The sequence below is a fragment of the Taudactylus pleione genome, unplaced genomic scaffold (genome assembly GCF_031769625.1).
Source record: "Taudactylus pleione unplaced genomic scaffold, aTauple2 ptg000479l, whole genome shotgun sequence".
Classification (NCBI taxonomy): Eukaryota; Metazoa; Chordata; class Amphibia; order Anura; family Myobatrachidae; genus Taudactylus; species Taudactylus pleione.
The window spans coordinates 1,009,083-1,081,171 of record NW_028284881.1 but is presented as its reverse complement, the minus strand read 5'-3'; the positions used below and the strand labels follow the sequence as shown (position 1 = coordinate 1,081,171).

Sequence of the window (72,089 nt, the reverse complement as noted above, 5' to 3'; positions counted from 1 at the left end):
CACACTATATAGCTACTATAACCCTTTTACACCAGAGCAAAAATCTGTGTTTTTGTTGGATCTACCCAGGTTGCAGCTCAGTGTAAAAGGGTCCCTGAAAAATAACCCAGGTCAAGTGACCCAGCAATCCAATCCAGGTAGCTACTAGGGTCGGACCCAGGATGGACCTGGGTAATAGTGCAGTGTAAACGGCGCAACCCGGGTTATCTGACCTGGCTCATGCCTAAAATTAGCTGATTGGTGGCTATTGAGCAGTCATCTCCCACTTTTTATGACCTCACAGGTTTAGCAGGGTAGACCCAGTTTCAGTGTGAACGGGGCTGACCTGAGAATAACCCAGATAGATGGTGCTGTGTAAACGGTGTCTGACCTAGGTTGGAATCATGTATGAAACCCAGGTCAGACCCGGGTTTTTGGTGGAAAAGAGGCATCAGTCAGCAATCATGTCTCAGTGGTGGAGGAATAGCCTGTACTGTTTCAATACGATATATACTCCGGATCCTGAAAGGGCGAATTTATACACTGCATCCCGATTAATAGATCTGCTCAATTAATTAGAGGTTTGGACCAGCGTTTAGGATTTTTATATAAAAGTATTAGCTTATGCCACATTCTAAACAGCACCTTGCCACTAACAAATCTCCCTGAAAATATTAACGCTATTGGGACCAGTGATGTGGTTGCATGCACAACTCTGCTAGTCATACGACAGAAGTCTAATGAACTACTCAGAGCAGTGGCATATCTATGACGTGTGCAAGTCCTGCAGTACACACACCCACTGCAATTACTTACCCTATGGCCACTAGCGCATTATCCTTGTGATCTCTTTGGAAAGATGGCGAAGGTGCCAGTCTCCAAAGACATTGCCAGCCCATAGGCATAAAGATAACAAAGACTGAAATTTACAGACAATTTGGGTAAAATATTGACACCAAAATAAAATGACATTATTTACTTTGAGGGAAGAAGTACCTAGCAAATATTTACTTTTTTGCTTCGCTGGAGAGATTCTCAAATTAACAGTGGAAAAAAATGTATGTAGTGCATATACCTTAATTGTCACCTTCAATATCTAAGAATATCAACTTGTGTTGTTTAATTTAACATAAGGATAAATGGTTAAAAATCTCCTAGAAATTCTGTGATTTGCATTGACCTATTTGCTGCTGTAAAAGTCAACAAAGCAGCTGAATGTGATGCATGCAAATGCCCCACCACACAGGTTACATAAAGAGAAGATTATGCAGTGATTGCTCTTTGCTGACATCCATCTTCTGCTCTCTTTTATTCTCTTGCAGTCACATTAGCTGCTTTGAGCCGATACGTCACAAAATGGCTGTTAATACTGACAAAGTCATTCATCCGAGACATAAACCCAGTTCACACTGCGTACACGGCATTTCTGGTAAAGGGGCAAGAAAGGCATTTTACTGGTACAAAATAAATTATTAATTGCTTCATTTTACATAACAAAGCATGGGAAACATATATATATTTACTAATCAATGAATAGCTCAGTAACAGAAAATTATTTTGTTTTACTCTCCCCTTGAGCTCCCCAGAAGGGTACGTAAACGGGACTTCAATAACACTGACAAACATATAGTTGCAAAACAAACCTAGTATTTGGCCTGGATTCTAATTTAATATAATAAAGTATAAAAAAAAAAATATTAATAAAAAAAAGGTTATCTATACATAATTAAAAGTTGAACATATGATATATAAACCACTTTCTTTTCAATCTCTATTTCCAAAACACGGAAAAGAAATATAGAGCAAACATTAAAAAAAAAATATTGTGAGGGAAGTGGGAAAGTACACACTAAAGTTTTACTACCTTGATAAATGGCAATATGCACTTTATAATAAACATGACAAAAAATCCTAATAGACACTGACATTTAGGTACATGCAATTATGATTGAAGAAAATAGTAACATGTCACAGGTTTTTTTATTGTTTGAAATGTGCATAATTTTAATGTGTGTGTGTATATATATATATATATATATATATATATATATATATATACACATATATAAATTTGCCTGTACGCAAAAGTAAGATTTCACAATCCTGTAATAAAGTTTACTATTTTTTTTTGTTCTATGTATAATGTATTTATTTTACTTATTAATGTGGTGAACTAACAGGTAAGAAGAAGAATAAAGAAAGTTGCCAAAGTTAATAGCGAGAGGTGTGAGAAGATGCCCTGTCTAACTGCATCCATGGAGTCACAAAGTAATAATATGACCTGTTAACATTAACCTTGCGTGGGGACAAAAAAAATGAAATAAAACCCAGCAATTCCAGCTTAAAATAGTAATAATGAGAAATGTAGAGAATGTACGTGAGGACTGAGCCCCCCAGGGTGCGGGTGACTGGGGGTCTGAGCAGGGACATGGTGTCTGGAGTAATCATTGCATTGTGGGTGTCAGTACAAGTGACGCCATATTTGCCGGTGCGGCCGCTGTAAACAACAAAAAGTGTCTGCGGGAGACAGACAAGAGACGCTCCAGTGGATTTCAGGACAGTCTATTTGTTGTTGTGGGCGATTCCTCCGCTCTCTCCGCGGCACTCATGTCTCTGGGAATGTCTTACAAGCCCAACCTGAACGCGCAGCTCCCCGGCAACCACGGGGCAGCATCGGGTGAGTGAGGGAGCCGAGGGGCAAGTTTGCCGGGGGGAGCCTGGGGTTCAGGCCCGGGTGGCGGGGGAGGCGGATGATGGGAGATACCTGGGGAGAGCCCCAGCCCGTAGCAGATGCACTGGCCGCCGGTAGGATAGGGTCAGATGCTGCCATTCCTCCGTTGGCTCAGGAGAGGTAAGGGGGAGCTGGGCGGCTCTGGCGCTGGTGGGGAGACTGTGGCCCCGGTGACAGACGCGGCGTAGATGGATCAGCAGGAACCCTTTCATCAAGTCCGTTCCAGCGTCTCCATGATCCCCAGGGCTGCTGATTGATCTGGAAGACGTAAGCGAGGCAGAGACCTCTGCTGGCGGCTTGTGGAAGTACAGGGCGCTGTTGGTGTCTGTAAGGCTGGGAGGAGTAGAAGGGGAATATTAGGTACAGCCCATTATTCCCATCACAGGCAGCCGGTTCACACTTTATTATTTGTCTTACTAACAATGCTATTGTGATTTCTATTATGTTGTAATATTTTGTGATCTGTCTTGGTACAATGTGTCTTTGTTACCAAGATGAGATATCTTGTCAATCAATTCCATTTATTAACAATTATTTTGGTGTGCCCATTAACCATTAGTGTCAGGGGATAATCATATAATGGTGTCAGCATATTAAATAAATTACCTATACATATTTTAAGATAGTATACTCATATAATTGCTCTGCATATAATATAAATATACATTACCCTACACAATACTCAGTGACTAACCTTGTTAATGAAAATGTACAATGCATGCAACAATCTATACCTTACATTGTCAGACATTTAATGGCATCTTTAGCTTCAAAACTATTGTTACATGTATCACTGCTGCTGTCTTAGTAAATATCTAGAACAACTATAATTGTAATATCAGAAAAATATTTTTAGATCATTTTTCTGTAACATGGTTTTGCATTAAATACAGTTATACCCCTTATACACCGGAGCTAAAACCCGGGTTATTGCAGGGTTAACCCAGGTAGCTCCTTGGTGTAAAAGGGGAGAGGGTTGGATCGCCGGGTCGAGTGACCCGGCAATCCAACCCAGATAACTTGTAGGGTCTAACACGGGAGTAACCCGTGAAACCCTGCAGTGTGAACGGCGCACTCCGGGTCACGATGACCTGGAGCACGCCGCATGGCGGCCAATTGGTCCGGATTCAGTGGGCGCTTGGAGATGATGTCATCTCCAAGCGTCCACTTCAATGCCGGAAAAGCCGCGTCTATGCAGACCCGGCTCCGGTGTGAACCCTGTTCCTGGTCAGACCTGGAATTTAGGTGTAAAAGTGGTTAGCAAATAGAAGTAGAGTAAAAAGCGCAATATATATAGAAATCACCTTCAGAGTCCACTGAAATATTTCAATTAGAATTTCAGCAAATGGAATGTTAAAAGCCAGGTTCATATGTGTTATCATTTTGTAGACCAGTAGATCTCAGTCATTTTCCACCTGGGTATCCCCTGGCAACCCATTTGCTTTATTTTTAACCGCAATATTTGCAAAGCAATACATTTGTAAAGAATATAATTGCTATTCAAATATTTAAGCGCCACTTTCTAAAATCAATAAATGTGCTACAAACAAGATTTATAAAAGAAGACACAAGAATAGATTGAATTGTGCATATATATATTTCTGTCCTATTACGATTTATGAAAAAAACGACACATGCTTTCTTTTAAAGGGAAATACTTTTTTAATCTTGTTATCAGAGTCCTACTGTCATGCCTGGGTTATAGATCCCTAGGACACTGTTTTCCCTGTGTGTCTGATTATCACCTGGATATCCCACCTGGCCATTACAGAACATTTTTCAAGTACCTGAATGTCACAGCGGGTACCCCTGGGGTACTAGCACCGTGGTGAAACCTGGTGCAGGGAGAGGTGCAGCCGGCAAAAAGGGGGGGTGGCCTCGCGGACGGACCCCCTGTTTTAGTCACTCTGGGGGTCCCGGAGGTGCGGACTGCCCCCAGGGACCACTCTGTGTGCAGTGCCGGCTCCCACACTGTGTCAGAAGCTGGGTGCTGCATGTAATGCTGCAGTGCAGCACCCGGCACCTGTCGCTGAAGAGGAGTCGGCACTTTGGAATCACCCTTCGGCTGGTGACCCCCGGGTACAGCACACCCCCCCCTTGTGACGCCACTGGGTTGAGAACCACTGTTGTAAACCAACATCTTCCATAATAAAAAAAGCAGTGGAATCCATAAGTGAGTGCACATTGTCTAGGGTAAATGTAATAGGGTGCGGAGTTAGGACATTGGTGAGTCCCGTGTGAGACTGCTCGATGTATTAAAGTAGCAGTCATTTAACATGCAAAACCAGGTTGATTTTTGCATGTTAAATGACTGCAGGGTCAGACTGGCCCACAGGTGCACAGGGGATATCCCTGATGGGCCCCACACTCTCCTCTAGGAATTACTAATATGGTAGAGCAGGATATTGGATGAACTTGAGTTCTTGGTTTGTTTCTATGGACACTACACCAAGATTAGCCCCTGTCCCCTCCTTTATAAAGGGGCCTTGTTCTTTTCATGTCATCTCTAATGGTTGGCTATGTTCCTCTGTGGTGGCTGGCCACACCCCTTAAGTTTGGACCTCTACCAGTGCATTGGCCCCAGTCCAACACTGAATGACTGCTATTATAAAATAATGGACACTCTCGCACGGGACTCGCCAAGGTCTGAACTCCACACTCTTTTACATTTACCCCTATGTGTTTCTGTAAGTGGCTGACTGTACACCCTTTTCTTGAAACAATGTACATTGTGCCCATCACAACTAATGCTGTGTGCACACTAGGTTGCCAATGCGATATGTCTCTGAACATCCCCCTATTATCATGTTCACGATATATTGGCCATTCAATTGAACGACCGATAAACCCAGTGTGTACCCAGTTTGAGCTACTTATATAGGTAAACACTGATAGTTTTCAACTGTTCATTATTCCCAACTAGTACCTGGTGTGGAAACTCTCTCCATGGAGTTGTATGCCATTTAACAATCCTTGAAATGTCCAATCAGTATTATGCAGGATAAAAAAACTATATTGAAATTAAATGTAGCAGGACATATAGAGTAACATAAGCATGTGTCTGTTTGTTTTTGCATAAGACACTTTGTACTGTGCATACATTAGTATCTAGTTTTTGCATATCCCTGGTTTGCATTTCCTAGCATGTGAAGAGGTAAAACGGGATAGACAGGTGGATGCATCTGCTTTAAGGATGAGTATCTCTTGCAGGTGCTGGTCCCCAGGAGTACAGATAAATCATCAGCATGGAATACATTAAGCAATTGGGGGGTAGGGGGGGGGGGGGTTGTTATCCGTGATAGCTGTGTAACATTTGTCTCAACCTGCATTTTTCGCACAGTGATATTTGGACCTGCTTGTAAAGCTGGGCACACACTATATGATGCATATCATGATTTCTACACACAGAGGTACAGTGCTCGGTGTTTCTGGGAGGTGGCTAGTCAGATGCACAAAAATGGTCTGTTTTATGGGAGTGTTGCGGGCGTGTTGCTGAAGTGGTTGTGTACTATCAGCAGAGATGGTAGTTGCAGCAGATGATAGTGTTAACTGTCACAATGAAGCAAATGTGGAATTTGCTGGAAGCAATAGTTCTCCAGATGAATTGATACACCAGAGTGTAATATAACTGGCCAGAGTGTAAGTGATGTTGATTAAATGTATAGTGCAATAGTCTGTGCAGGTGGAGGTTAGTCTCCACGTGATATGCTTAACCAGTTCTAAGGGCACACATTCACTAGCAGACATGGAAACGACTGCACGATTATGACATTGTAATCGTGCTGTCGTTTGTCAGTCTGTGATGTGCTTACACTGTACGAGCAGTCGTTCAGTGTAGGTACATCAATCATCTGCACCATGCTGAACCTGACGCTATCATCAGATTGTCCAGCATGTTTGCACGATGATAGATGTCTAAACGACCAGCGGGCACGCGCATCACTGGTCATTTAAGACATTTTTACCAACGATATGCAAGCGATTTGCAAACTATTTATGAACGATTCAACGATATCGTTATTGTTCAATCGCTCACATAAATCGTCTAGTGGATGGGCACTTTTAGATTTACTATATATCAGTTAGAACAACATGTAGCATGTGACACAGGGAATTATACAGGTGTAACAGCAGTAGATGTAATACACTGTAGCAACCTGGAGCTCAGGGTATTGCTGGACATTATAGTGTGCTGGACGGGATCGCGGTTCTGACTCCTGCAGATAGTAGCACTGATGGTCTAGTGTACAATGGTGGTGGTATAGAGCAGGGTCGTAACTAGGGTGGTGCGGTCGGTGCCCCCAGCTGCCACCTTAATATCTATTTGCCAGGCACCCGCTGCAATGGTTATTAGCAGCAGTGCACCCGACTGTCTGTCTTGATTGCAGTGAGCTCCGGCTCCCGCACGGCGCACTGGCTGTAGGGAGAGAAGTCGAGGAGGAGCTGTTATGTGCGGAAAGATGTCAGCTACCTATGGCGCTGAGAGAACAGAAGACCTGATTCAGCAAGGGATGCAGTTACTTATGCGCACGCAATTGGACGATTAAATCGCACTGCATATGCATCGCAGTGCGCGTGCACAAGCCAGACGCTGCGTTTAGAACTGCGATCGCAGAGGCTACGCAGACCCATGGCAGATTGACAGGAAGTGCCGTTTGTGGGTGGTGACACGGAGATGGTCGGGCGAACACAGGTGTACCAGTGCGTTTCAATGCCGTTGCATGGGCATGCATAAATTAGCCATTGCGATACCAGACGCCATCTGAGGACTCATAGCGTGCGCAGAAGTAAGCAATTCCTGAGTATGGTCTGGGCTTCCCTAACTGTTCGATGTTACTGATTGTTTCGCTATGTTGTCAAAGTATACAAATGTGACTAAGGGGACGTGGGCGTCCTTATGTCAGGCTGCGATCACAGTGTGAATGCATATATTTATTTAACAGCTGATATTAGCAACGCAGTTGTGTGCGTATAAGCAGAATAGCGATCCATAGTGAATCAGGCCCAGAGTCTCTTGTCAGTGCTGGCTGGGTGAGTGCTGTGCATTTCATCTATAATATATATTTGTGTATGTTCTGACAGAAGTCCCGGGAGGGGGGACGGGACACTGTCAATGTGGTCAGTGGGACGTGACATAGAAGTCCCAGGAGAGGGAGGAAGGATATATGAAATATTAACAACACTGCAATTGCTGGAGTATTTTTCTTTGTAAATAATATATAATTCCTAATTTCCTCTGTATTTGTTTAACATAAATATATATATATATATATATATATATATATACACACACAATATAATATAAAAATTACAGGGGTGGCACCTATTCTTGTTCTCGCACAGGGCACCAAAATGTCTAGTTACAGCACTGGTATAGAGTAGTTGTGGGCATACAGCAGGGCACTGTAGGGCTCTGTGGTGGTGACAGTCTACTGGTCCGACCTGTCCTCATGGACGCTGGGGAGTAAAGATGCATGGAGACGGCGTGCATGTCAGAGGTCAGACTTCTCTCAGCTGAGTACCAGCGGGTCCTAGTGACTGCCGGCTCTTGACCTGGATAGTGTTGGAAGGAGGCAGCGCAGAAGCGCACTCTTCCAATATGTACACAGGCGCCTAATTGCTCACATTAGAGGCCATACTCCGCACCTACCATAGGGCTGTTGCAAGTTTTGCTAGTGGTTAAAGATGCACCAAGCGGTATTACAGTGTCTTAAGATGTTAAAAGTGGGCGTCTCAGGCCTTGCACAGTCAGACACACAATTGTACACCAGGGGAAGGTGTTTACTAGCATTAGCATATAGTCGCAGGCGTGACTACGGCAAAAGACGCTAAAGAAGTTGCAGCAGGTGCGACTCAGAATTAGCCCAATTGTGTCTTGTGTAGCTCAATATCCAGCTAACCACATTACCTCATCCTCATACACTGTTGCTAATGTCATAGAAATTAGTCCCTCTCGGCTCACCAAGTCCCTGGCGACTCATCCTCACAGAGCGTCTTTCTCGCTCAAAATGTGCATCATAAAACAACTAGGAGTGACAAAACTACATTTGCTAGATTACAATGACTAATTGATGTGCAACATTTGTATCTGTGTGTGTGACTGAGTGTAAATCTGTGTAAGGGCTGCGATGCAGTGTCCGCGGCTTTTTATCAAGCCAAGTACCGTGGTGCTTGATCTGCGACTTTGTACATGTTTAAAACTAATTCCAGTGCATTTAAAGTCACATCCCAGCGCCTCTAGTATACTGTGGTGTTTCACTGTGTCTGCGATGCGAATAAGATGCAAAATGTAAAAAAAAACGCTGTACGCTACTCCTCTCGGTGCACCTCGGTTGCGCAGGGCATCTCCTGCCATGTGGTATATAGACACTAGGGGGTATATTTACTAAAGGTCGATTTTAAATCTAAATCGATGTTGTATTTCTGGGGCTAAATCACACATTTGCTAACACTTAAAAAAAAAATTATTTTAGTAAACGTGTGATTTAGCCCCAGAAACACAACATCGATATTGATCAATTTTGAAATTGATTAAAATCGACATTTAGATTATACCCCTGCGTGTATGAGGACCCTTGTATATTGCAGACCAGGTGGGCTGTCATTTTATTGTGGTATGGATGAATTGCACTGAACTAGGTCCTTAGGGAGAACAGGAAGTTAGATGATAGACACTTAAATAGGTCATATCAGGAGCAGGTGTTAGTGGTGCGCGGAGTGTGTTGTAAATGATGAGGATGAGACTGGGCTCCAATTACAGACAGAAAAAGGCTGCACAACTTGGCAATTGTAGATTATATTAATTACCCTAAAACTGATTGGTGTAATGGGACTTCTAGCACTTAGCTAATTTCCCCATGCTGAAGTCATCAGTTCAGGTCATAAACTGCAATAGTTTTTTTTTCTCAAAAAAGACACAGAACATAAATTAAAGTCTTAAAATTATTTTTAATTAATACATTACCAATTTGTTCCTGAGAGGAACAAGTGCAAAAGAATGAATCGTATACCAATGTAGCTTACTTTAACGGCAAAACTAATGCAGAATATATTAAAAATATTAATTAGAATGGATCAAATCTTAATTTGTGAGCTACAAGGAATGCAGGACTTGAAAATTGGCAATGAGATTGGCTCAAATAGAAAGTAATATAAAATAGTATCAGCAACAACCAGAAATAACCTTTAGAAAGATTGCTTGTGACACTAAGGCTGGGTATCGTCCGTTCCATCGAAAGAGCAATATATATCAGCAATATATATCTAATGCATCGCCAGGTGTGTACAGATGATATGTCTGTGAACGACGTCGTTCACAGATATATCGCATTTGCCCTTCAGCACAGCCGATGCACATATATCTGCACGCCTGGCTGTGTGTATAGGTGACCTGCCGACCGCCCAAACACTGCATGGACTTGTCGGTGACTGACAGACATCTCAACTGGGCAGGCAACTGAAATGTCCGCCCAGTTGTGATATTAGCCCAGACACATTGGTCAAACGATTGGAAAGTCTGTATGCATTTACTGATCGTTTGGTAGGCCAACTCATTGACCAGGTGTGTACCTACCTTAACTGTGGTTACATGTGATAGCTGAGAGTTTAGGGTTCCCTTACTATCAGTAACCTTTTGTTATTGACCACTCCTACTGCCTGTACTCTACCAACGGACAGTGAGTGCCAACTCCGCACTGGTTGATAGTAGTCGCTGCCATCAGGATCATTCACTGGTATTATTATTATCCTTTATTTATGTGGCACCACAAGGGTTCCGCAGCGCCTTACAAAGTACATAAACAAATGAGCGAACAAGAAAACAGTGACTTACAGTATAAAACAATGCATAACAAGGACATCGTTTATAAACATTGCTGCATTAGCTATCATAACACTTAACAAGCAGCAGGGTGTAAACAACCAAGTGTTAGGTGCCCTTGTGTGGAGTTAGGAGTAGATGACAGTAAGAGTTAAGGGGCCCATACACTACAGACGGATCGCCACGTTCCTGTGATCCTGCAACCCGGCATTGCAGGATCGGTGAAATCCATCATGTTGGATTCCACTGATTTTCTGATCACGATCAAAATATTGTCATGATTTGCACATCAAACGGATCGCAGAACACCGATGGCCGCCGGGCATTTCCGACCGGAGAATCGGTGTTTCCAATCAGATTTCAGGATCGCGCGACCAGTTTGTAGGTGTATGGGGGCCTTAAGGGAAGAAGAAGCACATGAGGGAAGAAGGCCTTGCTCGTGAGAGCTAACATTCTAAAAAAGTGAGGGGCAGACAGACAGTGGTGACACAGATAGGGTTGACAGTGAGGAAGGAGCATGGAGCAGAGGGTTAGGATGAGAGCTGAAAGGCAATGATGAAGTAGTGGGTCTTGAGAAACTGTTTGAAGATTTGTAGAGAGGTGGAGAGTAGCTGGAGCTTGGTTCTGGGTGTTGTATATAGCTGCTGCAGCACCTCTTTGTTGGTGACTATGGCTGGTACTTCCCGACCTCTACAGTAAAATGTTTGTGTAATATTGACCAATGGATTTTACCTCCATTGATTTATATATGAAAAGGAAAATTTTGGTTCAATCATCCTTTAAGCTGCACTACACTTATACATTAGATCTTATTAACTGTTTTTTTTCTGTGGCTCCTGCCAAATACTGGTGGGAAGGAGGTGAGTGCGATAGAGATTTTAGGTTATGATTGGTCCTCCTGCTCACACCCACTTCTGCGTTATCATCAAGAAGGTTCTAGCTAGGGGAGGGAGGAGGTTCATAAAATGTTATGTGTAGATGGTTGTGCAACTTTAAACTGAAACCAGGTAATGCTGCCATGTCGGAGAAGCTGCCGGCGACAGCTGGCAGCTCTCTCGGCCTGCCCATCGGTTTCCACGGCAACCTCTCCCCAGCCTGGCCAGGCTCCCCATGTCTACAGGAAGGCAATCTTCCTGCAGCCTTAGCTCTAGGAGATCCGTGCCATTGCGGGCATTCTTCCACGGCCATCTACTGGTCGGCGCCCACAGTGACAGTCTGCATCGGGCTCTGCAGCACAGCTGTGGTTGGACAATGAATTAGGAATTTTTTTGTTTCTTTTTTTTCTACATTTTTTTTATAAAATAATGGCAAATACACAAATTGAATACTTTATATACACTTATTTTTTTTATTTAATAGCTTTTGCATGCATTAAGTTAGCATATACCTCTGCTAGTACTCGGTTGGGCCACCCTTGGCTTTGATAACAGCTTTTACTCGGTGCGGCATGCTCTCAATATGTCTTTCTTATCTAATGGCCCCCATACATCAGTGATAGATCGCCACAATGTTGCGAACTGCAACCTGGCTCTCAGGATCGGTGAAATCCAACATGTTGGATTTCACAGATTTGCCGATCACGATCAAAATATGATCATCGGTGAAATTTAACATGGTGGATTTCACCGATCCTGCGACGGATCGCGGAACACCGATGGCCGCTGGTCGGCATTTCTGACCGGCGGATCGGTGTTTCCGATCTGATCACAGCATTGTGCAATCTACCGGCAAGTGTATGGGGGCCTTAACTCTTTGAGTCTATCATCATGATACCAAACCTGAATCAGTCATTCAATCAGCTGTCGCTTATTTGTGCAGACAATTTCACTGATTGAATCTTTCCTGACAAATTTTTTTAATTGGATTCATGATGGGACTATGTCCAACAGGGATGTCGTTTCTACAAAGGGACTCTAATACCACCTTTGCCGTATGGCATTGCGCTACATCTTGCATGAATATTCCATAATATCCCAGAAACAACTCTCTTATCTGGGGGATAAGACGACTGCTCATTGTACTGCTCCTATCTCATCATGCCTTGAACAATGGGCCTGATTCAGAGCCGGATGCTCTTTCAGAGCGCTCGCTCTGAATCAGGCCAGCATTTTTTTTGTGAGCTGGCTGCTTGCTAAGCTGTGAGTGACCACCCACAGCTTTTGCGAGCGGCCAGGTGATTGTCGCGATGGTCGTGACTATCGGGCTTGCGACAAGACCCTTGTGGTAGGGTCTCGTACATCGCAAGCCCTAGTGAGCTTACTGCTCTAATAGAGCCGGAAGCTCACTACTGAGGCCGCCCCCAAACGGCAGGCGTTCCTTCTCGCACCCCGTTTTGGTGCGGGACCCGTAGCGACGGAGCGCCCGTCGCTGGCTGAGTCTAGCGCATGCCGGTGCCGGTGTGCACATGCGCAGTGAGGGACCATCGACCCGCTTGCGACCGCTTTGCGCTCGCGAGCGGGTCTGAATCAGGCCCAATGTACAATATCCCTGGGCCTTGTGCTGAAATAACACTCCACACCATAATCTTCTGTGGATGCTCCACAGTTTGCTTGACACACTCAGGAAGGAGCTCCTCACCAGGTCTTCGTTAAACATATTGGTTGCGTTCGTCCATAGTCTGTAGAGAACTCTTGACAGGAAAGCGCATCTATAATTAGCAAATTGTGTTAAAGTGTGTACCAGATGTTTAACTGGTTTCTATGACACAGATTTTTGAAAAGTATGAGTGAATTACACAGGGTTTACTGGTTATTGTAGAATACTGCAGGCAGATACACACTATTTGTACCTATACAGAGAGAGGGCTGAATAAGTCAATTGATTTGACCTTTTGTGGATAACAAATGATTCACTGCTGAGAACTGCAGAATGAATGGCAGTGGAGATTGATCCCAGGTGCACAAAGATCGGCATATTTGTAACATAAAAAATAGTTACTATGTGTTACATTTTCATTCTAGTAACCAGCAGGTTTCAAAATATTTAAGAGCCACTTGCGGATAGCAGTGTATTTTCAGGTATAGAGGGTTTGGAGAGATATCCACCAATAAATTGAGGTTGATAATTGACCTGGATAATAATACACCTCCAATACCAAAAGCTGCATTCTAGCTCAAGGCCCACATTCCAAGGACTGGAGTGAATACCCTATATTTGAGGTGTCCGTTTTTTAACTGACAATATAAACTACATGCATGTTACAGTACATATTACTTCACATTCTCTTTTTAGAATTTGCTTTTAATCTATGTGTCAAGGTGCATACACACACAACGATTTTTTGAACAATTATCGTTAAATGATATCGTTTAACGATAATCATTTGTAAAAATCGTTCACTTTCTGAGTCAAACGATGAACGATTATCGTTCATGCGCGTTCACGTTTGTAGTTTGTAGTTCAGTCAGACTTGTCAACTGAACGATTTTCAGTAAGTTAATATGCAAAAATCGTTTGTAGTTCTAAAAATCGTTCATTACATTTAGTAAATGAACAACTTTAGTAAACGATTTTAGTTAATTTTTTCAAGGGAAAAAATCGTTTACTAAAATCGTTCATTAACTAAATTGTTGTGTGTGTATGCAGCTATTAATGTATTATATTAGGAGATACTGCTTATTGAGTGACCCACTTTAGAATACTACCTCTTTTTCTTGCAATTAGCAAATACAGTAAAAGTTAGAATTATGGAGCATACACACGGTCAGATTTGTCAGATCTGTCAGATGAACGATTTTACCAAAGATTTGAACGATTGAATGATTTTTGACTGCATTAAAATGAATGGAATCGTCCAAGTCTGACTGCAAACTCATCAGATGTCAGATATCGTTATCTGACCATCGGGAACGCGCATCGTTCAAATCGTGCATCTAACAGATAAGTCAGATTTTCCTTCAGATATGAACGATTGAACGATTTTTTAAATCGTTATCGTTCAGATCTGAAGAAAAACCTGTGTGTATGCACCATTAATAACTGATCTTCGATGTAAACCGTCCTCCTTTGCCAAAAAATGTGTATATTTCAGAGCATCTTGTTAATAAAAATATACTGTAAATCATTACAATCCATTAATTCTGTTTGGAAACACACAAATGAGCCAATAATATTTCAGAAAATGTATTTCTTACCTTGGCCTAGTCATCCGCAGTCCAAGTTTTATACTTCTTGACACAAGCTAGGCGTTTTTTCCTCATTGCTGGTGTCAGCTTCGGTTTCTTGACTGATTGACAAGCTCTAAACCATAACTCTGCAAGCTGCCTTCGAACAGTTTTTAAAGAAACGTTAGCTCCCACTTCCTTCCACATCATCACATGGTTGGCTGGCAATTTTCAGTTCTCAGTTGCAATATTCTTGAGCAGTCTGTCCTTTATGGATGTAGTTTTATGACTGCTTTCATAGTTTGAATGCTTTGTTGGGGTTACTAGTTCTCCTAGTTTCAACTTCCTCTTAACTCTTCCTACACTCTGAGGTGTAACTTTAGCAGTGCATGCAATTCCGCGTGCAATTCCGCGTGCATTCATACCAGAATGTTGAAGCACAGCCTCTATTTCACGCTTTTTTCGTGGACTCATACCTTAGTTTTTCCCATTTTCCTCCCCGTAACAAAAATCTAAGAAATATATCTACAAACAAGTGTAAACGGGCCTTAATTTATTATAATAAATATCAGTATTGTTTAAGAAATTTCTCTGAGAATACAGTAACAAAGGAAATAGCGGGAAGATAATTTAGCGAGGTTGTGCTGCCACCTGGTGAAACAATATGGCAACAAACTGCTTAAATGAAACTATAGTGTTGTATGTTTACATCACAGACTATAAATCAGAACATATTTACTATATATTCACTGTTTTTGATCTACAAACCTCAGAAATACACAAGTTTTAAAATCCCTAATTCACTGTCCAACCACTGTATGTGTGTGTGTGTATATATATATATATATATATAACACTGAAACACTTAAATAAAAGATTCATACTGCAAACTTGGCACTCACCTGATTTATTCTAAACTGTAATTTTGTCATCTTATTCCCCAGATGCTCATTAACTGATATGCTTGGGTGTGGTTCTGTCTATTTTAAGAAGGAAACATGGATGAAGCATAATTTGTATCTCAAATCTGTGTTGATACCACAGTCCAAGGTTTAAGGATAACCATGCTTGGGCACAGGTGACGTAATTAGTGCCTTAGACTTTTGATTTTAACCATCTGTGCTCAACCATGGATATCTTTAAAACCTGGACTGCTAGGGTGCCTTGAGGTCCTAGTTTGCGAACCTCTGTCATAAGCATTATCTATTTAAACCTCATTCAGTATCATTTTATTAACAAATCTGCATTTTTGTTTAAAACATGTATACTGAATTTTATTTAATTATCTATTATATTCATCATTTCATAATAAAAAAATGACATTTTTAGAAAAAATATTGGTCAGTTAAGTGGTTAAAAACACAAAAGAAAAATATTGGGGGAAACATTTACTCTTATTACTCATTTTCCCAGTACTCTGCTCAGTATATGGAGACTTACTGGCCCTACAGGAAATTTGTACACAGCTCCTTAAGTCCATGGAAACTTGCACACATGATCATTTGCACAATTAACAAAACTATAGGCGCTGTTGAATCACTATTAAGTCACAACATGTGTGTACACCTTATTTTAGATTATAAACGTATATCTTTATTTCTAACTCTTTATTTTTCAACAGCAGTAAGTGCACATTCTCCATCTACAAGCATGGGACTGTCCGTTCAATACAGGCAGCTGGTGAATGACTATGGACCTCCTTCTTTAGGGTACACACAGGTAAAACAGAAGTTAAGCCATGTTGACCATTTACTTGCCATTATAATAGAATCTGTGTGCAAAGCACATTAATTATATAAATCTGAACCCCACCTTGGCTGATTTTGGTATACTAGGGGCAGCTATTCTGCGCAGTAAGATATGAACTAAATGCAGATATTTCTTTGCAGTCTGAAGAGCTTCAAGGAAAACTCCATGTTAAATGCACCTCTGGGGCTTACTGTGCAGGTTTACCCGTAGATTTCAGGCACTTAACCTGGAATCTAAGGGTTGATGCATGTTAGCCGTGGGTTTACTACACAGGGAAATTGGCTAATGATTGAATAGCTCTGGGCGTTAAACCACTGTGACGGTCTTTATAAAATACAGGAGCACAATGTAGACATTATAGACATACTAATCGCATGTATGTTATACTCTGTAATATTATCATACTATATTATATCTGTAATAAGCATGAGCCTATATTGTATCTATAAAGGGTGTAGGGAATGCGGCGCACACGTGCCCCTGTGCCCAGGGGGGCCTACACCGCACACCCTGCACCCATATATTGTTATACTTCCCTGTCTGTAGTCTCCACAGTGCTGCTCTGCAGAGCAGCCAAAATCACTGGGAAAATGGCAGCGCCCATTTTCCCAGTGACTTGCGCATGTGCAGTACTGTACTGGATTTCCAGGGTACTGCGTGTGCAGTACCCTGGAAATAAGGCGCTGGCGCCATTTTCCGAACCCGAGCTTGCGCAGTAGATTCTGGCACAGAGCGAGAATCTACTGCGCTGCCAGAGAGGAGGGGGCCCGCACTGAGCCTGCACACAGGCCCTCTCCTCTCTTAAAACGCCCCTGGCATGAGCCTTGGGCCAGCATCCCTCCTATTTATTCCTTCATGCTTTTTTTATTCTGTAGCTTTCAACTAGATCCTACCAGTATTACTTATAACTTTTAAGCAGATACATCTGTTATAGAATTGGGTAGTTAGTGTAGATAGTTACCCATGTGAAAGAAGTTACATAGTTGTGGTAGATATGCAGTCACAATTTAATCAAAATGTAAATTAAGAACCTCATGTTTATTTCATATATATATTAATATTACAGAGTCTAATACGCAATGTTTGCTTTTGCGATTAGTATTTCTTTAGTGTCTAAAGTGTGCTCCTCCAGTCTTGTCCTGATTCCCTTTCCTGATTTGGCTTATTATCCTTTCCTAATTGCATTGCATCTGTTTCTTACTTTGTGAAAACAAATTATTATTTATTGTGAGAACTAATGGAAGATTTAGTAAATAGAGTATAGTAAAAGAACATAAAACATGAGAACGTAAATTGGAAACAAATGTAATGAATGGGCCTGGTGGGAGGAAATGCTCCACCTGCTCCAAGTGCTCAAAAATGAGCCATACATTTATTATACATAATTCCCAGCAAGGTCAAACATGGCCTGGAAGGTCGCTAAGCCTAAAGTGAAAGGGAATATGGTCTAGCAGAAGGCGGCTCTCAGCCCTGTCCTGATTTGTACATTTGAATATGTTTCCACTGATTTCCTGCAATGAGAATGGATGGTAAATTGCTGGCTCTGTGGCATCCAACATCCATCTAAGTTCCACAAGGTCAGTAATAGAAAGAAAGCTGAGGAGGCTAATTAGAGTGGGCCCCCAAGACTCAGAGAGCTGGAATTTCCCAGGTAAATCCACTAAGCTATAGGATCCCAATGTAAGGTACTGAAACGCACTCTCCAAATGGTGATGTCTTCCAAGAATAGCAGGCACACGAGAGGTTTGTGGGGATTCCTCAGTGTTTTCAGCTACATCCCTTTCTCCCTCCAGATTAGGTGGTTTGGATGAGTTAAGGTGCGTATCCATTAGGCGAGTAAACATCGTTATCGTTCAATCGCTTGTTAATCGCCTGCAAATCGTTCACAAATCGGCCTGGTAAATGTAAAAAACGACCAGCGATGCATGTGCCCGCTGGTCGTTTTTGCCAACTATCATCGCCAGTACATGCTGGTCAACCTTGACGATCACGTCAGGTTCAGCATGTACGGGGAGGATGGATGTGCCTACAAATGAATGACTGAACGTTCAGTGTAGGCACATCACAGACGTAGAAACGACAGCACGATTACAATGTCGTAATCGTGCTCTCGTTTCTATGTCTATTAGTGGATACGCACCTTTAGAATCCATTCTAGCTAGAAAGTGGTTAATTTGGCCTCAGTATGTTCAAATATTGTATCAAATTGAGGCATAATAATTCTAGCAAAAGCTTCGACCAGTTCCGCGATCGATGAGGGGGTTTGAAATAATTACTTTTATGTTCTAATTGATATTTATGATATAATATTCTTGCAATGCATATTACTACTATGCATTTTCTCAGATTTGTTTTTGTTTCTTATATTGTTTTAGGGTACTACTAGTAGTCAGGTACCACAAAGCAAGTACGCAGAACTTCTTGTCATCATAGAGGAGCTGGGTAAAGAAATTAGACCAACTTATGCTGGCAGTAAAAGCGCAATGGAGAGACTAAAGCGGGGTAAGGATGTTCTACAGTATATCACAAGAGCTACTAAGTTCCATGTGCTCAATTTGCACTTCTATTTTGAGAACACCAGTACTTTATTATACAGTATTTAAAAGTGGGAATAGTTGACAGTGCAATAATGCTTTGTAAAGGAAACTGCAACAAGACACTGAAACCAAGTAATAGATACCAAAATAATATTTGTTTCACCTGTATTTGCATATTTATTATAACAATAAAGTAAAAAAACAAAACTGCAAATATATAATATTTAGGGCCTGATTCTGAGCCACACACAATTTTGAATGTGACCGTAAGTAGTGATTTTCAGCAAACTGAGCATACATCGTGGGGTTGCATAAGCATCTTTCAGCGCTTACAAGCTATTCTAAATCATACAGATCACAGTCTTTTCTGTGTGTCCATCAAATGAACATTACTGGGTAGCATGCGCACATAAGAGACTGTAGCCATGTAGCCAGAGTTGCTACCTATTCTGAGTTGTGCATTTGCAAATGTCAAGTTGTCAGATCTCCTGCACCTAGGAATAGGGTAGATGTAGCCGCATTAGCATTCAGTTTGCTTCAGGCGTCCGGCATTGTGGGTGTATTACAGGCGACTCAGAATCAAGCCCTTAATCTCTAACCCACCTTAAAGGCTCCAATTTTAAGTGATACGCTACAACCTACACGTACATGTATCTTAATAAATATAACATTTTCCTAATGTCAATCCTCATGGTGTTTTTAATTAAAGTCTATTGATAGTATGAACTTTTTTAATTGTTTTTGCTCCTTCCTAGGAGAAACCATTTACAAGCATGAGCAGATTGCCACATTTGGGGCTGAATCCAATAACCCACCCCCGCATGCAAGAGGGGCAAGTTACCATTGCAGTGGTGTGTAACCGCCAGCATTTGCACTCGCCCTCCTCGCGGCTCGGTCTTGCTTCAGATTTGTGTATTTTTGTACTCAGCCCAATGGGCCTGCAAACAAATATCCACAAATCCTGGGGTACCGTAAGTGTTGCATATAGCCATGCTTAGTCGCTGAGGCAAGAATATCGCACCTAATTGGATTGAGCCCTTGGATTTCCATGGAATCTCCATGGGCTAAATGTAATAGCTTGCGATCTTCAGCCGCTGTGGGGATTTATGCAAGTCTCCCCATATTTTTAAAGCGGCAGTCATTTTAAAAGGCTAAAGCAAGCTGGTTTAGCATTTAATATGATTGCCACTTTCAAAATACGGGCAGACTCGTATAAATCCCTGCAGCGACTGGAGATCACAAGCCGTTACATTTAGCCCCATATGTTCATGTGTTGGAGTTGGGGTGTGATGAGGGGAGAGCATACAAAACTAGGGCCAGCTCCTGGTACTAGAGGACATGACCAAGCGTGGGGGAATGCCATTAGTATTGACTCAAGGAGATGTTCTTTTAAAGGTGAAGTTAGCCTTTATAAAAATACATTTTAACAAAGGGCTATTGGGTATATGTAATCTAAAAAATTTACTAATTACATAGGTGAGTTTTGGGTGTTTATGTATTTATTTTTTGTAAAATAAAATGACAAACGCTAGCCACTCATTTGTTTTAGTGAACTTTACTTGATATTATAGTTTGTTCTGGCTGTTGACACCAGAGTTTAGAGATTTCTGCCATTATCAAGTGTCAGTTTCCTATCGCAAATTAGATTGATACTGCTGTGATTCTATGTACTAAGCTGCCTAGTTATATGGCATGGATTGGATGTGCCACGTCTGTATTACACCAATGTAATTAGATACGAATGTCTGCAGCATGATAATTATTAGCACTGAAACTTTCATATGTAATTATGTTGGGGTAGTGAATCAGTCATGACTTAGCTGGAGCCAAAAGTGCACTCTTCTGTGTACAGCTATGAACATCCAGAGGAGCCATTTTGTCCACTATGGAGGAAAAGAACACCAGGGAAAGGGCCCCACTAACTAAGGAAGGGCCTCACATTTGCATCAGGACATATCTGAAAGAAGATATGTCTTAACTAATATAAGCAGAAAAAGATATTCAGATCTACAGAGATATGTAAAACACAAGATAACACTGGTATCATTGGATTTTGCTGACCTTTTTTATATCTTGCTAATAAAACACAATTTTTCCTCAGGAATTATTCACGCAAGAGGTTTGGTACGAGAATGTTTGGCTGAGACAGAGCGAAACGCCAGATCCTAGCTGGGCCAAATACCACCTTCTTTCAAGCATACAAAGCTATTTCCGGATTTTATAAACCTTCAGGGCAGTCTTTCTAAATATTTAGCCAGTGGGATTCACAAAACTTTTTGTGATCTCACTAATGTACTGTAAAGCTGCTAAACACAAGATGCAATTTTTATTACAAAACAGAATTTCCGTATATAAAAAAGTATTGCTGACTCTTAGATAGAGTCCAAGGGAATTCTTGAGATCTTGCATCATAAGCTACAATATATTTTGATTATCTTTCTTGTACATTAATATCCAGGTTTACCAACTTTTATGCATTATGATTAGATGCTTAATAACTTATGCTGGTTTTACAAGAAGAATGCATGTTTTCCTTTGTCAATAAATTTCAGTATTTAAATAAAGTAACGCAATCCCGGATTACTCTTAAAAAAAATTAATAATAATTCAACCGTCAGAACTTTTAGACTTTGACATTTGTATATATAATTTTGAAATCAGTCAGGACCTATTTTAAGTCTTAACTCTAGATCAGTCTCTGACATAGATGGTTGCTATAATATTTGAAGCATAAGTGTCTTTTTCCCCAAAAAAATATATAATGACATGATATACCATTGACATTTTATATTTAGTTTTGTTTTAAGAGGTTTGTATCATTGACCTATGCATCTGCATGTCTGTAAACGCTTTGCTAACCATTCAACATGCATGTGTTCCTTAACTTAAAAAGGGCACAATTACTTTTCTATAGGTGGATTTAAAGATCTTACTTATGGTTATTAATACTTATTCACATTAGGCTGTAAGTGTTGGTGGAGAAATATGATGGAGTCTAAACTATTTGCATCTTTGTATGTATTTATTACTTGATGTAATAAAGCTTATTTTCACTAACGATTTGAATTGATGTATTCTGGTTTTACATATATTTCACAATGTTTATCAGTAATTATTAAGGTTCTGCCTCATGATAAAACTCAATATAAAAAACAAGGTTTCTTTGGGGACGTTTCAATAAATTTGCAGGAATTTAACTAAGTGCTCAAAAGCTAATCAGTTACTTTCCATGACCAGCCCTGAGGCTGCACTTATCGCGGGGATTTCTGCTTGCACCCTCATGAGGTGCATGCAGAAATCTGCGTTAAGTATGGCTTGGGGGCAATTCGCGACCTGACAGCTGCAAAACACCCACATATTAATTTAATTCCCCTTTTTTTTTTTTTTTTTTTTACCAATTCTAGGTACAATGAATAAGCCTCACACAATAAATGGCCAATTAATAATGCCTCTGTTACATAACAGAGAATTTCTGTACTACAGAGTTACAAATATGTACATAAGCCAACCAGCTATAATGAGCCATCATTAATAGGTTCATACCTAACTTCTCAGTGTAATCAGTGTTTTAGTAACATGAGTGAAACTAAATGGTTTTGCATACAGTATTAAGAAATGCAGTGCAGAACTTATAAGGAAACTATTCCAATATCCTTAAAAAAGATATCATGCCAGTGTGCCATACTGGAGAGCCCTTGTCTGCCAGCTCTAACCCAAGAAAACTGCATAGAAGAGAGAAAAAAACAAGCTGTGTCACGATTTACATAGATAAATGGATTTATTTTAAGTTTGGTACAGCCAGTATCAAGGGCATGGAATCTAATGTACCAGCGGTATTCAACAGGGACCTCCCACAAGGAGGTTTGGGCTTAGCTGCAACTGGCATACAAGCTGCAGCCCCGAGTTGGTGTCATGCTCTGGCTAAGATGGTTCTCTGCGACGAGATTAGAAGACGTGGACCCAGGTTGAGAAGGGAACAGGAGGCGAGGGGCCTGGATTAGTGTCTTCCTCATCCACCAGTACCGGATGTTGTCGAGACCTGATCAAAGGCGCGGAGTCTAACCTACTGGGATGTGTACACCAGTGACCCCTCCAAGCGGGATTTGGGCTTAAGCTGCACCCAGTAGGCCCGTCGTGGCCCTTTGGTCCGGTATCTGACACAAGTGGGATAAAATGGAAGAACACTACCACAGGGCAAGCACAGGAGAAAGATATTGGAGGATTGTACTGAAGTGATGTACAGAGAACACACTCAGCGGTTTCAATCGCAATGCTGGCACAGGAGATGGTATAATGAGTGGGTACTTTGATGATGTACTAAGTAAATACATGGTGGCTTTAGACGCAACACTGATACAGGAGTATGGTATCACGAGATGGTACTTGAATGATTAACTCAGTACACACATTGAGGCTTTAGAAGCAGCACTGACACAGGAGAATGGTATCACGAGATGGTACTTGAATTATATAAAGTACACACACTGTGGCCTCAGACGCAGCACAGGAGAATGGTATCATGAGATGGTACTTGAATGATGAACTCACATCATACACACTGAGGATTCAGCCGCGGAGCTAGCACAGAAGATGACTCGTAATAGACTGTACTCAGAAGACGTTCTGAGTACACACACCGTGGAAAACACTAGGAACAAGTCAGTAGAAGGAACGGAGCTTGGAACCTGGAACGCTGCAACAGCAAATTGAAGAAACAACGTTGTACAGGCAACTTCCTGTTGTCCAGAGCCCGGTTAGATACCCTAAAGGTAGCAGTACATTGGAGGACACTGTCAGCTGACCACAACCAATGCTACCATTGGGTAAAGGGTTAGTCAGTTGAAAACAGACTGTCATGGCTGCATCCATGATGGTAACCACAGAAACCACATTATGGAGCGAGCACATGGATGACCTAGCGGACCCCAGGTATAATCCTCAGCGCGTCACTCGCCACCGCACCTGGCATCTGACCACTCTAGAGATTAGGGTGAGCCGGTGCTGAGGTAACGGCCGATCCTAGGCCATAACCTGACAGTACCCCCCCCCCCCCTTTCAGGGTGGACTCCGGACACCCACAAGGCTTATCAGGAAACTTCTCATGAAATGCTCGAACCAGATGTGGAGCATGGACATCAGACGCCTTGATCCATACTCGTTCTTCAGGTCTGTACCCCTTTCAGTCAATGAGATACTGAAGATGATTCAATCGGTGTTGAGAGTCAAGGATCTTTTCAACTTCAAATTCAACTCCCAATTGAGTCTGTACTTGAGGAGTCTTAGGTGGAGAACGCTGAAATTGATTAAGGATTCATGGTCGTAGAAGAGAAACATGAAATGCATTGGAAATCTTCAATTGAGGAGGTAGCTCTAGTTTATACACCACTGGATTTATGATTTTAAGAATATGATACGGTCCAATGAAGTGTGGAGCAATTTTCATGCTTGGAACCTTTTAATCAAATGCTCTTAGTTGACAGCCACACCCTATCTCCAATCTTCAGAAGACGAGCGGCCAGACGTTTTGAATCTGCAAACTTTTTGTAATTACTAGAAGCTTTTTTCAAAGAGGAGTGAATGTTTTTCCAAGTATTAAACAATGATTTCACAAGATTAGTGACAGCAGGCACTTCCATTGGAGGTAAATCTTGGAAATCTGGAACATGCGGATGTCTTCCATAAACTGCCCACAATTTCAGTTACCACTCTTCTTCAAAGGCTACTACATTTTTTGCAAACTCTGCCCCCGGCAATAAATCGTAAGTCATCTTGAGAAGAAGAAACAAAAAGTCTCAGAAATGTCTCCAATTCCTGATAAAACCTCTGTTTGGCCATTTGTCTGCAGGTGATAGGTGGAGGAAAACGTCAGTTTAAATCCACAAGAGGCACATAAAGCCCTCCAGAATTTGGCCACAAATTGCACACCTCAGTCCGACACCATCTCTTTGAGTAGTCCATGAAGACAGAAGATGTCATGAATAAACATTTTGGCCAACTGTGGAAGTCCCACCAAGGGAATAAAATGGTCCATTTTCGAGATTCTGTCCACTACCACCGAGATGGTATTATGTCCCTTGGAGGGTGGTAAGTCAGAGATAAAATCCATCGACAGGTGAGTCCAAGGAACATCAGGAATACGCAAAGGGCCAACCACTTTATTGCGATTGGATTTATGCTGGGTACACTTGGCACAGGAGACAATAAAATCCCGGACATTTTCTTTCATAGTGGGCCACCAGTAGGAGCGCTGTAAAAACTTAAACGTAATGAGAATGCCTGAGTGACCAGCATACAAGAAGGCATGAGCCAAGTTAATAGGTTCTTATGCAACTGAGGTGCCACAAAGGTCTTGCCAGGAGGAGGAGGAGGAGGAGGAAGCAACTGGGTGTAAGCGAAAACAGGATCTAATATAGGATGAACTTGAGATTGTTGTTCTTCTTCTTCCTGTGTAGGCAAAAAGGACCAGGAGAGAGCATCAGCCTATTTAATTTGTATGCCAGGCCGAAATTGTACTTTGAAATCAAACCTGGAAAAGAAAAGAGATCAGCGAGCCTGTCTGGCATTCAAACGATTAGCTGTCTTGAGATAAAGAAGATTCTTGTGATCCATGATGATTGTAATAGGAAATTTAGCGCCTTCCAAAAGGTGTCTCCACTCCTCTAGTGCCAATCTCATAGCCAGCAATTCTTGATCCCCTATGGCATAATTATTTTCTGCTGGAGAGAATTTGCGAGAAAATAAACCACAAGGATAATTCTTTCCATCTTCAGCCACTTGAGACAGTACAGCTCCCACTCCTACCAAAGAGGCATCGACTTCTAACGTGAAAGGTATTTCTAGTTGTGGTTGACAAAGAATTGGAGCAGTAGAAAAAGCTGTTTTGAGAGCTTGGAAAGCCAACACTGCTGCAGGAGGCCAACGGGATGGGTTAGCACCCTGTCAGGGTTCAGCCTAGGATCGGCCTCTCTCAGCTCCTTGCCGGCTTCCCCTAACTTCCTTGCGGTCAGACGTCTGGTGCAGTGATGGATGTGGGGCTGAGTATTCTGCCTTAGGTGCTTTTTGCGAGCTTCCATGGTCTGCTGTGTGTGCTGGGGATCGGAGTTCCCATCATGGGCGCCGCCATGACAGTTTCTCTCATGTGACAGTACTCCTAACCTATGTTAGCATGATTTCAGTCAGCTGATGCTGTGCTCCAGTAATCTGCTACCCCTGGGTATAAATCCACCTCCAGAACTCCAGGAAGTTGCTGTTCAACTTCGTTATTCCAAGTGCCTGTGTTACTCCCACTGTTGCTTCAGCCTCCTCACAGTTTCCCAGTTTCCTGTATTAGCTTCCATGCTAAATCTTACTCTGAGACTTTAGCTTTCTCACAAGTACTTCAGTGTTTCATGTCCCTTCCCTGTGTGTCTTTGTATATGTGCTGCTAATTCTATTGCAGCTTTCCTGTGGCTATTACCCTGTATCACTGAAGTGTCAGATTACCTGCTGGTATTAATTAGCTCACAGCTGGTCCTCCCAGCACATGTCTGTGTCAATCTGCTCTGTCTTGTCAGTGCAAATCTGCACTTGCAGTTAGCACTCTCCCAGTGTATGCCTATCTTCTCTATACGTCTTGTCTGTGCAATCTGCACCTGCATATATAATTATTCCCAGTATTTTGTCCAGTACCAGCATTTCTAACTCTCCCAGTATTTGGCCTTTGTCCAGTACCACATTTCTAGCATTCCCAATATATTCCTTGAGTCCACTCTACTCTTGTATGTGCAATCCCCAGTATATGTTTGTGCTTTCCTGCATATTTAGCAAACTCCAGTACCTGCCTGTGTCCACATCTCCCTGAGCTGCTGAGCTAGTCAGCTCCTGGATTTCTTAGTGATTCTCAGTACTTTCTCAGTAATCTCATGCAAGCCGGTAATCAGGATTTCTAATTGTGTTCCAGTGTATCTCCAGTGTTCTAGCAATAACTTAATATAATTTCCGGTCTTCTGCCATTCCCAGGTACCTGTCCAGAGGGCCGCGACCTGCTCACTTGGTGCAGCGGAAAACCAAATCCCAATTGGAGGGGTCACTGGAGAAAACCACCAAGTGAGTTAGACTCCGCGCCTCTGGGCAGGTCTAGCCAAACCTGGGTTCGGCTGCAAATAGGAGACCTAGCCTCAGTCACTCCGATAGACACCTGAACCCCCCGGCTCACCGTCCTCCACAGAGGATCACTTTCACCGGATTGTGACACACCCTTAGTGGTGAGAGCCATGATGGGAGCAACAATCGTAGAAAAGTTTAAATTAACCTCCTATAATAATTAGAGAAACCAATAAATTGTTGAATGGCTTTCAAGGAGTGCGGTTGGGGACAATCTTGGATGGCTCTTAGCTTGTCTGAATGCATTTGAAGAGAATTCCCTGATATAATGTGCCCCAAAAATGGCACGGAGTTCCAATGGTTCAAAAAGGCATTTAGAATTTTTCCGATAGAGATGATGACTTCGAAGAAGAGACAGGACCTCTCTGACATGAAGGCGATGAGATTGCAGGTTCTCTGAAAAAATGTAAATGCTGTCTAGATAAACTACAATGAATTTGTAAAGGACATCTCCAAAGATTTAGTTGACTTAACTTTGAAAGACTGCTGGCGCATTACACAAGCCGAAATGCATCACCAAGTATTCCCCGGAGATCCAATTTAGTGAAAATGGACGCTCCACGAACCTTGTCATAAAGCTCAGAGTAAGTGGCAAAGGATACCTATTCTTTACGGTAATTTGATTCAGCCCACGGTAGTCTATGCAGGGTCTGAGATCTCCATCTTTTTTCTCGACAAAGAAAAATCTGGCCCCAGCAGGAGAGGAAAATGGTCTTATAAAACCCTTGGCTAGGTATTCTTTTATGTAGTCTGACATAGCCGCTGTTTCTGGAACCGACAGAGGATAGATATGGCCACGAGGTGGCACTTTTCCCAGGGATAAGATTGATGCCACAATCCCAAGGGCGATGGGAAGGCAATTTGTCCGCAGCTTGTTCACAAAAAACTTAAGCAAAATCTTGATATGGTTTGGGTAGACGAGAATCTGGTTTAGAACTTAATTGGTCAGACTTAGAAAGCTTCGAGGAGGATTCAGTAGAGACTTGTTGGGTTCATACTGGAATAACACGAGGAAGACACTGGTGAAAACTGGCTGAGCCCACCATCTGAGGAAACCGGGAGTGCTGTCCCGGAGAAACGCGTTAAGGCTTTATGGGCTGTACACTGCTGTTTTATACACCTGCCTATTTGTTGTCCATTCCTGACTTGGAGAGCCCCAGCCGAGAGGAGGTTTTCTGAGACCACGCTGGCACCAAGCCTAAACAACAGCAGCTGTATTCATACAAGCTCCACCGGCGGCTGGACGAGCTTCCTGCTCACAGGCTGAGTACTCACAGTGGTGATTTTTCCATCCACCTTCCAAGCTGGGCCCCCGCATGCACTGTCAGCGGCCATGACTATTAGCTCTATCCACAGCAGCCGTGGTCAGCGTGCATGGACCGAGTGCTTACAGCGCATGTCCTCACGTCAGAGACTGATCCCTGTATAGATAACCGGGGCATACGTACACGGACTGTGTGTACTTACTGAAGGTTGGACACATTTTCAGGCAAAGGTGAGCCGCTTATCCATTCCATTCTACAGCTCTTACTCAATTAGCCTTTTGGAGATATATTCAGTTAGCCTGCTGTTTGGTGTATACACACTCATCAGTTCTCATTTATCAGTGGATATCATTGGACTTTTTTGAGTGACATTTACTTATATTCATTAATCATTCAGAGAGATACCTATCTCCAATTCACCTCCATCCCTGAGGAATTGCAGTGTACGCTTACATTGTTACATACGTATTGTTTTTATTGATTAACATTGTTATTAAATTGTTTGTATCTTTGTTATACAAGCACTACATTTGTTTATTTTTTAATATTTTTTGTCAGAGTCTTGAAACAAATGGACACAGGTAGAAGACTATCCATCAAATAGGAAAACTTGGTTAACACCCCCAATCGGACACTCCCAGAGCCAGTTAGGATCTCCCGTTTCCTGAGAGGAGAGGACAAAGTTTAAGAATATGATCAGGTCTTGCACAGTAGAGGCAAAGCTTGATCTAGAATCGGCGGGTCCATTCAGCCAAAGTTAACAGAGACCTGTTAATCTGCATAGGTTCTTCTTTAGCTGGTGCAGGAGAAGAACGTACAGCTGGCAGAAATCGATTCTTGAAATGATCTTCACGCCCTTTACTAACCTGCCATTCTCTGTTGCGCAAGTCTATCTTGATACATAATGATATCACTTCTGATAAAGAATCAGGAACATCTCGAGAGGCCAATTTAGCCTTCATTCTTTCAGATAATCCATGAAAAAATGCTGCTTTAAGTGCCTAATCATTCCATTTTAATTCAGAAACAATTGTCTGGAATTGAACCACATACTGCCCCATTGTACGTGTCCCTTGTCGAAGGAGAAAAGAGGAAGCTGAGGCAGTCTGGCCTGGCTCATCGAAAATTCTCTTGAAAGAGCAAATTCAATTTTCATAGCTAGAGACGAGAGGATCAGCTCGCTACCATAATGGAGAGACCCAGTCCAAGGCAGTCCCAGATAGTAGAGAAATAATGTACACCACTTTTGACCTCGGAGTGGGAAAGTTCTGGGGTAGACACTCAAACTGTATCTCGCACTGACTGATGAAGCTCCGGCATCATCTGGGGTTTCCATCAAAATGCTCAGGAGAGGCCAACTGCAGATGACATTTTGGAGTTACAGGAGGGTTTACAGGAGCAGATCCAGAAGGGGTAGGAAGTATATTGGCCTGTGTTGATTGAATGGTGAGTAATTGACCGGAGAGTTCCTGGAGATATTGAGCCACCTGATTCTCGATGTGATAATTTGCAACACCCCTGCACCCTGCGATCCAACGGCTTCCATAGGGCCTGTACAAACTGTCTCGCTCTGGCTAAGATGATTCTCCGCCACGAGATTAGAAGACGTGGATCAAGGTTGAGATGGGAACAGGAGGTGAAGGGCTTCGATTATTGTCTTCCTCATCCACCAGTTGGCGAGACCTGAGCAAAGGTGCGGAGTCTAACCTACTGGGAGGTGTTCACCAGTGACCCCTCCAAGCGGGATATGGGCTTAAGCTGCACCCAGTAGGCAGGTTGTGCCCCTTTGGTCAGGTATCCGGGGCACAAGTGAGAAAAAATGGAAAAACACTACCACAGAGCAAGCACAGGAGAAAGATTTTGGAGGATTGTACTGAAGTGATGTACACAGAATACACTTAGTGGTTTCAGTCGCAATGCTGGCACAGGAGATGGTATAATGAGCGGGTACTTGGATGATGTGCTAAGTACACACACTGTGGCTTTAGACGCAGCACTGACACAGGAGAATGGTATCACGAGATGGTACTTGAATTATATATTAAATACACACACTGTGGCCTCAGACGCAGCACAGGAGAATGGTATCACGAGATGGTACTTGAATGATGAACTCACATCACACACACTGAGGAATCAGCCACAGAGCTAGCACAGAAGATAACTCTTAATAGATTGTACTCAGAAGACGTTCTTAGTACACACACCGTGGAAAACACTAGGAACAAGTCACTACAAGGAACGGAGCTTGGAACCTGGAACACTGCAACAGGAAGTTAACACTGGAAGAAACGACGTTGTACAGGCAACTTCCTGTTGTCCAGAGCCCAGTTATATACCCTAAGGTAGCAGTCCATTGGAGGACACTGTCAGCTGACCGCAACCAACGCTACCATTGGGTAAAGGGTTAATCAGGTGAAAACAGACTGTCATGGCTGCGTCCATGACTGTAACCGCAGAAACCACATCATGGAGCGAGCACATGGATGTCCTAGCGGACCCTAGGTATAATCCTTAGCGTGTCACTCACCGCCGCACCTTTGTGTCTGACCGCTCTAGAGATCAGGGGATTGCCAGAGCGGAGGTGAGTAACGGCCGATCCTAGGCATCAATCAGACGGTTCCTAGTGTTGCAGAGTGTTCAGATCGTAGAGTTCAGTGCATGGAGTTTATGCAGTAGAGCCAACAGAATAAGGCAAAGAGCAGTGATTTACAAGCCAAGGTTATACACAGTAACATAGGATCAGAGCCAAGGGATGTAGCGATAAGCAGGTTAGAGACAAGCCGTGTCATACATGTATATCTGTCAGTAGTAGATGGGCAGGACTGCTGGAGACTAGACTAGGTGAGCAGCCTAATAATCTATATCTTGCTAGATTCTGGTTTTATTGGCACTGCATTCAAACCTGCCGCCCTCACAATCATGTTATCAATTACCTGACCGCAGGTATAAATATTGAGAAGAGCTGCACCCCAATCCTTGTACAGAACACATGGCTGGGCATCAATGCCGATCAAGGAGGCTGGCAGGAGTCAGTGGACCTAAGCCCCTGAAGAGAAAAATGGCTAACAATGTACTTGCTAAAGTCACATGATGTCTATCAAGTTGCTTTTAATCCATTTATAGTCAGGCGCCAGGAAGATGGGGGAAATCACTGGACAATGATCAAGAATAAAACCCCTTCATACACTCACTGGCCAAGACCTACCTGACACAGTACTTACTCATTAGTATATTGTCTTCAAGAATGTTCATATCTTTCACAAGAGAAAGAAGAATGCATTAGTCTTATTTTATTTAAATATATTTATTAATAAGGTTTCAGAAAAAAAAACCAGTACACTGGTTTAGGAAAGCACCAATATTGTTTGGAGTAAGCCAATATATTCTGTGATTTAGATATTTTTATAGTAATAACTTTCCAGTCATATTTCACTATTTTCATTTCTCTCACACCTGGGCGAAGTAATGCATCCTTTCAATAACCATAATCCTTAGAATGGGCATCTCGGTATTAGAACAGAGTATGATTTGCAACAGTAATCAAAGTTTTCACAAGGGACCGAGATCTCTTATTTTGTCGTAGACCAATCCATTCATTATATGCACAGCTTTAGTAACAAGCTCTATTATTCCTTGCCCTCTAAGTGCTGCATCTCTTTGAAATGTTTTTTCTTTTCTAAATTGTCCTTGGCTTTTTTCCTTTTTTCTTGTTTTTTTCTTTCTGACTCTTCTTTGTGTTTGTGGATATCACTACTTTCTCCTTTATAGAAAACATCAATTTTTCCTTGAAGAATTCTTCTTGCTCTTATCCTGTTAATCTCCACAGATCTGGTTTGGTGACACTAGAGGTAATATACAGACATCATTTTCTTTAATTTCACCAGACAACAGTATTACATCTATATCAAAGCTCTATGGAAACTCATCTCATGTAAACTGACATAGAAAGAAATGTAGTAAAAGAATTAGCATGGAAAAATAAATCTACTGGCTGCATACCGTATTGGCTGAACCAATACACAATAGAATGTATCCTAGCCATTCACTACACATACATTTCTGGTGCTTTTGAGGGAGAAAAATACTGTGTGCCCACCATTAAAAATAACTCCACTCTAAATTAGCTTTCTCCACACCACCAGTTCATTTAAATAATCCAACTCCCAAACACACCAACACCTGCCCAACTCCTCACATATTTCGCATCACCAAAGATACCACCATTTGTCGCCCACATAATCATATGAATTCAAGGGATAATATAGAGTGCAGTTTTACATAAATTGTGTAGTTCTAAGAAAACCAAAGGTAATAAGTCCTTCATATCAGGGTATATCCGCCTGTGATTGAGAAATAACAACCCCTGCTGCATTCGTTATAGCTGCCATGCCAGCGTCTGAACAACGCCATTAATCCTTTATGTACTGATCTAGGGCACAATCACAATGTGTAGACCCATTGTCCATTACCAAGTTATTGTTTACCCCACTTAAATTGAGTCCTCAGAATTTCCTTATGACTCTTTTTTTTTCTCCTGGACAGGACAGGAGAAACAACATCCGAACATTTATAATTCTTTTTAATTAATTATAGAGCATTCATGTAAGCACGTTATGTGTTTAGCTACTTAACTGGCTAATATGTCTTCCAAACGTCCCCACAATAGTTGATTTTAAAAAAGAAATTATGTAAATAATAGCTATTTAAACCCGACTCAGTTTAATTTTATTAACAAATATGCAGATTTGTTAATAAAATTATACTGAATAAAGGTGCATACACACTGGGCGATTTTAATGAAAGATCAAACGATTACGATATCGTAATCGCTTGATCGTTCAAAAATCGTTAAACACAATGTCAAAAACGACCAGCGATGCGCGCTCCCGCTGGTCGTTTTCGACATTGTTCATCGCGGGTACTTGCAGCACGATTAGGACGATATCTTTATCGTTATCGTTTAATCGTTCGGCATGTAGTACATGTTTTTGCCAAACGATCAAACGATAAAGATAACGATATTGCGGCGCGCGGAGAGCCAGACACAGCCATTACAGCTATTCAACTTGGAGGAAGTTTGCTGCGCGTGGTCCTGCCAAAAAAAAAGGTAAGTAAAGTCCCCCACTGTCCACCAATGTTTTTGGGGTCATTATTAGGTAAGAGTCAGCATAAGTAAAGGGAGCATAATGCTGGGGGCATTGCACAGCATGGGAGGAGGAGGGGGGGGCAGCATAATAACTAATGCGGGCATTGCACAGCATGGGAGGGGGGGGGCAGCATGACTAATGGGAGCATTGCACAGCATGTGCTGGGGGGAGGGGGGGGCAGAATAATAACTAATGGGTGCATTGCACAGCATGGGAGGGGGGAGGGGGGGGGCAGCATGACTAATGGGGGCATTGCACAGCATGGGAGGTGGAGGGGGGGCAGCATGACTAATGGGGGCATTGCACAGCATGTGCTGGGGGGAGGGGGGGGGCAGCATGACTAATGGGGGCATTGCACAGCATGTGCTGGGGGGCAGCATGTCTAATGGGGGCATTGCACAGCATGGGAGGGGGGGGGCAGCATGACTAATGGGGGCATTGCACAGCATGTGCTGGGGGGAGGGGGGGCAGAATAATAACTAATGGGTGCATTGCACAGCATGGGAGGGGGGAGGGGGGGCAGCATGACTAATGGGGGCATTGCACAGCATGTGCTGGGGGGCAGCATGACTAATGGGGGCATTGCACAGCATGGGAGGGGGAGGGGGGCAGCATAATAACTAATGGGGGCATTGCACAGCATGGGAGGGGGGAGGGGGGGCAGCATGACTAATGGGGGCATTCCACAGCATGGGAGGGGGGAGGGGGGCAGCATGACTAATAGGGGCATTGCACAGCATGTGCTGGGGGGCAGCATGACTAATGGGGGCATTGCACAGCATGGGAGGGGGAGGGGGGCAGCATAATAACTAATGGGGGCATTGCACAGCATGGGAGGGGGGAGGGGGGGCAGCAAGACTAATGGGGGCATTGCACAGCATGGGAGGGGGGAGGGGGGCAGCATGACTAATAGGGGCATTGCACAGCATGTGCTGGGGGGCAGCATGACTAATGGGGGCATTGCACAGCATGGGAGGGGGGAGGGGGGGCAGCATGACTAATGGGGGCATTGCACAGCATGGGAGGGGGGAGGGGGGGGCAGCATGACTAATGGGGGCATTGCACAGCATGGGAGGGGGAGGGGGGCAGCATAATAACTAATGGGGGCATTGCACAGCATGGGAGGGGGGAGGGGGGGCAGCATGACTAATGGGGGCATTGCACAGCATGGGAGGGGGGAGGGGGGGCAGCATGACTAATAGGGGCATTGCACAGCATGTGCTGGGGGGGGCTGCAATTATACTGGGGGCATATCTTTATTTTGTCTCATTAAAAAAATAATTTATATATATTTATTTATTTTTTAAAATTTTCAGATATGCCTTCATCCAAAGACACTGTTTTTTGGACAGGATTCATTGAGCTATATCAAGCTAATGAGTGCCTCTGGAGACTGAAAGGAAAAGACTACATGAATAGAGTGTTGAAAAATGAGGCATTTGAGAAAATACGCCAATACAGTACAGCGTATAAACCTGATGTGACCATTGAATGGGTCAAGAACAGAATCCAGGGTCTGCGAACCGTGTTTTTGAAGGAACACAAAAAATACGGATTCGCAAAGATCCGGAGCAGGGGCAGCTGAGGTGAGAAAGCCATCGTTATGGTACTACGACCTGCTGCTGTTTACCTTGGATCAAGAGCCAAGTCAAGGTTCCCGGAGCTCGCTGGTGCCACAGTCACCAGATGTGGTACCACAGGACACCGTGAGTCAGGATTCTGTAAGTTTTTTTTTTTTATTATTTTTTTAAAAATGTCACTTTTAAAAAAAAAATCAAAATGTAGTCATGTTTTTTAATCAGTAATCGGTCTGGAGGCCGATGGTTGGAATGCCAACCTTCGCCTTTCCAAATGTTTAAACCCTGCAGTGGATAAAAGCCAGGCGTCGTAATCCCGATGCCTTAACTACGCATGAGTCCAGACGCATGGTATCCATGTCACTGCTAAGCCGGGCAGGGATAGTTGTGGGGGGGGGAATGACTGGTTAAGGGTTTCTGAGGGGAGGGGGGTTGGGAGGTATAGGGTAAGGCTGGGGAAAGGGGGAGCTTCAGGTTATGCACGCTAAAGGAGTGGTAAGGTTGGGTAAATGTAAAGGGTTTTTTACAACTATAAAGATTTTGACTTTTTAATCCCTGTTGTGTTTTTTTTTTTTATTGTTTATGACACCAGAAATGTGGGTGTGGGTCATTTATGTTGAATATAATTTACGCATGTGTTAACTATAACATTAAATATGTAATATATTTTTATTGCCAAAATTTTTTTTGCAGGTTTGTGAAATATTATTGTTTACAAAATTTTTTTTAAAATCAACCTAGCCTTTTTATTACAGAATTTTTTTTTAATGTTTTTATTGATGTTATAATTTGATTTATTTTCATTTCTTTTAAGTTACTGCTGGCGGTAGAGGATCCTGACCCGGTGTCCTGCGAGCCCCAAGTGGAAGTCCCTGTGCGAGTGGCTGAGCCGCCATCCAAGCCGCCCGCTAAGAAGCGTAAAGGGACAACACAAGCATCCACTTCGGGAACGTCAAGGAGTGATACTTTTTTAAAACATGCGGAGGAGGTTCTTTCCAAACCCCCGGATGATAATCAAATATTTGGCCAAAATCTCGCCATTGAAATGCGGACCATTCCTCCGGAACAGGTCCAGCCTTTCAAACGTCTAGTTTATAAGGCATTGGTACATGCTATTGAGGGGGACTTGAGTATGGCAAGTACCATTGTCTTACATAACAGACAGCAGCCCACCCCAACGGCCACATCAGGCAACCTCACCGTCCCTCACGAATCTTACGCGGATCCACATCAAGAAAACCCTTCTCCGTTACAGTCCCACCCCTTTTCTTTGTCGCGTACCCCCTCGCCCCCTTCTGTCTTTCCCAGTACTTCATCCAGTGGTGTTCACACAGCACTGGGCAGTGCTCGCTCCACTGTATTTGGCGAAGATGAATTTTTAAATATATAAATTATTACAAAATTGGCAGTTGTTATTTTTCATTTTTTAAAAACTTATCACTCCTTGTATTGATTTGGCTCTTTGTTTCATGGTGGACTGTAGCATGGTCGTAGTACAATAGCGATGGCTACTCCACCTCATCTGCCCCTGGTATCTTGTTCTTTGTGATTCTAAAGTATTTTTTGTGTTCCTTCAAAACCGGGGCCCAGATCCTGTTTTCTGTTCTTGAACCTGTTCAAATGTTCACATCAGGAATATTGTTCTGTACTGTATTGGTGTATTCCTCAAATGCCTTATTTTTCACACTCTATTTGTGTAATCTTGTCTCCAGAGGCACTTAAAGTCTAGTCTCAATGAATCCTGTCCAAAAAGTAAAAAAAATTTTTTTTAAAAAGTAAAAAAATCGCGTGGTCTCTTATTTAACGGATTTTAAAAATTGTAATGTCATAATGTGTTATTTAGGGTACTGAGGGGGTAATTCAGACCCGCTCGCGAGCGGCAGTACGTTCACAAGCGAGTAGTTGGTACCCAAATGCGCATGCGCAGGACGGAGTCTGCTCCGTCGTGCACATACGCGAGACCCGGACTGCGACAGCCAATCTGTTGGTCCGGGTCTTGCACCAAAGGGGCGTGCTATCAATGGTGACTGACAGCACGCACTCCCTTTAGGTGGGCGTGCCGGCCAGACGGAGGCGTTCCCATGGGAACGCCTACCGTCTGAAGCCTGCCCCACTGACATCACTAGTGTCAACATTTCTCCAGGGCTTGTGGCTGGGAGACCCTACCGCAGGGTCTCCGTTGCAAGTCCAATGGTCGTCATGGTCAAGACCATCGCAACCACCTTCATGGATGCTCGCTATAGCTGTGGGTGGTAACCCACAGCTATGCGAGCGTCCATGAGGACGCTCCTAAAACAGGTAGGAGGGCCCTGATTCAGAAGGTGACCTGTCGTTAGGGGTCTCCTAGCTGACGGGACAAGCTGTCGATGTTGAGTGACAGTTTGCTACGTTTGTTTGGTGGTACGGGGGCGTGCCTGGCCAAACGGCAGCGTTCCTGCCAGAACGCTTGCTGTTTGGTGGGAAGCCCCACTGACTTCATCAATAATGTCACTGAAGAGCTTCCTGTTCGGGGGCTTAAGGTTGATGAGACCCTACCTTAAGGTGTAGTCATTACCCCCAATGGTCGCGATGGTCTTGACCATTGCAACCATCACCAATAGCGGCCGTTACAGCGGTGGATATTGACCCACAGCCTAACCGGCGACATGGAGGCGGCCGTTCAGGATGCAAGCCGCCGCCCTGTTTCAGAATGAAAGCTTGCATCCTACGACCGCCTCTGAATTTGGCCCCTAAAACTGAATAGTTAACTTTCATTGTTAAAATTCGGTTTACTAAAGTATTTATTAATCTAATTTTGCAAAAAAATAAATTAAATTAAATATTAACATGAAAAATAAACACAAGGTGAAATTTTTTTTATTATTTTTCAGTTTTTACAAACATCAAGAAACATAATTCCAGATCATATTTAAACCTGCCATGAAATGGCACCTTCACATTAAAATAATTTAAGTATTTCTCTCTGACCTCTTTTGCCCGGGCAGAGGCCGCAGAGGGAAATCTTGGGGGATTTAGAGATGTGAGGGCAATATTTTCCTCACTATGGTCAATGTTGACAGGCAATGAGTTTGTGGCAGGCGGTTGTCCAATTCTTTTGGCTCGAAGCAAATTATGTAGGGCACAACATGCCAAGACAAGCCACTCGATTTTGTCTCGCCGGAAATTTATACAAGTATGAAAAATGCGAAACCTATTCGCCATTATGCCGAAGGCATTCTCAACAGTGCGCCTCGCACGCGATAATCTGTAATTAAAAATTATTTTTTCAGGTGTTAATGCCCTTTGAGGAAAAGGCCTCATTAAATTTTCATTAAGGCCAAATGCCTCATCGGCAACAAAAACAAAATTTAAACCATATTTCGTTTGCGATCCCGAAGGAATGTTTAGCTGATTCTTCATTAGTCTTTCAAAAAAGACGGTCTCTCGGAAAGACCCACCATCGGAAGACCTTCCATTTTTGCCAACGTCAACAAAGATGAATTTATAATTGGCATCCACGACCGCCATCATAACCATACTAAAGAATCCTTTGTAGTTGAAGTACATAGATCCAGTGTTTGCAGGTTGTGTTATCCGGATGTGTTTCCCGTCTATGGCGCCGCCACAATTTGGGAAGTTCCACCGGGTCTCAAATTCGTTGGCAATAACTTGCCATTCCTCAACAGTCGAAGGGAACTAGAAACAGAAAAAAAAAAAAAAACATTTTAAACATTACATTAATACTTTTATAAGGGGTATTTATTTTGGTGTTAAAAATTATCTGAAGTTAAAATTGTGAATGCAAGACATCATTTTCCCTAGTTTTGCTATAACACCGTATTCAGGCCCTGATTCAGAGCCGGACGCTCTGACCAGAGCGCTCGCTCTGAATCAGGGGCGTCCCACCTAAAAATGGAGCGGCCTCATGGACGCTCGCATAGCTGTGGGTTACCACCCACAGCTATAGCGAGCGTCATTGATGATGGTTGCAATGGTCAAGACCATTGCGACCATCGGACTTGCGACAGAGACCCTGCGGTAGGGTCTCCCTGCCGCAAGCCCAGGAGTGCTTTTGGCTCTATCAGAGCCAAAAAGACTCCCACTGACATCGCTTGTGAAGTCAGTGGGGCCGGACCCAGACGGTAGGCGTTCCCAGGGCAACGCGTCCGTCTGGCAGGCATGCCCACCAAAGGGGGCGTGCTGTCACTCACCATCGACAGCACGCCCCCTTTGGTGCGAGACCCCGAGCAACAGCTTTGCCGTTGCTGAACGGGTCTCGCACATGTGCACGACAGCAGCCTCCATCGTGCGCATGCACATTTGGGTACCATCGACCTGCTTGCGAGCGTCCTGCACTCGCAAGAGGGTCTGAATGAGACCCTCAAATCAATAGTTTTTTTGATTGAACACACATACAGATAGCTGTGTTCCGTGGGTTGTGTAAGGATTTTTTTTTTACTTTTAACAAAACCAAGATAATGGAGACCAGCGCTGGATGTAGGTGAGTATGAAATCTTTCTTGCAGGGCCATGGTTTTGGGAAATACTACGTGGACAAGGGGACCAAACATCTGGTATAGGTAAGTATGTGTGAATGGGTAGGTATGTGTAATAAAATTTAAGTTGACACGGTGTGTGTGTTTTGACTCTTTTTAACTTTTGAAATTTCAAGTGAAGTTTACAGGTGCCGCATGTCTGCTGGCACTTGTAGTTCCACAAGTGCAAAATGGCAGGCATGCTGGCACTTGTAGCTCCACTGTAAAGTACAATAGTTTGACTTTTTTTTGGCCCCCCTATTACCGCCATACCAACCACTCCAGGGGTATGGGGATAAGCCCCGGCTTCAGTGTAAGCCTGTGGTGCTCGGGAGAGAGGGGAGAACGCTTGCCGTTTGGGGGGTATATAATTGGGATATAATTTGGAAGCAGCAGCAGCAAAGACAGAGGATGGCTAAACAGCTATTTATATACATTTGGGAGGAGATATAGTAGGGAGCAGTAACAGGGACATACGACTGGCATGCACCTATATTAACACATTTTTGAAGACATTTAGAAAGAAGTAACAGATTTAGGAGATTTGTGACAGGGTTATTAAAATTTAAATACCTTAAAGTACTCCGGCTTGAGGACGTAAAAGATGGCTTTGCAGGTCTCCGGAATAATAAGACCCAAAGCCTGCGGTGAGATGAGAGTCCCGAATTTCAAGTCGGCCAAAGATCTCCCTGTAGCCAGGAAACGCAGGGTCGCAATGAGCCTCTCCTCTGCAGGAATGGCTCTACGCAACCTGGTGTCCTGCCTTTGTATGTACGGAGTCACCAAGGCCAGTAATTCTTGAAATGTTGAATCGTCCATTCGCAAGAAGTTCCGGAAGTCATCCGGGTTGTTCTCGCGAATCTGCATGAGCAGTGGCATATGAGAGAACGAATCCCTCTGCTGCAACCACTCCTTCGTCCAGCATGAACGAAGCCTTCTCCTCTTCTCAGTCCTCTCCCGGTCACTTATCACCACCACTCCTGCATAAGCAACCATCAATCGATAACGGTACGTATCCATCACGACAGATAAGTACAGACAGTTTGTTTAAAGCCAAAGCAAAAACAAACCACAGCAAATAGCTAAGCAACAGCGTTCAGCAAGGAATACACCAAACCAAACTAGCCACAGAGCATAAATGCAGTGATTTTAAAATGGCCGACACAATTTTATCACCTCATGATAGCCCTGCTCACATTATTTTACATTAAAAATAATAAAGCCTCTATTATTATTATTAATCTGAACGATATCGCTGATCGTTGATCGTTTGTAAAATCGTTTAAAAATCGTTTACAAAATCGTTTGCATAAAGTCGTTGAACGATCAACGATCGTTGATCATTCAACGATCAAAAATCGTCCAAATCGTTCAACGATATCGTTCAGGGTGAAAATCGCCCAGTGTGTATGCACCTTAAGGGTTAAATTGCTCTTATTTATAAAGGTTTTATACAGTTAAAAAAACACCCAACTTAACAGTGTTTTATATATTTATATACTGTAGCTATCATAAACTTCAGTAACTTGGCCGACAGGAAAGTCAGCGGCGGGACAGCCAGGTGGGCCGAGTTCAGGAGCTGCTGAAAGATTAGCATCCAGCAGCCCCCAGCATCAGATGTGACTGTGGGCCTGATTCAGAGATGTATGCTAACCCGATGCTTAGCGCATATCTTCGATGGTGTGAGGACTGCGTATGCGTCTGCAAGTTCGCTCGCAGAGCCTCCCAGCCACAGCCTCATTGACAGACTGCGGCGTTTGGGAGGCGGAGCGGGGGCGTTCCTGGGCAGCATTTCCGGAAACGGGATGTGTCGTCCCCGTTTTCCGGGAGGGACGAGGCCAGGGTCTGCGGCGGTGGATGCAGACTTCCTGGCCTCGCAAGCTGCCAGGACCCGGTCAGGCCGTGGTAAACTTCAGCTGCCGCTGCCTGGCCGAGGAGACAACAATTGCTACTGATGGTTGTGATAGTTCCGATGGTGATCCCAGGCTGCGACCTCGGTCGCAGCACTGGGATCACGCAGATGCATCAAGGAGTTGTCTGACAACTCCTTCTGCATTTGCATTTTAAATGGACCATTTGCACAGCCGCTTGTGTGCGGCTGTGCAATTCCGTCCATCTCTGAATCAGGCCCTGTGTCAGGGAAGCCCAGATTGGCGTGGTTGCATCTGATGTGACCACGCCGGGCAAATGGTTAATAGTTTAACATGTAAGCAATGCTATGTTATGAATTATTGGTCTCATGCAGAGTTGGGAACAAACAAGAAAAAGGGGCAAATTTGCACCTTTGCAAAACTTTGTTGCACTACAGTGTAGCATACAGATCTAGAGTTGGGAATGTTTGACTCCTAACTAGATCAATTACAAATTTCAGTGTACAAAGCTGCCCAGTGTTTATGTGTGCTACATGCAAAATCAGTCCATATTTTCCCGGCATGGTAAAAGTTGGGGGGTGATGAGCTGCTCAGGAATATTTTTTCAGTTCTAAAAAAAAAAAATCCCTACTTTAAGGCCTGTATCAAATTGTGCAGTTTTGTAAAACTAGGCAAGTGGGGTTACAAAAGAGCATTTGTGCTACAGATATGCCCTCTTTACTAATTAGGGGTACTGTACTTACAATGATTTACATCCCACAGAAATAAAAAATAAAGTGGTTTTAGTTCTTGCTATCCTATCTGCCGTTTGAACGATAAATAGTTATTAACTGGATGCAATGAGGGAGGTGAGCGGAGGGGTTGGGGGGACACACAGAGTTAGTGCAGCTGTAGGCAGTGCTGCGCATACACTGGTTTTGTGAATGTAACGGCGCATGCGCAGCACTGATTACAGCTGCGGTAAGTTAGTGTAGATAGGGAAAAGTATCTATTTCCTGAAAAGCTGTCATCACAAAAATGACAGCTTTTCAGAATGGATAGTTATGGAGAGGGGGAATGATGAATTCTTCCGGTAATTAGTTAGAACTCCATGCAAGTTTTAAACCTAATTACCTCCATCGATATTTTAGTTATGATGAATATGCCCCTATGAGAAAAAAGCGCTTGCTCCGGGACTCACTACAATAGGGGCAGCTGTCGATGTTGATCGACAGCTCGTCCCGTTTTGTAGGCGTGGCCGGGGGGGTGGTTTCACAAACGGAGGCGTTACCAAGCGAACCCCTGCCGTTTCTGGGCGGCCCCACTGACATCACCAGTGATGTCAGTGAGAGAGCTTCTGGCTCTATTAGAGCCAGAAGCTATCTGGGGCTTGTGGCCACGAGACCCTACCACAAGGGTCTCGTCGCAAGCCCGGTGGTCTTGGCCATCGCGACCATCATCATGGCTGCTCGCTATAGCTGTGGGTGGTCACCCACAGCTATGCGAGTGGCCAGGAGGCCGCTCCTAAAAAAAAAACAGCGCCCGCCCTGATTCAGAGCGAGCGCTCGCTTTTTGCGAGCGCCTCTGAATCAGGCTCAGAGCTCATAGAAGCCACTTCACAATAATCCAATGTTGTGTTCTTATCCATTCTTGGGTGCTTTTATCTGTGTGTTTTGGGTCATAATCCTGTTGGTGAACCTGCGACTGAGATAGAGCCTTTGGACACTGGGCAGTATGTTTCTCTCCAGAATGCCTTAATAGTCTTAAGATTTTATTATTACAGATTCAAGGCACCCAGTGCCAGATACAGCAAAGTCCGATCAGCGCTACACACACGGTGCAGCTGTATCACAGAGATACAGTCTGCACCGCGGCCCGCATGGTACGCTACTCAGCTGAGTACCATGCGGGCATGACTCGAGTATAAGCCGAGGGGGTGCTTTTTCAGCACAAAAAATGTACAGAAAAACTCGGCTTATACTCGAGTATATACGGTATGTACCCCAGCGAAATTCAGCAACGCCCTTCTCAATATCTATTGACGCTGAGCGTCTATCAAGGTATAGAATAGTACCTTGACCTTGGAGTTTAGCTTGTATCTCTTTGAAAGTTTTTCTTAGCTCTTTTAATAACATTTTCACTATCCTTCTGTTTAATCTGGGATCGATTTTCATTGTGCGGCTGCGTCCAGGGAGGTTGGCTACAGTACCATGAACTTTAAACTTGTTAATAATATTTGCAATCACAGGAACATCAAGCTGCTCTGATATGGTCTTATAGCTTTTACCTTTAACAGGCTTGTCTACAATATTCTTTCTAATGTCCTAAAACAACTCTCTCCTTTGCTTTCTCTGGACCATGGTCAGGGTGGTGCACACGATGATACCAAACAGAAGAGTGACTACTTATTCCATTTAAATAGGATAAAAGACTGATTAGAATAATAAAGACAGGTATAATGCCAAGTCAAGAAAGGAATTAGTTTGAAATATACTATAATCCATTTATTATCTTGCGGCCGTGAATACATAATTACCGGAGCAAATCAGCATTGCTCCGTTGGTTGGACAGCTGCTCCGAAAAAGCAGCTGTCCCCACAATCCTCTAACACAGCTACTTCCGTAGCAGTGATACTTACCGGACTGTGCTGGCCTTCTGCGCATGCTTGACCTGAGATCACGCATGCGTACAGCCAAAGGTCACACTCTGTAGAAGGATCCATTTGGATCTCTCTTTGCAACCCTGGGAATGGAAGGAGCGGAGCGTCCAGAATTAAAATAGATTCTCAGAAGCAAACTGCGAAAAATTTCCGTTTTCTGAGTTTGCTCAATATTAGGCGGCCCTAACGGACCTCTAATAATGAATGGGCCTGTTACATAAAGCATGCGATAACTAGTGTATCCGCATGTGTTATAGGTCAAATAGTGATGATTAAATTATGTAATAATTTATCTCTTTTACACATAGGGTGTGAGACACCCTAGATCTTGGAGCTAGTTTCTCTTGGGTGAAATATATACCTCTGTGGTTCTAATTGAATTTAGATTAAATAATATAAATAAAAATGTACAATTAAAAATAAAAAATAAATCTAAAAAATAAATAATAAAATTAAAACTAAAATTAGAAATTAGAAATCCCCACCTGCAACATATCTTAGGGACTCATTGCCAGAAGTCCAAAAAAACAGAAAGAGAATGACTAAGAATTAGAGTGAGAACTGCGCCAGTGGGGAAAATGTATAAATGTATTATAAATGTATTTGAGGATCATCAATGGAGAGATGGCTAATATAAACACACCAATTTATTGCTAAACATATATGCACTCACATGAAAAACTCACAATACAATAGCAGTATAGCATACATTAATAAATGGTTTAAAAAAAATTGTTGAAAAAATAGAAAATAAAAAGACTTATGATCATAAAAAAATTCTATATGGGTATAAATACTGGGCAGGGGTGTAACCAGAGGTACGGGTGCCCCATAGCAAAATTTCCTTGGGCCCCCATAGGTCTACCTATGCAATCAACCCCCCTCCCCCACACCACTTAACTGAGACCAGCGAGCCGCTCCATCTTTCCTCACTGAACTGACTGAAGCTGGGAGGAGGCGTGGCCGTGCTCCGGGGATTTCATCATAGCCACGCCTTCTCCCAGCTTCTAAGAGAGCCGATGTAATTTTTAAACAAGCGCCAGTCGTGAGCCAATCAGAACTCGCGGACCAGCAGGTTCTGCTGGTACGTGAGTACCTATTGGCTCGGCTCCTTATTAAAAATAACATCAGCGCTGTACTTGACTATAGAGAGTGCAGGGGGTTGCTTGCTGGGCCGGCGGGCCATCTAAGCCACTGGGCCGGGAGCCAGCGCTACCATTAAGCAGCTGCCTAAGGGCATTGGCCACTGGAGGGTGCCGCTGAGTCCACCAAAAAAAAGAAAGAGATGCCTCTTTCAGTCCCCGCAAGCCTCCAGATTTCCCCCAGCCCTCGGCACTGCAATATCACTTCTCAGTGTTTTACAGTCAGCACTCAGCAGCAGTAGTGGTAGCCCTGTCTCTCTCCTGCATTCCCCTCCTTCCCTCCGGTGCAGCCAAACTGTCATTCACTAAGGAAGCTCTGCCCCCTTAAGCAACACGAGGAATCGCTGCTGCAGCTGAATGGAGTCAGGAAAGGTATGTCTGTTATGCCTTTTTGTTGAGGAGAAATAATTGATTGGTGGGTAAGTGTGTGTGTATGAGTGCTGACAGGTTAGTGACAGTGTGTGTATGAGTGCTAACAGTGTGTGTACTAATGAGACCTGGCAGGATGAGTGTATTTACTAACCCCGTGTTCATGCCCTTGGCAGTTGCTGTTTATCTACAGTGGTATGCAGTCGGGAAGCCGGCGGACCTAATCCCGACAGCCAGATTCCTGACTGCTTTATCCCGGCGAGGGTTAAATGACAGGCGTCTAAATCTAGACGCCTGTTATTTTACCAACGCTGGGAGACCGGTGCCCGGCATCCCGATCAAAGGGATGCCGGGCGCGGACAGCCGTGCGGGGGGGGGGGGGGGGTGGATTAGGTTTAGGGCTCCCAGGGGGGACTTAGGGTTAGGCACCCACCCCGGGAGGTTAGGCTAGGGGAAGGGAGGGTTAGGGTTAGGCACCCCCGGGGGGGACTTAGTGTTAGGCATCCCCCCGGGGGACTTAGGTTTGGGCGGCGGGGAAGGGGAGGTTAGGGTTAGACACTGGGGGGAAGGTTAGGGTTAGGCACCCCTAAGGAGGGTTAGGGGAGGGAATTAGGTTAGTCTATACTTACCTTAGGGACGATCGTGATTTTCACCCATGTCGGGCAGCTGCTGTCGTAAATCATACCAATTCCTCTACAGTATGTTGACCAATTGTATCTGAATACATATGGGATCAGAATTGCCATCTGTTCCAGACTATTAGGAATACATGATTATAAGTAAGGCACTACAGCCTCTGTGACAGTGCATATTTTCTTCTGAATGTTAGTGGGTACTTAGAACCCACATATGTTAACTAATATGAAATAAGGTAAACCAGCTTATCCTAATATATATATTTTACCTACTTGAGTGCACTTTTTGCACATAACTCTGTGATTAACAAAGGTACTTATTTGAGACAAATTTTCCTTCTTTTATACTTTTTATCAGTACACTTTGTAATTTTTATGTGTATAATCTTAAATGTTAATTTGTATTAATTGTTTATTGATATTATTGTCAAAGAGTGTCCCAGAAACAGTTTTTTTGTCTTTCTGCCACAGCTAATCTACGTAGTTCATGTCTACAAAACGTCTGGGAGCACCACCAATCGTGTATGGTCCAGCATGTATTTGGGTGTGAAACGTCTGTATATTTGGTCTATTAACATGCAATTCTTTTTCAACTCACTAGTGCAGATCCAATTGCTTTTGAATAATATATTGGAGCACAGATGTGTAGAATACATATGTATTTGGGCACTGATGTGTGGCATAATGTATTGGGGGCACAGTGTATTGCATATAAATAATTTGTGGCACATGTATTGGGGGCACTGTATGGCATAAATTCACGGATGAGTGACATATAATGAGTTTGTGGCACAGCTGTGTAACATTATGAATTAGCGACAGTGTTATGAGGTTATGATTTTAGCGTTCTGCTGTGTGGCATATTCTATTTAGTATATTATGAATTCGGGACACTGCTGTGCATATTATAAACTGGGGACACTGATGCGTGTCATATTATGAATTGGAGGGAGCAGGGGCAGTTGGTGAAATGTTACATAGAGTGCCACGAAAACCTTGCACCTGCCCTGCTAGGCCCCATAGCAAGCGCATCCCTTACACCTTCTATAGTTACGCCAGAGATACCGGGGACTCCTGTAGTTATCAATGACAGTGTCCAGATATTAAAAGTCACTATTCGGTATCAATGTTCTATCCAAATCAAGTTTTTAATTTAGGTATCAACTGTTACTTTTAGACATAAACCAAAGATACTTGCTGTGTGCGGTGACAAATGTAACCTGTTAAATAGCAGGCATAAAACGCTTACTTCTTGTCAGTGGTAAGTTGTTTTTATATCCAAAAATATATTTTATTTTTGCCAACCTCAAGCTTAGAGCACAGTACAATTTATTAACACCTACTGTCTCTGAAAAAGAAGAAAGATTGATAAAGTTTGAGTAATAATAGAGTTAATAATCCTTACCTTCACTACAATACCAGAAGGAACATGCTTTAGTACTACGCAGTTACTGGTTTTATTAGTAGCTTGTCCTCCTGGGCCATGTCCTCTCACAAACTGTTCTTCCAATTCTTTCTCATCGAGTTCTATTAAATCAAAGGCAGAATCCTTTGCTCCCGCGCTCTGGGACAATACACCGCCAGTCCATGGTTTCAAGAACTTCAGCTGCCTCCCAGTAATCCATGGTTTCCAAGACAACAGTTTAGACACACAAAAGATGACTGGAGAAGACATGGATTGTGGATGTCTGTACAATAAGAAACAAATGCTATTAAAAAAAATACTATGAAAAATAAATAAGTTCCAAAACACAGAGACGAGGTTTGCAAATGAAAAACTGTGTAGACAAACCCCCAAATAGACAGTGATCAATGGATAAGGAATGTATCAGTGTAAAATAAAACTATAGAGTATCAGGGACTAGAGTGTATAACTGGCAAGCATTAAATTCACCTAAATTAATAAAGAATGTTGTGGGGAAAATAGGATATGAAAGCAGGTAGGAGAAATAGAAGCAGATCTATCCACTATATTTTATACATTTCTGGCTGGGGAATATCCGTATCTACTTTTGAAAGACAAAAGAACAAAAATAAAACAAAATGCCCTTTGTTCAAACTAACAACACTGTCTCACATAAGGGACATCTGGTAGCTAGAAAAAAAACACTACATATATTCTTAAATCAATATAAGATATATGAAATCTCTTGCTGAATATTTATAAGAGAAACGAAAGTATTCCAGGCTATTTGGTTTATGCAGATCCAGCTACTAAAAACCATAATTTTCTGGGATTAGAACTTGTTATCTTTGTTTCTCCTGCAACCCGTGTAATTCTACTATATGAGGAGAAATATTTGCACATGCATATACCATTTTGTGGTTTTATAACAAAGGATACTATTTTGCTCAAATTCATTTTGCTTTTAACCTACTAAAACAGTGGTTCCCAAACTTTTTCAGTTCAAGGCACCCTTAGGGTCTCCTTCATTTTGTCAAGGCACCCCTAACCCAAATTACTTACCGAGCGGTACCTTTTTGACACAAGTAGTTGCAGACAGTAGCAGTGCCTCTCATAGCTATCTGTCTCCCCCACCCCTTCCTATAGTTAGTATACAGACAGTGCCATTCATAACTGTTTTCCCAGCCCCTCCCTATAGTTAGTATACAGACAGTGCCACTCATAGCTGTTCCCCCACCCCCTCCCTATAGTTAGTATACAGACAGTGCCACTCATAGCTGTTCCCCCACCCCCTCCCTATAGTTAGTATACAGACAGTGCCACTCATAGCTGTTCCCCCACCCCCCTCCCTATAGTTAGTATACAGACAGTGCCACTCATAGCTATTCCCCCAGCCCCCTCCCTATAGTTAGTATACAGACAGTGCCACTCATAGCTGTTCCCCCAGCCCCCTCCCTATAGTTAGTATACAGACAGTGCCACTCATAGCTATTCCCCCACCTCTGGTGTAACTATAAATTTTGCTCCCCCCTGCCAATAGTTTTTCTGTTGCCCCCCCCCCCCCCATATAACCCCCCCCTCGGCATTTTGGTAAAATAATTACAGGGCCATTTACACGCAATTTGGCCCCCAGTGCAAAAGTCACAAATTTGCTCCCACCCCCCCTAGACAGTTTACAGAATACAGTAGTGCCCTTATACAGTGCCCCCAGAAGTGGTCCCCCTACGCAGTGCCCCAGGTAGTCATCCCCCTATGCAGTGCCCCTTATATAATGCCCTCAGTAGTAGACCCCCTTAAATAGTGACCCCAGTACTAACCCCCCAGCAGTGCCCCCAGTAGTAGTAGTCCTCCCCCAGCAATGCCCCCAGTAGTAGTGGTCCCACCAGTGCAGTGCCCCCAGTAGTGGTCCTCCAGTGCCTCCAGTAGTAGTCCCAACCAGCAATGCCCCCAGTAGTAGTCCCCCCACCAGCAATGCCCCCAGTAGTAGTCCCCTCCAGCAATGCCCCCAGTAGTAGTCCTCCCTCCAAGCAATGTCCCCAGTAGTAGTCCTCCCTCCCAGCAATGCCCCCAGTAGTAGTCCTCCCTCCCAGCAATGCCCCCAGTAGTAGTCCTCCCTCCCAGCAATGCCCCCAGTAGTAGTAGTAAACAACCCCCCCAGCAATGCCCCCAGTAGTAGTAACCCACCCAGCAATGCCCCCAGTAGTAGTAGTAGTAAACAACCCCCCGCAGCTATGCCCCCAGTAGTAGTAGAAGTAAACAACCCCCCCAGCAATGCCCCCAGTAGTAGTAAACAACCCCCCCAGCAATGCCCCCAGTAGTAGTAAACAACCCCCCCACCAATGCCCCCAGTAGTAGTAGTAAACAACCCCCCCACCAATGCCCCCAGTAGTAGTAGTAAACAACCCCCCCAGCAATGCCCCCAGTAGTAGTAAACAACCCCCCCGCCAGACAGACACACAAAATCCACTTACCTTGATCAACGCTCCGTCATCGGCTCCTCCGTCCGGCGTCCTCCCGTGCAGGCCCGCTCTGCATGATGGGAGAGATGTCATGACATCTCTCCCATCATCACCCACTGCGAGAGCCGGAAGAGCCCGGCTCCGGCAGTGGGCGCAAGACAAACAGCCGATGAGTCTGTCTGACTCATCGGCTGCTAAAACAAACACACAGCTGCCGGCGGCTGTGTGTTTGTTATACTAGTGTAGTGCGGACGGCACTTATGTGCGGTCCGCACTACCGCCCTGCCTGCGCGACTAACAGATGCTAGAGGTCCAGTAGGACCTCTAGCATCTGTCTCCTCCTAGGCGGCGGCCATTATTGGAGGGCCGTTTTCTGCAGATTCCATGCAGACGGCTAGTCCGCATGGAATCTGTGGCCACCTCGCCCCACAAGCCCCCGCGCCCCCAAGCCACCGCGGGGTCTGCGGGGGCTGTAGTTACGCCACTGTCCCCCACCCCCCTCCTTATAGTTAGTATACAGTGCCAGTGCCACTCATAGCTGTTCCCTCCCAACCCCCTCACTAGTTAGTATACAGACAGTGCCAGTGCCACTCATAGCTGTTCCCCCCCACCTCTCCCTAGTTGTATACAGACAGTGCCACTCATAGCTGTATCCCCCACACCATAGTTAGTACAGACAGTGTGTGCCGCTCATAGCTGTCCCCCTCCACCCCGTAGTTAGTATACAGTGTGTGCTGCTCATAGCTGTCCCCCTCCACCCCGTAGTTAGTATAGTGTGTGACGCTTATAGCTGTCCCCCCCACCCCATATTTAGTATAGTGTGTGCCGCTCATAGCTGTCCCCCCCACCCTAGTAAGTACACAGTGTGTGCCGCTCATAGCTGTCCCCCCACCCCATAGTTAGTACAGTGAGTGCCACTTATAGCTGTCCCCCACCCCATAGTTAGTATAGTGTGTGCCACTCATAGCTGTCTCCCCACCCCATAGTTAGTATAGTGTGTGCCACTCATAGCTGTCCCCCCACCCCATAGTTAGTATAGTGTGTGCCACTCATAGCTGTCCCCCCACCCCATAGTTAGTATACAGTGTGTGCCACTCATAGCTGTCCCCCCACCCCATAGTTAGTATACAGTGTGTGCCACTCATAGCTGTCCCCCCACCCCATAGTTAGTATACAGTGTGTGCCACTCATAGCTGTTTCCCCCCTCCGTATAGTTTCCACAGGAGCTAACGTTACTTACCTTTACTACAGAGCTCCAGCGCCGCAGCTGTTCCCTCAGCTCCTCAGATCCTGCAACCGCAGTGTCAAAACAGGCAGCCCAGCCCACTGCCTGCTCCTGTCCAATCACATCTGAACTCAGCTACCCGCACCGCCCCGTCATGCCTCCGGCTCCAATAGTGATAAGAGCAGCTTCCCTCCGGCTGCGCCCCCCTCATGTGACAGTGCCTAACCACCGCCCCGCCTCCGCTCAGGCTGCGGATCCAAACGCGATTCAGATGATAGGGGAAAAACTGGCAGCAGCTTCCCTCCAGTCCGCGGCACCCTGGTGACAGCGCTGCGGCACCCTAGGGTGCAGCGCCGGCCACAGTTGGGGAACCACTGTTACTAAAACATTCATGTTACAATATAGGTATTTAAAATCATGAGTATGCAAGACAAGGTTACAGAAGCATAACAGTTACTCTCTCAGCAGTATTAAGATCACTGCTGAGAAATTTCAAAAGAATCTAACATTGAAAGGGCGATGTTTCTGTAGCCATTCATTTAGCACAATGCAAACATCATGTACATGAACTAAAGGACATGGTTATTGAGGAGGTAGAAAAATCTCTTATAGGTGGTGACAATGATAATCTTCAATTACAATCAAAAGCTTTTTAGTTTTCTGAATTACATGACAGTACCACATCAGTGATTAAATTCACTTTCATTAATTTTTTGGATGATTAAATAAAGACATAATATTTAGCATTTTTCATTTTTTTTTAATTGCTTTATTCTTTCCACTTTTCCTTGTAGTTTTCTGACACATCGTTTTTTTATATGGATGATGTGATGGTGCATTGCCTTAAGCTGGATACACACTGTAGCGATGTTGGGCCGATATGTAGTTTCCGGCCGAATCGGAAAAACATATTGGCCGGATCGTTCAGCGTGTACGTCCAAACTGCGCACTCGCACGGTCGTAATCTGTATCGTCCGGACGGACGTTCTGCATGGCCAACCGGATGATATCGCATGCAGAGCCGTGCAATGTAATGAAGGATGGAATGAGGGATTGTTCAGTTCTTCATTATACATTGTTCTGATGTGTACCGCGGATACAATATGTTGGCCTGTCGGCCACTATATCGTCTGAGTACACATCGTCTAGTGTGTACCCAGCATAATTCTCTCTCTATAGTGTTTGGAACATATTGGCTAACTCGAATGCATCAGTACAATTAAGGGGCAATTCAATTAGCCATTGGGTTTAAAGTTAGCAAGCTTGTATGGACTTAAATATGACCTATGAACAGTTAGATTTGTTGGAAGCTTGCAGACGTAGCTCTTCATGGAGTCGCCAATGTAGATTCCCGGGTCTCATCAGACAAGGCGCCCAAGTTCCTTTCCCAGCAAAACCTCCCCCACACATGCGATCCAAGAGTTGAGAGCAGCAGAGAGCTAAAAAAGCATGAACCCAAAGAAATCTAGAAGCCCTTCTAATTATTATAATTTATTTTTAAGATGCCACACAGTTTCCACAGCGCAATACAGGCAATATACAGGTAACAGTGAAAATATTTATATCCAAAGTACAGTAAATGTAATCGGATTGGGTATAGTACAACTAACCCTAACTCCTATCCTCCCTCCCCAGTGCCTAAACCTAACCTCCCCCCTACTGCCTAAACCTAACTTCCCCCTAGTGCCTAAGCCTAACCTGTACCTCACCGCACTCTAAACTTAACCCTCCCCCTTAGTGTCTAACCTTCCCCCTAGTGTCTAACCGTAAACCTAACCCTCTCCTAACCCCCGATACTTACCTTCGGGATGCAGGTGGTCGGGATTCTGGTGCCGGGATCCCGACGCTGTCGGTATTCCGGCACCGGTTCTTAGACCGTCGGCATCCCACACGCCGGGATGCTGACTACATTCCATGTAATCTGACATAACATTGGAACAACACAAAGCATTGGAGTGACAAACTAAGTACAACATGGACAGGGCCGCAACTAGATTTAGTTGCGACCGAAATTAGCGGGCACTGATGTCCAGTCCGGCGTGTAAATTAACAGTAGCGGTGCACCTGGCTCCTTCTCTGCCGGGTGAACTGCTACCATCACACACTGCAGTGGGCAGCTTGCTGCTGCCTGCGCCTTTTGGTCTCCCCCCTCCCCCTGCATACCAAAAGGGGCAGGGGGAGGGGGCCCTAGTCCGACATGCCGACTTTTAATCTGCCCTCCCTGGGAGAAGCCTGGGGAGAGGCAGCAGTCGAGCAGTGATGGGAGTGGGGCCGGACCATTTGCCTCATTAGGCCCCGCCCCCTCACAGTGAAACTCCTGCGAATCGTACATATTTTAATAGCAGTCGGGCAGTGATGGGCCTGGGACCGGACCATATGCGTCATTAGGCCCCGCCCCCTCACTGTGAAAGTCCTGCGAATCGCGCATATTTTAATAGGGACGGGGCAAAATTAAACGATTATACTAAAATTGTATCATTAAGCCATGCCCCCTAACGACAGACCGCGGATTTCAGGTTTCTCCCCATTCTGCCCACTTCACTAGGAAGTGGGCGGGATGCGGGAGAAGCCTACACTGCCGGGAGTGCGGGGGGTGACCTGAAAAAAACGGGAGCTTCCAGCAACTTTCGGGAGTGTAGGCATGTATGCTCCTAGTCCATTCACACAGTACCCTGGCCTGCAATGAGAAGCCATTAGGACGCTCGCGTTGATGGGGCAGGCAGACCATGTCGGCCCGCCTCTTACGCATAGAGCTCCACGCATCATCCAATCCACCACTGCTGCTGCCTCCAGTCCCCCGCTGTGTGGGGAGAGGAGAGGGGCTGTGCAGTGAGGGGGCTGTGCTGTGGGGGGCTGTAAGGTGAGAGTGGTTTTCTGTGCAGTTATTAATGGGCAGGTAAAGTTATAATAAATATAGAGGGGGGGGTGGGGAGGCACTAAGACAATCAGTAATAGCAAAACATGAGGGGGAGGGCGCCAAGTTAGTGCCTTTCCCCCGGATGATAGAAATACCTAGTTTCGGGCTTGACGAGGATGGGGCGACTCACTATATACAGTACAGACAGGCACAAGATGGTGAGTCACAGGGAGGAGGAGGCAGACCAGCGCTCAGTGAGACTATAAACAATGAAGAGCAAACACACAGAGTCAGAGTCGCTGAAGGGGACAAGGAGACAGGGAACACTGGAAGCAGGCCAAGTGCGGCGGATGAACATGAGGAAAGAGGGCCCTGCCCTTGAGACCTTACATGCTAAAGTAGATGGGAGAACAAGTGGATGGTGAACTGGAGAGAAGAAACGGTCAGGCGATGAGAGAAAAGTAGGGATTTAGGAGGGATGTTATGCTTTGGTAAAAAGGTGTTTTGATTGAATGTTTGACAGTTGGGAGACTGTCCACATACCACACTTATCCACGTTCTTCACAATGCATAGCCACTCAGGGATGCCAATGCCTGCCAAATATTGTAGTACACCTACCCCTCCCCTTCCGCCAATGCACTAGAGACTGAATCTTATAAACCTGGGCAAGTAGGGATTGTGCTCCTAGGGAGCTTACCATGCAGAAGGACTTGCAGTGGAAAAAGAGACTGTCCCATCTCCCATACCACTACTTAATGTAGATTTACTAAAGCTTCTAAATAAGAAGGGGTGGTGGTGCCTATAGCGACCAATCAGATTCTAGCTACCATTTCAGTATTGCATCCTAGAACATTACAGACTTAATCTGACTGGTTGCTATGGGCAACAACTTGTTTGTTTTAGAAACTCCAGTGAATCTACCCCTAAAACTGGGTACCTGCATTTTTTCTTCTTGCACATAACATGCAATACTAGAGGTTGTAATGAATGGACCGACTTAGGAGATTTACCCATCTGCGCTATACACCTGCCATAAGTGGTGAAGACGCAGTGGCTGGGTATTTAATTATGATTGTCTATATTTCAATACAATGCTGAACTGTATTAATGACCGATCAGTGACAGGTCTGGAGAAGGCTGCAAAACTATTCTTACAACATTCTTAACAATGTTAAAAAATTTCTATTCAAAGCTACTAAAAGAGAGAGTGGGTCAGTCGAGGAGATTAGCAATTGTACCAGCATTTAGGCGGACGACACATTTTAAGCCTAGCTTGTGTCTATTTATTTGCTTCGTCAGCATTTCATAAAGACACTTCAGAAAAATTTACTCCCTACAGTATATGTTTATATGCTATGGCCCAAACAGTAGATTTCATTCAAAGGGAACAAGGAAATGTTATTCCTGGATATCAGATGAGCTTGCCACTGTCCCAACCAAACTGATCTATGGGCTGATAGTGAAAGTCCTGTAGATCCATTGATGCCTCGGTAACAAATTAATTTGCCATGTGCGCATTAAGCTGGGTACACAGTATATGATATATCATGTGATCTTGGTACATTCGACCAATCTGCACGACCATCGTTTAGTGTGTACCCCCAATCCATTGTTCACACCCATCGTTCATTGAATCGTCCCATTGGATGTTCTGCACGTCCAATAGGACAATTTCACAAATGTGTTGTTAAATAAAGCAGGTAACTATACATCATGTCCTAGTATGACTGACCGTGTAGTCTGTATGATGATGTGATAGATCATTACAGCGCATTGCTGGGTCGCACTCTCTTTCAGGTGTTTCCCTAGCTTTACAAACTTTTAATGAGAAGTCCAGTGATAAAGGTCTCTTCTATGTTTCTATAACACTACATAAACCGGGCTAACTGCTTCATAGTCCAGCACGTCTTCTTTTCATATTAATTATGTGACCCACAGATCGGCCTCCTGGGCTACTTAGCAAACAAGTCATCCACCTTTTGAGGCACATCCCAGTTCCTTATGTCTTTTTCTGGTAATGGATACATCACGGCAAATTATTGTGTCACACAAACATTTTTATGTGGCATCCAACATAAATATTATGTATATGTTTATTCATAGAAAGTAACATTTTGTGTTCCAGAACATTAAGAGGCAGATTCAATTAAATGCTGCAACTAATTGTCAGCCATGAACAATTCAATTGACTGTCGCATCACCGGGCGATAAGTCCCAGAAAGTGCACTTAATGCAGATTTTTCCTCATAGCTCCTCAGGCTGCCAAGAAACATGTGCGTTAAGTGCACCCTCTGAGACTTAACAAGTGGGGAAACCCATAGATTCCAGCACTTAACATGAAATTTATGGGGGCAGACCTAACCATATCAGAGGAGGTAAGCAGCAGCCCATTTCTAATTCTATATGAAACATAAGTGCAGTGTGATTTTTAGCTGTGTCACTGTGCTGAACAGCAGGGAAATTTGCGGATGGATGTAGCGTGGTGAGAACATCTATAGGTTGTTAATGCTAGAAAAGCATTTGGTGCAGGTGCTGATGGAAGTACATATATATTACATGAAAAAAAAATAGTTAGTCTTTAAGTATAAACACATGAATTGTTCTAGCTGTATTATTTATCCCAGTAATAAACAGGCTTGGATATATGCTTATGTTCATGTGAAAGGTGTTGCAAGTGGTTGTAAACATTGTAATAGTAACTGTTTTATTTACTAACATAGTTTAACAGTGAAACACTACCCCACTATTGTATGTTACCCCCCAACCACTAGTGGGCCATGTAGGATTATTTTTGCTTGGCAGATCTGAGTACTTGTCATGTCTGTATCAAAAGATTTAGGGGAAAAAAATACAAAAATAAACTTTATATCTCGTCCAAACCCGATTAGTTGGTACACGCAAAAAAAGCAAAAACATGATATACCACCCTGGGAGAAATCATAGTCTAAAAATAGGGAGGTACTAGATTTAAATAAATATACATTGTGACAATACAATCTGCATAATCTAAACTCATTGGTAACATTGGAACCACTAGGGCAAAAGTCAAAACACAACTCTAGTTCTCCCTGTACCTGTACAACCATGACTAGGACACCTTAATCACCAACATCAGAGACTGTGCTAATGACAAGACCCAGACACTGAAAGATAGGACGGGCTGCAGATAGCTGTATTAATCGTCTGTTGCAGCGTCGCTATTACTAGAGCTGACTAATCCACATACTCACATTTCGTTGTGAATCTCCACGCAAGCGTACAGTAAAAGGGTTGGCAGTGCTCCGTTAGCCAATCCCCTACCACTCTACAGGAAATAAACCACCCAACGAGTCTATGATTTCAAACATAGAGGTGACGACTGGCGGCCATTTTATTGGTGACCGAAATACATTGAGCCTTACGCAATGTAAATACACAAAATGGCCCCAGCACCAGCGACATTACAGCACTATGGCATCAACTGGATCTAGTAGTATGGGCCCGGATTACGCACGCATGTGCCTTGTCGAAGTTTCAATTACAGAAGAGAAATGTTAAATTAGTATGTTTTAAGCTTAATTATTTTATTTCATATTATACATTTTGTGAAAACCATTGACCATGCCTCAGTTTATTTATTGCAAATCATGCTTAGGCTCGTTGTGACAAACCATTTGACAGAACAAGCCAGGACATGGTTATAAAAAAAAAAAAATTCAGATATACATGCATTAAAAATATATAAAATAACTACAAAACCTAAATATTGTATATAAAAGATAATTAAGATTATTCACACAAATTTATATGCAATAAGTTAAAGAACATACCACGACTCGGATAGACGGCCTGTGCCCTGTGCAAATGCGCCTCCGGGCCGAAATAGGGATGGGCATCGACCATCGATGGTTAACATCAATCAGTGGTTAACCGCCGCCGGCCGATGGTATTGCCATAGATGGCGGACACCCAATGCCACAGCCCCCGCAATGTTTTTGTTTTATTTCTCAGTAGCACCAGGACACGTAACCTGCGAAGACCCAACTCCACTTTTGATTGGCCTGGTGAATAATAGAGCAGGGATGACCATCGGTGGGCGAAAATATCAATGGTTCTCTGTCGATGGTTTCACACTATCGAAGCTGACCACCAATGGTACATTTGTTTTAAATAGAGTTTGTACGCAGACCCCACGGAAACCTATGGGGGCTGCAGCATTAAATAAAAGAAAATGCGGAGAAATCAGTGATTCTCTACACTTTTCGTTATTCTAAATATTGCGAAACAAAATGACATTCTCTTTTTATAAAAAAATTATGGAGAAAAACCTTATTTTGTTTACTAAAAAGACCCCTAAATTTGACAAAAAACAAAATCAAGCTTTCTTCCAGTTATTCATTGTAGATAACCTATTAGTGCCTCAAATCTCAAATAGCTTCTGTCGGAGATCATTTCACAATATCACTGTAATAACCCGCATAGGGTTCAGGAAGCGTGCACAGGTAAGTATGTGTAGATGGTGACCTTACCTTCGTCTACCTCTCTCCCAACAGTTGCTTCAGTTGGTTACTACTCGTAATGTGGTTAGCACTTACAGTATTACAGCAAGACACTTTACACCATAAACACAGTTTCTTTTATTCACAACTGAAACTTTGCACTCAAATCGATTAGAGTAATAACAATGACAATTATCTGCAGGTGTTACATATCATACATTTTAGAGCATTTGCACATAGAGTAATGACACCTAACAAGATTTGGTATTTTATTGTACTGGAAAAGCCTCTTATTCCGATATTAGTATCTGCGGAAAAATGGTTAATACAATGCAATTCACGGTTCAAAACATAACCTGAATACCTGACCCCTAAAAATAGTAAATAACCCTGAACACCCTTTATCGATTAGTCAATAATTTACTAAAGTCCACAAATGGCTGGCCAGCTAATTCTGTACGGTGGTGCACATTTGTTGACTGGTAACAGGAATAACGGTGTAAGTAATTTTACTTTGTAAATGGACTATGGGCCTGATTCAGAGCCGCTCGTAAGCGTTCGCTCTGAGCGGTGTTCGCACAACTGCGCATGCGTATGGGTCGTAATGCGCATGCGCAAACCAGTCATTGCGGTCGGAAATCGTGCGCTCGTAAAACAGTGAGAGGCTGCTAAATTGATTGACAGAATGTACCGTTTGTGGGTGGTAACAGGGGAAGGTGCTTGAAAACGGGGGAGTGGAGATCCGAACACAGGCGTGCCTAACGGTCAAAAGGGCGTTTAATGGGAGTGCATAATTAGTAAAGGAGCGTCATCGACCACGTCACTTGGTTGTCTTTTAGCCTGAACTGCTCGCAGTGATAGCGGTAAGAAAAACCTACCACAAGCACTACGAGCAGTTCAGATGCCTTTCGATGTACCTGGTTAATCTAATAAATACCGGAGATGACGTGTGATGCGAACGGCAAAGGGGCGTCTTTACAAAATAGCGAGCGCATTTTTAGTTCGCTCGCTCAGACATAGAGGCGTCAACAAACCGCAAAGAGCGAGCGCTCAATTTAAATAGCCGGCCCTTTTTTTGGAATGACCGCCCGTAAATAGTGTCCGGCTCTGAATCAGGCCCTGAATCTCTAATGCTATTAAGATTAGTGTTCAGGTCTGATCTAATTGCTGGGAGCACTTCTCTGAGGTGAGGTGATGTTTTGTGCTTTTTACAGACCTCTCCGATACCCTCCTTCTCTCTCCGGCCAGCCTCCGTCACTTGCCGCCTCCCACAGCCCGCCTTCCCTTCCCTCCGGCCCGCCTCTTCTCCCGGACTTCTTTCTGCACCGCCGATGACTGTGTCCTGGACAGCGGACCAGCATCACAGCTCCCGCTGCCGATCTCCACAGGTCTCCAAGGTAAGTGCGCCCGGACCCTGCACCACACTCTGCCGCCTCATGACTGCCCAACGGTTAGCTGGACAGCTCCTCTCATCTCCTCCGTCCGGGTACTGATGCACGCACCGGCTGTATTCCCGCCGGGCGCGCATGTCATAATACAGTCACTGGCCATAACTCACTACAGGAGGGTAAACCGGGCTCCCCTGTAAAGTCCGATGGAGGAGTCCTAGCCTCGTGCCCCTTCATTATGAATAGTCTACGGCAGGGGCTATTCCACAAGCTTAGGGGGGAGGTACATAGACATTTTGGCTAACATAAGAGCATATAAATGCATATTTAAAATATACATGCAGTGCTTTTCCTTTTGTTTGGACTTCTTCTAGTCTTAAATATTTGGGTGTTCTATCCCCTTCAAATAATAATTTGTACCAATTAAATTTTCCCCCTCTTATTCAACAATTTAAGATGGATTTCCAGAGATGGTCTCTACTGAAGCTATCCTGGTTGGGTAAAATTAATACGGTTAAGATGTCTATTTTACCTAAGGTCTTATATCTAATGCAAGTGTTGCCTATTACCATACCAGTTCCTTTTTTAGGGAATTACAAAGCTTAGTTGGTCATTTTGTTTGGGGCTCAGGTAAATCCAGACTATCACAGGCTGTATTAACGCAAAGTCGTTTGAAAGGTGGTTTGCAATTCCCCCACTTCCTTACTTATTACTATGCAGTCCACTTGTCTAGGATTGTTGAAATGTCTAGACTATCTACAATCAAACAATGGACATCTATAGTAGGTCACACAGTAGGTAAACCACCCCATGTCCTTCCTTGGATTGTTAAATGTCAGTCTTTATCTCACCCGACACTAGGCCCCACTCTCCGCTGTTGGAACAAATTTAGAAGCTCCCCTTTGTTTAACCCAGGCGCTTCATTACCTACTCCGCTGGTGGATAACCCGAATTTCCCCCCAGGTCTTATGGCGTCTAATTTATCTGGTTGGTCCACAAGGGGTATTACACGTACATCCCATCTAGTTGCACCTAGTGGAATGCGATCCTTTACGGACCTCCAGCAAATATATAATCTCCCATCCCGTTCATTTTGGGTATATCTCCAATTAAGACACTATGTTAATTCTCTTAAGGCTAGTGATCCTCGCTGGACTCCAACTAAGTTTGAAGTTTTATGTATGGCAGTAGATCCACCAAGACACCTTATTTCTTCCATATATCGAATATGTCATGAGTACTCTAACCCATCTTTACCTTCTTATGTCTCTGCTTGGCATAGTGAACTAGGAAGGGAACTAACTGAGGATCAGTGGTCACAAATATTTGATTTTACTTTTGCTAGTTCCTCTTCACTCCAAGTTCTAGAAACCCAATATAAGATTTTGGCTAGGTGGTATAGGTGCCCTGTTCACATTCATCGGATGTTTCCAAATTTATCTGATTTATGCTGGCGTTGTCAACAGGCGGTAGGCACCCCTTTTCATATTTGGTGGCAATGCCCAGTGATAGCTGACTTCTGGAGGAAGTTTCGACAATTATCGGAATTGATCACTGGTCTTCCTTTATCTGATAAGCCTGAATTTTGGTTGCTAAATTTATCTGACCTTCCAATGTGTATATATAAAAAATCCATGTTGCGTCTTCTAGGGAAAGGTGCAAGGACTACTGTACCATGTTATTGGAGGTCTTCGACTTGTACTCCCATATCTCGATGGTTCCAAAGAATAGACCAGTATATGTGTATGGAGGACCTCTCATTGTCTAAATCAGCTCCCCTGGGATTTGCAGACACTTGGCATTGCTGGCTGAGTTTTAAAGAGACTACTGAGTACAAAATAAATACTTAAATGCTTCTTGGTATATAGCGACATCCTCTTTTACTTTTCCCCATTCTTTTGCTATCTCTATATATTATTTTCTTTCTTAATTTTTATGTTTCTTATTTTCTTAATTATTTTGATTTCTATTATTATATTTACTTTTATTTTATTTTAGTTAGTAATATTTGAAAGCACGTACAAAACTAAGTGATTTGAGTCTTATTCTTTCTTGCTCTTTTATTTTATGCTTTATGATTATATTTGTCCATTGACTTCATATTGTTATTTGAACTTATTTGATGTTTCTGTAGGCCGTTGACGGCCATATCTGTACCGTGCTGTTTTCATTTGCAATAAAAACAGATTACATAAAATATACATGCAAAGAAACACAATTAAATAGTACCCTAAAAACACATGGATACATATATGGGGTTCTACATTGGAAGGCGTTCATCAATGGTACTCCCAAGACTGGGGGTATCACATCACCACTTCTTCACAATTAATGAATTTAGTCCTCGTAATTTCAGTAGTAATAATTAAACTGTCTTAAGGCCCCCATACATCAGCCGACAGATTGCTGGATCCTGCAATTGAATCAGAAACGGCGATCCGCAGGTCGAAAATGCCGACTGGCGGCCACTGATGTTCTGTGATCCGTTGGATGATCGGTGAAATTATTCATGTTAAATTTCATCGATTTGCAAATTACAATCATATTGTGATCGGCAAATCAGTGAAATCCAACATGTTGGATTTCACCAATCCTCCAACCCGGCATCTGGGGATCGCAGCATGGTGACAATCCGTTAGGCCATTAGACCTAACTGACCACAAATTTCCTTGGGCCAAAAACTCAGATCCTGATCAACATCTGGACGTGATGTTAATTGGGATGAACTGCAAATCTTGTGAGACAATGACCACATCCCATCATGAATGTAGTCGTTGTCCAATCTTGTTAATTGTACATGTGGCCAAATGTGACAGACTTACAGCTGCTCAGTGGTTGGTCTGAATATGGATAAGCTTGGGTATGGGCACTTTATGAACAGCAATGTATAATGCTTTTGTCACACAGGTATTGTAGAGCTCAATATTTTTCCAGCTAGAAGTTTGGCAACTTAAAGCTGTGTAGCCCTTCTGCAATGTAGGTGTCACAACTCATGGATGGATAATGATTGCTAGCCTGTACTTCGAATTGGTGAGACCCAGTACTGAGGCGCAAAGTCTAACGTGTTCACCAGGGACCCCCGCAAGGGGATTTGGACTTAGCTGCGTCTGACACGTAGGTCGCGGCCCTCAGACCTTGTTCCCTTGTGCAGGTGCTGTTGTACTTTGGAGTGGAGTACTATGAAGGCGTACAACGTAGTCGTCAAGCCGGGTCATAACCAAACGGACAAGATGGTAGCAGGGAGCAGACGTAATCAGGTCACAGAGAATAGGCAAAGTCAAAACCAAGCGCAGTACCAGGGAGGAGACGGAATCCGGTCACAAGCAAAGCCGAGGTCAGAAACGAGCAGTAGGAATCTCTAGGAATGCTGAAGTATGGTTTGGGAGCCTAAACTCTGCCACAGGAGTGCACTTAGCAACTTCCTTATATAGGAGGAGGCTTGAATTTGACGTCTTCTATGATGTCATCTAGAGGTGTGCTTGATCCTTTAAATTCACACAGGCTGGCACGCGTTACCACCTAGGGGAGGCACGGCCGCCTGCATGCTGACGCTGGAAGCTGGCGGAGAAAGCCAGAGGACAGAGCAGTGGGCGTCGGAGACTCACACAGTGTCCGGCACAGTGTGACGTAGGAAAAACTCAGGTTTATCTGTCAGTACACTTTCGAGGGAGCAGAACATTTAGATACCTGCTCAGTGGTCAGAAATAGCTAATCTTCGACATATGTATAACCGTTCCCCTTCACCTGTAGATGTGTCAAGATAAGTTAACAGCAGCCAACTCTCGAGTGCCGACGTAAGTCTGTGTTCTGAGAGGGAGCCTCTGGGATGCAATGATAACATTGGGGAATTAGGAAAAACAATTGTATCCCAACGATGAAAGTACCTGATTCTTCTAGTATTTTTTTCTGAAATTTTCTCTATCAGGCAAGGTTTTTGAGTGATTTTTTTTTAACTATAGACTTAAAGTTATAGTTATAACTTTGGTTGCCTCAGGACATACTTGCCTACCCTCCCGATTTGGTCGGGAGCCTCCCGAAAATCGGGTGCCGCTCCCGACCTCCCAGGATGGCAGGCAAGTCTCCCGGCTGCCGTGGATCCCTCCTGTCCCACCGCAATAACTTCTATAACCCCGGCAGCGAAGGGGGGCGGTGACGCGATTCGCGTCATTTTGGCACCGCCCCCTGCTTCACACTGCCTGTAATATCGGCAGTGTGTAGCGGGGGCGGGGCCAAAATGATGCGTTCGCGTGGCTCCGCCCCCACCACGCCCGCAAAAACTTATCACCTGGCCGGCCCCGCCCCCGTTTGCTGGCCACGCCCCCCCAGTAATGCCGATCTGGCTGATCCCTCCCGGAAGGGGCAGCCAGATAGTCGGCATGTATGCCTCAGGAATGTCTAGCTCAAAGTCCAGCAACTGTCAGCAGCAAATTAGGGCTCTATTTGCTTTGGTAACACTTTTTCATGTTAGAAATGCCCTGATGAAAACGCTCACACTTTTCGTCACTCACCATACCCATGTTTTCCAGAACAGAGGACCTGATTCAGACCCGCTTGCTAGGATGTGTTCGCATGCAACCAGCCGATTGTTGGCATTCTGCACATGCGTACGCATCGCAATGTGCGTGCGCGAACCAGGGCAAGCGATCGAAAAGTGTTCGCTCGCTGCGCATAGACTGCCCGGCAGAATGAGTGACAGGATATGCCATTTGTGGATGGTGACAGGGGCTGGCCCCTAGAAATGGGGGAGTGGAGGATGCGTACACAGGCGTGCCTGAGCTTCTTAAAGCCGTTTCAGAGGCGTGCATAATTAAAAGGCAGCGTCATTGTACACATCACTTGGTAGTATTCACTCGCAGTGCTTGCGGCAGGGTATGGTCAACCACAAGTGCTGCGATCGCATGCGATGTTACTCGATGTTACCAATAGTTGCATACACTTCCTGGACATGACATGCGCAAGTGGGTGTCTTAAGACAGGCTGGAGGGTGTCTGCATACACAATGCGATCGCACGCTAAGACATAGTGGGCGTGCTAATACCTTGCCGTGCGATCGCCTGCCTTGCTGAATTTGCATACACATCTAGCGAGCGAACGCATCTAGCGTTCGGGTCTGAATCAGGTCCAAAGGTCCAAATAAGAGTCCAAGAAATTAACTTTTATATATTGCACTCTATTGCTTTGTTAGACATAAGCAGGTCAACCATTATTTCAGAATAATTTTTGGCCTGGTGATTCCTCTAAAAGTTTGTGCAGACACTTTTGAAACTCTGCCGCGCAGCTTTCATAGCGTCTTTCATCTCTCCTTCAATTCTCTGATCTGAAGGCCTACAAAAATATTTTTTACAATCTTGGCATCAGTGATGTGGGGAAACGTATTTCTCAGCAAAAGCGGGAATGTACACTTTATCAGTGTCAACAAGTAACTGTTATTTCTTCCCTGGAACAAATGAGCTACCTATGCCGGCATCCTGACAGGGTAATGGTGTATACACACGGTCAGACTTGCTAGATCAACGATGAACGATTTGACCAACGATTTCATGAACGATTTCTGACAGTATTAACATGAATGAAATCGTCCAAATCTGTCTGCAAACACAGTCGTTGTCAGATATCGTTATTTTACATGCGGGAACGCTCATCGTTTGTCGATGCATGCCCTACATGTCAACGATATGAACGATTGAACGATTTTTACAATCATTATAGTTCATATCTTTAACAAAATCTGACCGTGTGTATGCGGCATTAGGATACTAATACCTGCAGGTAAGTATCCTAACCCTACCCCTAAACCTAACCCTCCCACCCCACAGCCAAAACCTAACCCTCCCCCTAACCCCAATACTTACCGTCCAGATATATTCAGCAATAATTGAGTCTGTATTATGTGCTTCGATTAGTGTGTGGTTTGGTTCAACTAGTGAACGAGATAGGACCAGGCTTCAAAAAGTAGTTAGGACAGTGGAGAGGATAAAAGGAGTTGAACTCCCCCCTGTGCTGGAATTGTATCTATCCAGGGTCAGGTAGCGGGCTAGGAGTATTGTAGGAGATCTGTCTCATCCTGGTCATGATTTGTTCCAATTGCTACCGTCAGGAAGGCGAAACAGAGCGCGGACTGTGAAGACATATAGGCATTTGAATATTTTCTTTCCTCAGGCAGTTCTTTTGTTAAATATGTGTTATAATTAGAGAAGTATTTATGTTTTTTTTATGTATTATCTCTGTATTGAAATTGTGTATGGTGAATGGATGTATTTTCAACAGTTTTTTTTTTTTTTTCTTTTAAAGTACTTACTTGGCTTGCAGTGAACCCGAGTTAAATTCCTTGTGTACTGTTGTATACTTGGCCAATAAAGTTGATTCTGATTCTGATGCTGGCAGTTGGGATGCTGGCACCAGGATTGTGTGTGATGTGTCAGGATTCCGACGCCGGCATTCTGAGTGCCGACATCCCGACACCCAGGATTTGAACTACATCCCTTCTGAACATAGTGGTTTTACTTGTTCTTACTGTACCACTCACATAAAAAAAATATTTGGTGTAACCTAGCTGCAACACTAGCAAATGTGCAATGACCTTTAGATTTCACAGATATTCCACTTATATCGCTAAACAACAAAGATATTCCTAATGCGGACATACAAAGATACTGAACCTTTTCTAAAAGCAACTTCATGTTTGGAGTCTGTTTAATAGGTTCAGAAGAAAATGTATTTCCATTATGAAGAAGGACTACTTTTAAGCTGACTTTTGAGGAACAACCGCCACTCGTCTATGGATGCAGTTTATAGACCGGCGGACTAAATGCCTCCGGTCTACATCTCGACACGAGAAGCCCGATGGGGGACTTCAGATAGGCCTCCAAATAACGACGCCTATCTGAATCCCGGCGCCAGAATGCCGAAGGATGACAGCCCGAACGAAGTAAGAGTGGGGCATCCTTAGCGTTAGCCACCCCTAAGGGAGGGTTAGGGTTAGGGGGGGGAGAGGGGAGGGTTAGGGTACTTACCAGCCGGCGACGGGGTCTGCTGCTATCGGGCTTCTAGTGTTGGGATTTAAACCGGCAGCTAAACAGCGGCCGGTATTCCATGCTGATTCCATTTTATTGATGACTATGAGACTCCATGACTGAATTATCAGTTCTGCTTAATATTAATAAATTAAATAATATGTTATTATTTTTTATCCATTGATTATTATAAATAAAGAAAATAAACATGACAACACAAGAAAAGTAAGCTTGATAGAAAAAAATCTAATTTCTTTTTTGGATTCAGCATAGAACACCCATTAAAACCCTTGGGACAAAATTGTTTTTGACCAGTGTAATTAGAGGGGCGAGAGATGCTGCTGAGAGCTAAGAGCTATCAGGGAGTTGAGGAGTATGAGTATGGGGGAATGATCTGAGAGACCTCTAGTAGGCACACATAGTCAAAGTTTGTCCACCAGTGACTCCCAAATTTCGCAGATAGTTAGATCCCCATGCTGTGTAAGAGCTTCGAGGACATTGAGGCCCAATAGTGCTGAGGTGAGGAACCATAAGACTGACTGATAGTCCAGAGAGAAAGAATATAAGCTCTTTTGATCAACTATGCAATACACTGCAGGAAATCTCCTATAATTAGCATGTTAATGGGTGCCACGACCCTGATACCGCATAGGTCCATGAACTTTTGTCAGATTTTATGGGGGGTATTCAATTTGGATGCGAAAAGTCGGAATCGGCAATAAATTATCGCCGATGACGTCATTTTCGCATGTTTCAATTATCCCCGTATTCAATTACATAGACTTTTCACAGATTCAAAAAGTCTTTGTAAAAAAACGGGGATAAGTTTTCACCATGTTTTACATTGCGAAAAAAAAGTGCAGAATTGGGGTTTAGGGGTGCAGGCTTAAAAAAAATGTCAACGTGTTCAGCCACCAGAACTGGCCCTAGGCATAGGCATTATAAGCAAATGCCTAGGGGACTGGAATGCCTAGGGGGCAATCCAAGGCTCTGCCGCTACCACCCACCACGTGCTGCTGCCCCCCCGTCGGCCGCAGCCCCATCCCCTGCCGCTGCACGATCGGAGCACTCGTGGACTGGGCAGAATCCAGTGACATGACATTACCATTATTGCGCCAACTGCGAGCCAATCACAGCTCGCGTACCGGCAGCCGCTCCTCATTGGTTGAATCAGGAGCAGTCACTCCTGACTGGTTGCCGGTCTGCGAGCTGTGATTGGCTCGAGGCTTTTCGTCATATTGGAAATGCCGCAGCCGCTGGAGCTCTCTCTACCCGGTGTTACAGCTGGGCCAAATCATGCAGTCAAAGCTCTTGACTAGCCTGCCTGAGACCATGGAGTTGAAGACTACTCGTGAGTTAATGAAGCCTGGAACCAAATACTTTATTGGAACTGTGATCAAGTACCTATTGTACATCTGAAGCCTGGGAGGAATGGGACTGGAGCTGTTTGCCTTTTGTGCCAGTGGAGGAAATGTAATCCCCTACACCAGGGGTGGCCAACCCACGGCTCTCGAGCCGCATGCGGCTCTTTTGGTTTTAAGATCCGGCTTCCCCCACTGGAACTGGTAGCACTGGTCTCTGAAGCGATCAGAGACTAAAAAAGCCTCTGATCGTTTCAGACTGGCCAGCGTTCCCAGTGATGCATTCCGTGGATGACTTCATGACGTCACCCGCGATGTGAGGAGCCTTCCCTGCGTGCTTGCTGGATCTAGTTAGATCCAGTCAGAGGCAGCGGCAGAGTCAGTGGGAGCCAGAGTGGTCAGGTAAGTACTGGGCTGGGGGCACTGCTTAAGGGGCACTACTTTAGGGGGTACAAATACAGGGGGGCACTACTTTTAGTGGGCACAAATACAGGGGGCGCTGCTTAAAGGGCACAGATACAGTGGGCACTGCCTAAGGGGCACTACTTTAGGGGGCAAAAATACAGAGGGCACTGCATAAGGGGCACTGCATAAGGCATACAAATACAAGTGGGCACTGCATTAGGGGCACATATACAGAGGGCAGTGCATTAGGGGCAAAACTACAGGGGCACTGCATAAGGGGCACAACTACAGGGAGCACTGCATAAGGGGCACAAATACAAGGGGCACTGCATAAGAGACACAAATACAGGGGGCACTGCATAAGGGGCACAAATACAGGGGGGCACTGCATAATGGGCAAAACTACCGGGGGCACTGCATAAGGGGCACAAATATAGGGGGCACTGCAAAGGGGCTCAACTACAGGGGCACTGCATAAGGGGCACAACTACAGGGGGCACTGCATAAGGGGCACAACTACAGGGGGCATTCAAAAATGATTTCACCTATACCAGCCGCCATTCCGTTAAAGTGAACATTCTAACCAAGAATTTGCAGATGTAATATATATATTATATAATTTTTATTTTGCATGGGTTTATAGTTAATGTCCATGATTGCCAGTAAAATAAAATGCACCCATTCAAGCCAAATATTTGCTTTAAATGTTATATTATTTTGCTTGATTTTTAACAAATATTCAAATACTTATATTGGATATTGTACATAAAATAAGCAACTATTTAAATGAATTAACAAGTATAATCATTGTTCTTACTTATGTTATTAAAAGAGAAAAATACAAGTGTTAGTGGATTTATGACTGTATTAAACAGAAAAATACACCACATTAAATTATAGTACTTTCTTGTTTTCTAACATTAAAATTAGAGATGTGTGCTGAACCATTTTTGCTAGATTTGGATTTGGCTCTGATTCATCATCCGGATTTGGATTTGGATTTGCCAAACCACCGTGACTGGTTTTGGATTTGGATTTTTTACAAAAATTGACAAAAAAAAGCTAAAATCACATAATTTGGGCATTTTTTTGTTCCTAGAGTATTATTAACCTCAATAACATTAATTTTCAGACATTTACAGTCAATTTATACCACCTCACAGCTCACAATTTTGTTTTCACCATTATTGGCCAAAGGCTGCAGTGAGCTCGCTTGATACTAAACGACAGAGCAGCGGCACAGACACCACAGTTAAAGCACATCAATGAAACATTGCCACACAGCAGTGGCAGAAATGAAAGGTAGTGCAAGATGGAATTGTCCTTGGGCCCTCCCACCCACCCTAATGTTGGATACAGTGGCGTAACTAGGGCAGGGCGAGCGGGGTGCGTGCCCTGTGCGACGTGGGACCAGCGGCGCGGGGGGGGGCGCCGCTGGCCATGGTACCGGCCCGTCCGCCCTAGTTAGCCAGTGTAGCGCCGACCGCAATGAGTGCGGTCAGTGCTACACATTTACACAGGACCGGCGCTAGGCTTCCAGCGCCGGTTGTGATGCACAGCTGAGCCCATTCCCTCCCCCTGAGCGCTTGCCCAATAGCGCTAGGAGGCGAGCTCAGGCTGTGCATAACACACGCATCGCCGCCAGCGCTGGCGGCGATGCGTATGTTAAACAGCAGCCAATGAGAGTCAGATAGACTCTCATTGACTACTGCAGCACCCACTGCAAGAGCCGGGCTTCCGTCTGGCTCCTGCAGTGGGTAATGGGACAGACGTCATGACGTCTGTCCCATAATGCTGAGCGCGCCAGCTCGGGAGGACTGGCTGGCGGCGGCGGCGGGAGCGGTGTCGCGGACCGGAGCAGCAGCAGCGTGGATTCAGGTAAGTATATTTTTATATATATATATATATATATATTTTTAACCTATCTGCACTACTGGGGGCACAACGGGGGAGGGGGTGGCTATTACTGGGGGGACCTCTACTGGGGGTGGGGGCACAACGGGGGAGGGGTGGCTACTACTGGGGGCACTTAATCGGGAGGGGGAACCTCTACTGGGGACTACTACTTGGGGGGGAACTACCACTGGGGGCATTATAAAAGGGGCCTACTACTAGAGGCACTGCACTGGGGGGACCACTACTGGGGGCAATAATAGGAAGGGCCACTACAGGGGGCACTGGATAGGGGGGATCACTACTGGGAAAACTGCATGGAGGGGACTACTGCTGGGGGCACTATATAAAGGGCAGCGCATAGGGGGGGGACTACTACTGGGGGCACCATATAAAGGGCACTGCATAAGGGGATACCGCTACTGGGCGCACTGCATTGTGGGGACTGCTACTGGGGGCACTGCATAAGGGGGAACACTACATGGGGCACTGCATTTGGGGGGCCACTACTGGGGGTACTGAGTAAGGGGAACTAATTGGGGGCTGTATGAGTGGGACCACTATTGGGGATACTGTATAAGGGGCACTACTATGGGCCTGCATAAGAGGGACCACAACTGCATACTAGGGGTACTGTATAAGGGGTACTACTGGGGTTAGGGTGCATATGAATAGGAATGTTCAGTGTGAAAATAAAGGGGTGTATCATGTTGACACGCCCCATTTTTAACTGACCACGCCCATTTTTTTGCCACGCGCGCACATCGGGGTGGGGGGGTGCTCCATTTTCAAATTTGCACTGGGCTCCAAATACTCTAGTTACGCCACTGGTTGGATATTAAAAAGGACATGCACACTTTAACAAACCAAGCACTTCAGCGACAGAGACTGCCACTTTTGAAGCGCTTGGTCTGTTTGGGCCCACACAAAACAAGCTACAAATCGGCTTAAGGCAACAGCTCTACAGTGGCAAGATGTCACCATCATTGCCATCCCCTCACCAGTGTGTACATCATCCTCACACAATACTAATCCCTGCTGGAGTCCACCATAAGAGAAGTCTCTGTACTGTGACGTAATTGCCAGGAAAGGTTTTCCTCATGGAATTTACAGTTCATTTTGATGAACATCATCTTTTCCACATTTTGAGGTAGTAGCCTCCTACGCTGTTCGCTCACAAGGTTCCCGGCTGTGCTGAAAACTCTCCGAGTACACACTGGAAGGTGGGCAGCTTAAATACTGCAAAGCCAGTTTGTACAAGGTATCCAAATTGCCTTTTTTTCCTTCCAGTACTCGTAGGGACTCTGTGACATGTCTATTTGTACGAAGTCATGAAAATAATCCTCCACGATTCTTTAGATGGTGATCGTATCAGATGGAGTTA

At 44.1% G+C, this 72,089-nt stretch overlaps 2 protein-coding genes across 6 annotated transcripts; one reads left to right on the top strand and one right to left on the bottom strand.

Moving 5' to 3' along the window:
* Positions 1-2,435: 2,435 nt before the first annotated feature.
* CDK2AP1 (cyclin dependent kinase 2 associated protein 1) lies at positions 2,436-21,966 on the top strand. 4 transcript variants are annotated; one of them, XM_088449136.1, is made up of 4 exons: positions 2,436-2,656; positions 16,257-16,351; positions 18,757-18,883; positions 21,020-21,966. In XM_088449136.1, exons 1-4 carry the CDS (start codon positions 2,587-2,589, stop codon positions 21,085-21,087), a joined length of 360 nt encoding a protein of 119 aa, XP_088305262.1. In that variant the 5' UTR covers positions 2,436-2,586; the 3' UTR covers positions 21,088-21,966. The 4 variants fall into 4 exon arrangements, with proteins under 4 accessions (XP_088305262.1, XP_088305261.1, XP_088305264.1 ...); XM_088449135.1 differs by having other exon boundaries at positions 2,440-2,656; positions 16,254-16,351; positions 21,020-21,965; XM_088449138.1 differs by lacking the exon at positions 2,436-2,656 and adding an exon at positions 5,248-5,397 and having other exon boundaries at positions 16,254-16,351.
* Positions 21,967-31,603: 9,637 nt separating this feature from the next.
* MTRFR (mitochondrial translation release factor in rescue) lies at positions 31,604-57,458 on the bottom strand. 2 transcript variants are annotated; one of them, XM_088449054.1, is made up of 3 exons: positions 57,398-57,458; positions 47,626-47,908; positions 31,604-32,170 (listed from the first exon to the last, which is right to left on the bottom strand). In XM_088449054.1, the coding sequence occupies exons 2-3, from the start codon at positions 47,893-47,895 to the stop codon at positions 31,955-31,957; spliced, it is 486 nt and encodes a 161-aa protein (XP_088305180.1). In that variant the 5' UTR covers positions 47,896-47,908; positions 57,398-57,458; the 3' UTR covers positions 31,604-31,954. The 2 variants fall into 2 exon arrangements, with proteins under 2 accessions (XP_088305180.1, XP_088305181.1); XM_088449055.1 differs by lacking the exon at positions 57,398-57,458 and adding an exon at positions 57,242-57,383.
* Between the last annotated feature and the right edge of the window lie 14,631 nt (positions 57,459-72,089).

Coding starts and splice junctions, on each gene's coding strand:
- MTRFR (XM_088449054.1), bottom strand. CDS start 47,895: ATGTCTTCTCCAGTCATCTTTTGTGTGTCTAAACTGTTGTCTTGGAAA. Junction 32,171..47,625: donor CTTCTGGTATTGTAGTGAAG/GTAAGGATTATT, acceptor TATTACCTCTAG/TGTCACCAAACCAGATCTGT.
- CDK2AP1 (XM_088449135.1), top strand. CDS start 2,587: ATGTCTCTGGGAATGTCTTACAAGCCCAACCTGAACGCGCAGCTCCCC. Junction 2,657..16,253: donor CAACCACGGGGCAGCATCGG/GTGAGTGAGGGA, acceptor ATTTTTCAACAG/CAGTAAGTGCACATTCTCCA. Junction 16,352..18,756: donor CTTCTTTAGGGTACACACAG/GTAAAACAGAAG, acceptor ATATTGTTTTAG/GGTACTACTAGTAGTCAGGT.